This window comes from Myotis lucifugus, unplaced genomic scaffold (assembly GCF_000147115.1).
Source record: "Myotis lucifugus unplaced genomic scaffold, Myoluc2.0 scaffold_131, whole genome shotgun sequence".
Taxonomy (NCBI): Eukaryota; Metazoa; Chordata; class Mammalia; order Chiroptera; family Vespertilionidae; genus Myotis; species Myotis lucifugus.
In genome coordinates this window covers 1,058,307-1,130,395 of record NW_005871179.1, presented here as the reverse complement: position 1 = coordinate 1,130,395, position 72,089 = coordinate 1,058,307, and the positions used below count along the sequence as shown (strand labels likewise).

At 42.1% G+C, this 72,089-nt stretch overlaps 2 protein-coding genes across 8 annotated transcripts; both read right to left on the bottom strand.

Moving 5' to 3' along the window:
• Positions 1–13,147: 13,147 nt before the first annotated feature.
• Positions 13,148–16,307, bottom strand: TMEM35B (transmembrane protein 35B). Its single transcript, XM_006094188.3, has 3 exons — positions 16,123–16,307; positions 14,664–14,844; positions 13,148–13,713 (listed from the first exon to the last, which is right to left on the bottom strand). The coding sequence occupies exons 1-3, from the start codon at positions 16,228–16,230 to the stop codon at positions 13,544–13,546; spliced, it is 459 nt and encodes a 152-aa protein (XP_006094250.1). The 5' UTR covers positions 16,231–16,307; the 3' UTR covers positions 13,148–13,543.
• A 3,571-nt stretch (positions 16,308–19,878) lies between these two features.
• On the bottom strand, positions 19,879–69,093 carry ZMYM6 (zinc finger MYM-type containing 6). Of its 7 annotated transcripts, none has more exons than XM_014460453.2 (16): positions 60,417–60,485; positions 59,122–59,287; positions 54,103–54,187; positions 53,170–53,419; positions 50,021–50,195; positions 49,734–49,925; positions 47,811–47,961; positions 47,267–47,382; positions 46,205–46,477; positions 45,889–46,039; positions 44,212–44,384; positions 39,569–39,716; positions 38,117–38,257; positions 37,251–37,288; positions 24,740–24,884; positions 19,879–21,836 (listed from the first exon to the last, which is right to left on the bottom strand). In XM_014460453.2, exons 2-16 carry the CDS (start codon positions 59,212–59,214, stop codon positions 20,005–20,007), a joined length of 3,963 nt encoding a protein of 1,320 aa, XP_014315939.1. In that variant the 5' UTR covers positions 59,215–59,287; positions 60,417–60,485; the 3' UTR covers positions 19,879–20,004. The 7 variants fall into 7 exon arrangements, with proteins under 7 accessions (XP_014315939.1, XP_006094249.1, XP_023614281.1 ...); XM_006094187.3 differs by lacking the exon at positions 60,417–60,485 and adding an exon at positions 59,943–60,232; XM_023758513.1 differs by lacking the exon at positions 60,417–60,485 and adding an exon at positions 60,057–60,232.
• Positions 69,094–72,089: the final 2,996 nt, after the last annotated feature.

Genomic DNA, 72,089 nt, shown 5'->3' with positions numbered 1-72,089 from the left:
CATGCCCAGGTATGGGCTCCATCCTCAGTAAGGGGCGTGCAGGAGGCAGCCAATCAATGCTCTTTCATCATTGATGTTTCTATCTTTTCTCTTCCTCTCTGAAATCAATAAAAATATTTTAAAAACTGAAACTCTATACCTATTAAACAATAACTCCTCATTCTCCCCTCCCTCAAGCCCCTGGCAACCACCATTACACTTCTGTCTCTATAATTTTGAACACAACTGTACAGATATCTTTTCAAGACTCTGCTTCCAATTATTTTGAGTATACCCAGGAGTTGAAATGCTGGATACTTCTATTTTAATTTTTTATGGAACCACCACACTGTTTTCCACAGCAGCTGTAGTCTTTGGGTACCATTTTACATTTCCATCAACAGTGCACAAGGAGTCCAATTTCATCACATCCTTGTCAACATTTTTTATTTTTTTCCTTTTTCTCTCCTTTTTTCTTAGTCCATGTAGCTAAAAATTTGTCAATTTTGTACATCTTTTTGAAGAACTTTTACTTTCATTGATTTTTCTCTATTGTTTTCTATTCTCCATTTCATTCGTCTCTTCCCCAATCCTTATTATTTCCTTCCTTCTATTTGCTTTGGGTTTAATTTGTTTTTCTTTTATTAGTTCCTTAAGTTGCAAAGTTAGGTTGTTGATTTGAGATCTTTCTTGTTTTTTAATGCAAGCATTTATAGCTATCCATTTCCCCGTTAGCACTGCTTTCACTAAGTCTCATAAGTTTGGGGATGTTTTGTTTTCAGTCATCTCTAAGTATTTTCTAATTTCTCTTGTGATTTCTTCTTCCATCTATTGTTTGTTTTAAAGTATACTGTTTAATTTTCACAATTTTTTAAATGTTCAAGTTTTACCTTTCTAACCTCATTCTGTTGGTTAGAGATACCTTGTTGATACCTATTTATTTAAACCTATAGAGACAATTTGTGGCCTAACATTGGTCTGTCCTGGAAAATGTCCTATGTTCAGTTGAGAGGAATATGTATGCTGTTGCTGTTGGGCAGTGTTCTCTATATGTCTTTTAGTACAGGTAGTCTATTCCTTTATTGTGTGGTCTCCTATTTCCTTACTTATTTTCTATCTGGTTGTTCTATCCATTATTGAGAGTTGGGTCTTGAAGTCTCTTACTATTATTGTGGAACTATCTATTTCTCCCTTCATTTCTGTCAGGTTTTGCTTCATATATTTTGATTGTCATTAGGCACATAAAATTTTATAATGATAATATCTTATTGCTATATTAAAGCATTTTATTAATACATAATGTCCTTCTTTGTCTCTTGCATACTTTTTTTTTAATCCTCACCCAAGGATATTTTTTCATTGATTTTTAGAGTGGAAGAGAGAGGGAAAGACAGAGAAATATCAATGTGAGAGAAACACATCAATTGGTTGCCTCCTGCACATGACCTGACCAAGGCTCAGGCCAGGGAGGAGCCTGCAACCAAGGTATATGCCCTTGACTGGAATCAAAACCAGGACCCTTCAGTCCACAGGCCAACACTCTATCCACTGAGCCAAACCGACTCGGGCTTTTGCGTACTTTTGTATTTGAAATCTATTTTGTCTGATATTCATATAGCCACTCCTGCTCCTTTGGTTACCATTGCATAGAAATCTTTTTCCATCCTTTCACTTTCAACCTGTTTGTGTCTTTGGAACTCAAGTGAGTATCTTGTAGACAGCATATAGTTGGGTCATGTGTTATTTTTTGTTTTGTTATGTTTTATTTTTAAATTTTTTTTGCTTTGTTAATCCTCACCTGAGGATATTTTTTCCATTGATTTTTTTTGAGAGAGAGGGAGGAAGGAATGGAGGGAGGGAGAAAGGGAGAGAGAGAGAGAGAGAGAGAGAGAGAGAGAGAGCTATGTGAAAGAGACACATCGATTTGTTGCCTCCCAACTGGGGCCAGGGATCAAACCTATAATCCAGGTACGTGCTCTTGACCAGGAATCAAACCTGTGACCCTTTGGTGAGATGGCCAATGCTCTAACCACTTAGCATACCAGACAGGGCAGGCTCATTTGTTTTTATCCATTTTACCAAGCTCTGTCTTTTGACTGGAGAGTTTAACCTATTTACATTTAAAGTAATTACTGCTGACAAGGGACTTTTCTGTCTTCTTTTGTATTTAGTAGATTTTTTAAGCAAAACATTTAGATTTCTTTTTCATTTCCTTTTCTGTATATTTAGATCTATTTTTTTGTGGTTACCATGGGGATTACATTTAACACCCTAAAGTTATAACATGCTAATTTGTATTTATAGCAGTTGAACTTTAATAACATACAAAAACTCTGCTACTTTACAGCTCTGTCCCCACCCCTCTAAGATGTTGACATCATGAAATTACATTTTTATACATTGTGTGTCCAAAAACATAAACTATTAAGTGCATTAGTATTTTAAATTATGTAGAAAACAAGATTTGGAATCACAAACCAAAGGTACAGTAATCCCAGCCTTTACACTGATAATGGATCTTTTTCTTCTTTAAATGCATTAGTCTCTTAAATCACGTAAAAACAAACAGAAAGTATAGTTACAAACCATTGTTACAATAAGGCTGGCTCTTATCATTGCTCATGTATTTACCTTTACTGAAATATTTAATTCTCCATTCAATTTCAAGTTACTGCCTAGCATTTCTTGCAAGGCAGTCTAAGAGCTACAAACACCCTCAACTTTCATTTATCTAAGAATGCCTTCATCTCTTCCTCACTTTTGAGGACAGTTTTGTCAATATAGAATTTGTGGTTGACAGTGGTGTTTTTTTTTCTAGCACTTTGAATATATCGACTGCTCTCTTCTGGCCTCTAAATTTTCTGATGAGAAATCTGTTGATAATCTTATTGACAATATTTGTATGTAATGATTTACTTCTCTCTTGCTGCTTCCAAAATACTCTGTCTTTTGAATGTTTGATTATAATGTTTCTTGGTGTGGGTCTTTTTGAGTTCATCCTACTTGGATTTGTTGAGGTTCTTGGATGTTTATTTATTTCATCAAATTTGGAAAGTTTTCAGCCAGTATTTCTTCAAATATTCTCTCCTCGCTCTCTCTCTCTCTCTCTCTCTCTCTCCTTTTGGGACTCCCAGGATACATATATTTGTTCACTTACTAGGGTTCCACAGATCTCTGAGACTCTGTTCACATTTTTTCCATCTTTTTGTTGTTGTTCCTCAACTGCAATCATCTCCATTGTCCTATCTTCAAGTTTGCTGTTCTTTCTTCTACCTGCTCACATCTGCATTCAAATCCCCCTAGTGAATTTTTAATTTTAGTTATTATACTTTTTATCTCTAGAATTTATTTATTCTTTGTTTCTTTTAGGTTTTCTAACTCTTTGTCAGCATTTTCAATTTGTTCATACATTATTTTCTTGACTTTTCCCACATATTCCTTGAGTCTCTGAGCACAGTTAAGACAGTGAAACTCTTTGTCTAGTATGTGTCATTAGGTCTTTTTCAGGATCAGTTTCTGGTGGCTTATTTTTCTTCCTTTGAATGGGCCACGCTTTTCTGTTTGTTTGTTTTTGTATGCTTTGAGGTATTTGAACACTAGACATTAAATCTAATAATATAATAACTCTGGAAATCCGAGTATTCCACCTTCCCCAGGGTTTGCTCATTTTTGTTAATTGGGGTTGTTTGTTTGTTTTAGGCTGTATTTGTATCAAGGATCAGACTGAAGTGTAAACTTAATGTCTTTTTAGGTTCTTTCTGAGCCTGTCCCTGTGCAGCTATGGCCACTTTCTTTTCTTTCCTTTTTAATCCTCATCCAAGGATATGTTTTTTACTGATTTGAGAGAGAGAGGAAAGAAGAGAGACAGAGAAATATCGATATGAGAAACATAGATTGGTTGCCTCCCATATGCACCCCGATCAGGGATCGAACTTGCAACCTAGGTATGTACCCTGACCAGGAATCAAACTGGCAACCTTTGGGTGTATAAGATGATGCTCCAACCAACTGAGCCACCCAGCCAGGACACTGTGGCCACTTTCTAATTTTCTTCAGTTGCTTTTGAATGTCCTAGATTTTAATATTTGGTTCTCAAAGGGAGAAAGCATACAAATGAAGGGGGGAAAGGATGCAAGTCACTTCAGCCAGAGGGGGTGTGTCTTTCAACAATAGGGGTGGTGCAACAAGAATGGCTTCCCGTCTTTTTATTTGCACTTCTGTGATAGAAGCAGCAACCATTCCACAGATCCCCTGTATTTGGAGGACAGGATCATTGTTGCCCACCCTATCTCTCACACACTGTGCATAAACTGCTCCAGGTACATGTGCACAGCTGTCTGCCACATGGCTGAAATTGGCCAAAATTAACAGCAATTTACTGTCCAAGTTTTCCCTGGAAGCTGCAAACCTTCAACACTTTCCAGAGTTCCAGAACAGTTACAGCAGACAGATTATGTCAGTGTAATTGTCTAGGTGGGGAGACTGATTCCTGGTGCTTTCCCTTCTGCCATCTTCCCAGCATTTTTTATTACACATAATGTGAAGTATCAGAGGAAAATATGGAAGTCAAAAATAATTGTCACATCATTGGTTTTATACATGTTATTAGAAGTACAAGATTTTCTTTTTTATTCAGATATACTTTATGTGCAGTAAATTACACAAATCTTAAGTGTACAGATCCATGAATTGTTACATATGTAATTGCCATCCAGATGGAAGATATAGACATTTACGATACCCCATAAAGACTCCCTTATGCACTATTCCATTTAATAACCCCCAAGAGATAACCACTGTTCTGAATTCTATCACCATATAGTAGTTTTGCCTGTACTTTACATAAAAACATAATCATACATAGTGTAATATTTGTGTCTGGGTCCTTTGCTCAATTTTATCAATGTATTCATCCATGTTATTGCATGCAGTTAATTTTTAATTTTTGTTTAGTATTCCAGATATAACCATACCATAATTTATTATCCATTCTACTATTGATTAACATTTGATTTGCTTCTAATTTGGAGCTATAATGGAAAATGCTGCTATGGCTATGTTACATACATGGCTTTTAGTGGACATATGCATTCCTTTTTCTTGGGCATACACACAGGAGCCAAGTTGCCAGTCACACAACTTATGTTAGTTTAGATTTAGTATATGCTGCCAAATTGTTTTCCAGATATTTGTATAAATTAATTTTCCCATAAACAATGTGTAAGACTTTTAGTTTCTCTACATCTTCACCAATTCTTGACGTTGTCACTTTAAAAAAATCTTAGCCATTCTAAAATTGCATGTGCATGAGGTGGTATCTCATATTAGTTGATAGCTGCTAAAAACAATTGGCACGTGAGTTTTTCCCTGGATCCTGGACAAAGGACATGTCTGACATCTAATCAAGGATCAACCTGAGCTCTCTTTTCTCCATCCTGGATTAAGGGAGGGTCTCACATCAAATTCTTAAAGGTTTGGAATAAGTAAGGGGACCAAGAATCCAAGGTAATTGACAGTACAAAGCAGTCTGCTCTCTCTCTCTCCCCCTCAGGCGCATTGCCTCTGGGTCCTCACCCCAGGTTCCTGCTCTCCTGAGTGACAGGGAAGGAGGATGGTGATTCCCACACACTGTAACTCTAGACAGAGGCTTTCTTTCTGCAGTGTCTCATCTCCCAAAGGCAATTGGCTCTCAAGTTCTTTTTTCCCCAGGTCAGACACACAAGACTAAGTTAGACATTTCCCAAAGGAAACTGTCTACTTTACTAAGGGAAAAGTCACATCAAAAGCAAGATAGTACAAGACCGCAGGGATGGATGAGGCCAGAGGGGATCGTTTTTTATCTGGACAGAATCAACTTCAGCCTCAAGAGGTTCAGCTGGCTCTGGTGTGGACACCAGATCACTTCTCAGAGACCCAGCTTTGCATGGCTCCCATGGCCCCCGGGGCTGAGCAATTCATTCCACCAGAGCAACTGAATTCATGATGTGGGCCCAGGCTGCCTCCTGGCTGTGACGTGAGATGTTGGTCAGCGTTGCATGGAATGAGCCAGCCTAATTCTCAAGAAAGGAGAGAGAACTAACAATTACCAGTGAGTATGTGGACTTTTAATTCCTCCTACAAGCAAGATAGGCTAAAATTTGGCTGGTGTGAGGCCTTAGGTGATACCCTTTCTTTTCCCACTTCTGCCCCACCAGGTTTCAAATAAATGTGGAGCCGACTGAGAAGCCGCCCAGGAAAAAGAAACAAATTAACCTTGCTCACAGCTGGATTGCAGACAGGAGTCTAGATTCTTGAAGGAGGCAGGTGACTATGCCCAGTCCTGGTGAGGAGGTGTAAAACAGAAACATGTTGTTGATGGGTGTGTAATTGGTGCAGCATTTTGGGAGGCAATTAGGTGATGTAATTAAAACAACTTAAGTGTGCACACACACTCCTTGACACAGCAATTACATTGCCAGGAATTTATTCTATGGATTTTCAAGTATGCAAAGATTTGTGGACAAGAACATTCATTGTAGCTTTGTTTACTTCAGTAAAACAATAGAAACAAATGCCCAACAATAAAGAAAAAATTCAGTTAAATAAATACTCTGTGACTATTAAAAAGAATGAGGTAGATATCTATATGTGCTGATATAAAAAGATGTATAAGATATGGTAAATGAGAAAAGTGCAGAAGAGACTTGTAATATTACCCCATTTGTGAATTTTTAAAGAAAACTGACTATACATATATTCATACTGGAATAGAAGACATCTGGAAATATATACATAAGAAACTGTGAACAGCTTGGCCAGTGTAGCTCTGTGGTTGAGCATCAACCTATGAACCAAGAGGTCATGGTTCGATTTCTGGTCAGGACACATGCCCTGGTTGCAGGCTCGATCCCCAGTAGGAGGCATACAGGAGGCAGCTAATCAATGATTCTCTCTCATCATTGATGTTTCTATCTATCTCTCTCTCTCTCTCCCTCTTCCTTTCTCTCTGAAATCAATAAAATATATATTTAAAAAAAGAGAAACTGTGAACAGTGGCTACCACTGAGGACCTTTATTTTATATTTTACATTTTCCTCTACTGCTTTGAATTTACTTTCATGAACATGTATCACTATTAAAATGTAAGGAAAAAATTTAAAGAAGGAATAAGAAACCAATGTAAGTTAATTTACCAAAAAGAAAAGAGGGAATTTGTCAGGTTTATCATCAGAAGGCAAATTCAGCAGTTGGGCATGAAGGTCAATGAGACATGATGGCTGATTGGTGGACCCTCCCAGCCAACTTGGCAACAAGAACATGCTGCTCGCATTCATTAAGCTCTAACTCTTTGAGACCCAAGCATTCTTGCTGAGACCTGATAATATGGCTGAGAGTAGTGGTTCCCTCTGCACCTGAAGCCAACTCCTGAGTCATCAACACATTGAGGGAAAGCACAGGTGGCCAGAGCCATTGGCAGGGATTTGCACCCAGTGGCAGAGTCTCAGCTCAGCCAAAGCAAAAAGCAGCAAGTCTGGCGGACCGCAGTCCCGGCCAATAGCGGGACGGATCTCCAACTTGGTTACCACCAAGTCTTGGTATAAGAGTCTTGGCACAGTGGAGGTGATGACAGAGTTGCAGGTATCCAACAACAGCAGAAGGAAGCAATCAGCAGGACTGGCCAGGAATGCATCCGGATCATACAGACTTGGAGACTCCCAGAAACACTTGAGGAAAATCTACCAGAGACTGGAATGTCTGAGTGAGTTGTTGAGTATTTTAACTTAATATTCGGGTTTCTTTCATTCTTCTGGTATACTGAGGTCTTACAGTAGAGAGCACAGGGGATACATCCAAGAATAAGATAAGCATGAAATTTATTAAGTTAAACTGGATAAAAATAAAATTGCCAATATTCAACCTTTTGCTCACCCTGGGTCTGGGCTGCAGCAGCACATGCTGACGAGTTTGGGCGAAAGCCATGGCCACGTAGGTGGACAGGTAAAAGATGGCACTTTCTAGTGGATCAACATAAATGCATTCTGGCAAGAGAGAAAGAAAAGTAAACCAATGAGCCCTAACCGGTTTGGCTCAGTGGATAGAGTGTCGACCTGCAGACTGAAAGGTCCCAGGTTCGATTCCGGTCAAGGGCATGTACCTTGGTTGCGGGCACATCCCCAGTAGGAGGTGTGCAAGAGGCAGCTGATTGATGTTTCTAACTCTCTATCCCTCTCCCTTCCTCTCTGTAAAAAAATCAATACAATATTTAAAAAAAAAAAAAAAGAAAAGTAAACCAATGAATTACCCAATTAATTGCTCAATTACAATTGTGAAAAAAGCTATGAAGGAGTAATCAGATCTAACCCAGTCTTGTGTGTGTGTGTGTGTGTGTGTGTGTGTGTGTGTGTGTGTGTGTGTTTGCTGGTCAAGAAAGGCTATAAGAGTTACTTTTAAAGAAGTGAGAATGAAGAGGAATTAACTTAGTGAAGGAAAGGGAAGGACGTCATTCCTGGCCATCAGGTGCAAAGGCCTTGGAGCTCAGGAAACTGGCCTGTTCCAGGGCCTGAGAGGGTGATAAGCCGGTGGAGGGGGCAGAGGTGGAAGAGGCTGAGGCCGGGTAAGAAGCAGGATCCAGCTCAGGCAGAACTTTGCAGGCCATGTTAAGGACTTGAGTTTAATCCCAAGAGATTTTTTTTAATGGCTTATTTTTTGTATCCAAAAGTTGGCAAAGTCTAGGGAACACTCGTGTTCCAAAGAATGTTCTATCCCTTTTTACAGAGGAGGCCCATGCTCCAGCTAGGGGCCTAGTGTATGTGGTTGCGTCAGAATGAAAATCTAGGCTCTTCCAAAGAGCTTTCTGTAGCCAGAGTTCCCCTGGGAGGGTGGCCGGGGTGAAGCAGGCAGGGAGGCCAAGGAGCAGGCTTCCCCTTCAGCCCCCCTCTCCCCCGACTCCCGGTGGCAGCTCAGCATCCAGGAGTCCTGGGGGAAGCTGGGCACGGAGAAGCAGATCAGCGGGTCCAGGCAGCTGCTGAGGCTCAGCAGCTCCAGGCTAAAGGTGTGCAGGACATCAAGCGCCATGACACCCTCCTGCTGGGCCACCCAAGGAGCCAGCAGCAGGTAGTAGGGCTCCAGGCAGAGGGCAAAGATGAACAGAAGCCCCAGCACCATGGTCCTGGCCACACGCTGGTGCACCAGGCTCACATGCACCAGCAGGAAGACTGTGTCGGTTGAGGGGGAGCAGCCAGGCAGCGGTGTGGGCGGGGCCAGTGGTCACCCTGGGTCTGGGCTGCAGCAGCACATGCTGGTGAGTTTGGGCGAAAGCCATGGCCACGTAGGTGGACAGGTAAAAGACCACCCCAGGTAGGAGGTGAGCCAGAGTGGCAGCGTGAGTGTGAAGAGCACATCGGCCAGGGTTGGGGGACAGCCCCAGGCCCAGCGCCAAGGTGTGAGCCATGGGCACCCCAATGATGCAAGAAGGGTCATCCCAGGAGTTGCAGCCCCCAACACCAGGTCCCAACACTGCTGTTCGTCTTGGACCTTGGGCTAGGGAGAGGAAGAGAGGTCACTGCAGAGGCCTACACTTTCCCCAACCCCAATCCGTCTCTTCCTCAGCCCTTGCTGGGAGGATACACTAGAAGCAAGGAAATCCAAGTGAGGGGGGATGAGGACTGAGCTCAGCCACCACCCAGGGAGGATGGAGAGGAGGGGATGGACTCCAGAGTTATTTGAAGGTGAGTGGGCTTGATGACAAGCTGTGGGAAACAAGAGGCAGATGTCCCAGATAGCTTGGAAATTTCCAACCTGGTGACTGGGCGGGTGGAGGTGCCCCTCACAGAGGGAGTGTGGTTTACATACATGGGGGCACAGGCATGTGTAGTCAGCCCAAGCGAGGCTGAGCCAACTGGAAGTTCCGAAGAAACCAGGCTCAAATATAGAGAACCCTTCCCAGAAAGAGCCCAAGCCAGTGGGGGAAGCACCAGTGCGGGGACCAGCAGGGCATGGATGGAGGACCAGTCTTATGATACAGTGATCCAGCCTATGCATAGTGACCTTGGACTTGCCTTGGTGAAGGTCCTCTCCTGGGGCTTGCCTGGAGCACCTTGGACAGTGCCTTTTCAGCTTTGTGCAAGGTACTCTGGCCTGTTTCCTACCCCCTAGCCCAGCGGTTCTCAACCTGTGGGTCGCGATCCCTTTAGGGGTCGAACGACCCTTTCACAGGGGTCGCCTAAGACTATCGAAAATACATATATAATTACATATTGTTTTTGTGATTAATCACTATGCTTTAGTTATGTTCAATTTGTAACAATGAAAATACATCCTGCATATCAGATATTTACATTATGATTCATAACAGTAGCAAAATTACAGTTATGAAGTAGCAACGAAAATAATTTTATGGTTGGGGGTCACCACAACATGAGGAACTGTATTAAAGGGTCACGGCATTAGGAAGGTTGAGAACCACTGCCCTAGCCTTTTGACCACAATAAGTCCTGCATCTGACTCAAAACACTGGACAGCAAAGCAAAAAGAAAACAGGCCCTGGAACCAAGCAGATTCAAGAGACACACATTTATTTGCCATGTGACCTTGGGCAAATTACTCAGCTTCACGGAGCCTGTCTTCTCTGCTGTAAAATGGAGATTAAAATACCTACCTCACAGTGCTGTTGGGAGGATTATGAGAAAACATAAGTAAAACTCTGAGCACTGAGGCTGCCGCTGGGGAGACACTTCATAACCATTAGCTCCCTTCCCTCTAGGCAGCACACAGAACTGTACACCCACACAGGCACACACACAGCGTTAGAGACGCAGGCACCCCCAGCAAACAAAACAACACAGACATCCGGCCTGTTCCTCCTATCTCCCCAAGGCAGGTAAGTGCACAAGCCAATGTCCTGCTCCTATTTTGGACACAGAGACAAACTCCTAGGGTGTCTCAAAACTCGCTTCCTCCAATACCAAAATCTGTCCTTTTGCCTTTGAACCTCTCAGGTTCCAATCCTTTGTGGGATCCTGAGCGAGAGTATTCCTTTCTTGCCCTCCCTCTCAGCTCTGTCCACCACGGCTCTAGTCCCCAAGTGCTCCCCACCCCCCACCCCAACCTCCCCTTGCCATTCCAGGTCAGGCCTCTCTCTCTCTCTTTCTCTTTCTCTCTCTCTCTCTCTCTCTCTCTCTCTCTCTCTCTCTCTCTCTCTCTCTCTTTCTCTCGGGCCCTTGGGACCTGGCTTGAAGGAGCTGAGACAGAACAGAATCCACTTCCACCCACACATCCCAGGACATGACATGAAGTTTGGGCCCAACAGCTGGAGTGGCTGGGGCCCATCTGTGGCAGCTGTGAGCTGGGCTTGTGGGGTGTGGCCAGGGCCCCAAGGGAAGGGAGTGTCATTCCAGGACAAGAGGACCCAGGGAGGAAGATAGAAAAGCATAAGGAAGCCCTGGCAGCTGAATGTCATTTGTGCTTACCTGACCTAGATTTCAGCTGTGGTTTGGGGGCCACATTTCTTGGAGCCTGGCGTCTCCTTGGGCTGAAGAGCCGCTGCTGGAGCTCAAGATATTCCTGCTGCTGTCAATCCTAATTGCTCCTCCTCACCAGCTGGCCAGCCCACTCCTCCACACCCTGCCTTTCCCACAGCCAGGCGTGGGGGCCCTGTAGCAACTAATCAGCTTACAGGTCAAGCCTTGGTAAACAGGAGTCCTCAGCCTATGCCAGCTGTGAGAGGTTTTACTCCAAGTCCTGGCGTCCTGGGAGGGGTGGAGACGGTAAGGAGCCAGGATTCTAGGGGCTCCAGGCTCTACTTTCATGAGCTTAAAATTTTCATGCAGAGGGGCAATTCTGGAAAGCAAGGCAGACTTAATCACATTGGGCAGATGATCCCATGTACCCTCAAGTTGAAGAGAGCGCGAGTGCCCTGCCTGCCCACTTCCGACTTTGGCAGCTGGTGCAGTGGAAATTGTGCATTCTGGAGTCAATCAGGCCTTAATTCTAGTCTCAGATCTGACACATGGGCACTTAAGCTTTCTGAATCCGTTTTCTCATCGGTAGAACCAGCCAGTATTTAATAATAGCGTTTACTGAACACTTATTATGTGCCAGGCACTACTGTAAACACTTCAACCCACTAAATCCCCACAGCAACTCTGAGTAATATTTACCATTATTAAACATATTCTGCAAATAAGCTAGTAAGTCGCAGAAACCGTTTTCTACCCCCTCCCTTGCTGACCAGTGTGGTAAATCTTAACTAGTTTAATTCCATCATGGGAATTCCATCCTCCTTGCTGGTGATTGGCCTCGTAATGAAAGTGTGACATAATTCTGACCAGTGGGGTGTGAGGGGAAACCTAGGGGTCTTCTAAGAGAGCTTTCCTCTTTCTTTTCACCTTGGGATGTTATGTGCAAATGTGCACTCTGGAGCTGCTGCAACTATGATGCATCCCTGAGGGCAGTAGCCAGTACATTGGAAGCAGAGCAGAAAGTTGAAAAAAAAAAAGTATTAGATGTCATCATAAGGCAGCCTACATTGAATCTATGTTATCTCTGGACCTCTTATGTGAGTGACAGCTTCCTTATTGTTTTGACACTCTATACCAGTGTGTGCACTGTGTGTGTGTGTGTGTATGAGGTAAAGATGGTTGGTAATGTGACAGAAGTGCCCTAACATGGTCACCATTCCTTGAGCACGGCCACACTCACACCCTTCTGACTCCCTAGGACCTCTGGGACTCACCCCAGCTTCTGGCACGGCTTTAACAGGCAGCACCCCTTGGAGCTGACTGTCCCCTGCCTCCACGTACGTTCCAAGGAGCACTGCACTGAGTGCCCCACCTCACCGCCAGAGGCTGGCAGCTTCAGGTCCTCGGTTAGTTCTGCAGAGCAAAAGTGCCCAAGATAAGAAGAAATAGAAGGGAATACTTCGTGTGGCTCGGAAGGGCACGGGCAGAAGCAGGCACTTGTACTCCGCCACACTCAGTGTGTAAGTGATAAAAGCCTTACAAACGTGCATGCCTGTTGAACCAGCACTGACACTTCTGGGGAAAGAAAATAGGTGTGCAAAGGTGATTCACTGTGAGGTTCACAACAGCAAAAAATTGGGAAAAATCCAAATGTTCCTGCGCGGGGGCCTGCGTAAATGCATTACAGTACAACCTTACAATGGCACACTACACAGGCGTTAGCAACAAGGTAAAACAGGCACGGTGTATTAGCTTTCAAAAGCCAGTAATAAAATAGTATATATGGTCTCATGTTCATTTTTTAAAATCTGTATAGAAGCATAGAAAAAAGTTGAAAAATACAGTTAAACAAAGGAATTGAAAATAGTTATTTTGGGGTATTAACATTGTGGGTTAAATTTCTTTTCTGCTTATTTTCACATGACAGGAGGAATGCTAGTAAATATCAAAAAGGGCAGTAGATGTCCAAGAGAGAAAGTAGGCCCAGGTAGACAAGATGTCTATTTCAACAATGGTCATACTTTGACCCTGGAGGTATTGTATTGGTAACAAGGTGGTCAACTGTGTCCCTCTGTGTGCCTGCTGTGACAGTGACATGGCACCGAGAGGCAAGAGGTACTCTACTCTCAGGATCCCTTGGCCGAACTTGGCATCTTCTTCCTTATGGGTCTGATCACCTTCTCAGTTCTGACTAAGAACTGGCAGATATCCAGCAGCACCAGGAGCGCCAGGCAGACGACAGCCGGGATGTAGGTGTTCAGTGACTCCTTCAAAGACACCAACGTGAAGATGGACCCTGGAATGGAAAGTCAGGTCTCTGAGGCTCCCTGGGGCACCCAGGAGATCCAGGAGCTCAGGGCTCTCCAGCCTAGGCCGACCAGCTCAAGTCCTCCCCTTAAGCACCCCCCACGCACATACCCTACACTAGGTGCACTTGACTCCATGGCCTCACAGAGAAAGCAGGACCAGAAGCTTTTTGGATTAATGGAACCCCTCTCAGAGAGCAAGAAACAGGAACAATCCAGCCAAACAGGGCAAGAAGGTGGCGAGAGAGGCATTTTGGAACAAATTCTCCCTGCTCCTACTCCTTTCTTAATCCTGCTGGAGGGAAGGAGGCCCAGGGGTTGGTGGTGGAAGTGAAAGAAAGATTTGAAAATGAGGGAAGCTCCAGAGATGGCAAGAAAGCCTGGGGGCAGGGTGGTAGTGGTGGCAGCGATGGTGACACAAGACCTGGGGGGCATAGAAGCAGCAGCTGTCTTTGTACATCAGCAGTTCCTGTGAGCAGAACTGCTATGAGGGGGTCCCTCCAAGACTTTTAGCCCCAGGCAAATTCTCTGCCTTTCTGTTCAGGGGGCTCAGCTTCTTGGTTTTCAACTGCCAGACACATAGGTCAAGTGGCAACTGCTACTCTATCCTCTCATCTCAGGGGTGGGATGTGGGGGGGGGAGAGCAATAGGGGCTTTTAGGTTACATTATAATACATCCTTATGATGGAATATCACACAGCCAATAGAATGGATGAGGTAGAAGGTATAGTTGGCATCAATAGTGTTACAGTAGATTAAGTTTGAAAAGCACCTGTCCTAGTCTGAAGACCATGGAAACTGTAAGACAGCAGGAAGTGCTCCCGGTCCCAGAGAAAAAAGGGGGGGAACAATAGTAATGGGGAACAGAGGAACAGCCGGGCCTTCCCATCATCCTCCCCAAGAATTCCTCCTTCCCTCTGCCCAGGGGGGCGCCCCTTACCCATCATGAGCACGATCAAGAGAAAGTTACTGATCTCTTGCAGCTTTGGTGGGCCCAGGGCCAGCAGCAACCCAGCCAGCAGTTCCAGCCAGCCTACAGTCACTTGGTAGTTCATGGGATCTGGCTGGTAGCCGAACACCTTCAACGGGAACTCCTCAGCGAACTGCTCGAACAGGGCTTTCTAGGGGTGGCAGGGAACGCCTGTCAGCCACTCACCAAGGATCCACTTCCCAGCCACTGCACGGGGGCATTTGGTGCCTACGTCAACTGCCCACAACAAAGGAGTGACTACTCTAGACCAGGTCCAGCGCTGAGGTCAGCTGGGAAGGAGAGAGCCTCCCTGGGGGGCTGAGCTTTGGAATCAGTAAACGGGCTTCATGCTCCAGGGAGAAGGGCTGGATGGTGATGCAGAGATGGACTGAGTTTCTCACTGGACTCTCCCCAGGCCCAAATTCAAGGAAGAGGAAGCAAGGGTTGGGCCTTCTCATCTAGTGCCAAGGCCTTGGGAACGCCACAACTTCTCTTTATGCCTGGCCTGGCTTCTCTTCAGGTACTGTGCAGTTGGGAGAGAGGATGGAAGGGCAGATTGCTGCTCATTAAACAGATTCCACTTTCTACATCATATGCTGGTGCCTGGATCCCACTGCAATAGACACAAGGGGAGGTGAAGGGGCTCAAAGTGACTCATCTTGCTGAATCAGGCTCCGTCCTGGGCCACGTGACTTCATCCTGATCCTCGGGTTGGCTACCTTTTCCTGCTCCCCCACCTCAGCGCTACCTTCTCCTACTCAGTGATGCAAGGAGGCACTAAGCTGTCTGGCTCTAGAGATGAACTTGCCCAAACCCACCACCTTCAGACAGGACAGAAGGGGAGAACCCAGGCCTGGGAGAAGGAGCTCGCAGGGTCTCCAAGTCTGGCTGTTTGAGAGGCTTGGGGGATTGGTGAGCATGAGAACATGAAAGCTTTCCCCAGTCTAGAACCAGACAGAAGGCCTAAGGGCGACTTCCAGGCCTCCCTCCCAGACTCCATCCTCCAGAAAAGGGCTCTCTGGATTCTAAGAGTGTAACCTTTACACTTCACCTTCAGGGCGGGTTTCCTACCCTGCCAAATGGGGATTAATAAGCCCTGCCTCACGAAGCTCCCAAGAGCTCAAACAAGGAAGGAGGTGTGTTTCTTTTCCACCCCATCTTTCTCCCCCAGGGTCCGGAGCATTCCTCCTGGCTCTAGACTCGCCTGGGCCACCAATGCTCAGCTGGAAAGGGCCTTCCCGACCCTCCCGTCTATGGAAACTCCCCGGAGGGCGTCCACGTCCAAGCCAAGGTTCAGATGCTCTTCCCCAGGCTCTAGCGCCGTCTGGCCCGAAGGCAGGCGGTCGGCGGGCAGACGGGGGCGGGGCGCACCGGGCACCGGGGTAACCGCTGGGGCCCATCCACCCGCTGCCCACGCCGCGCCGCTCACCATCTGCTGCGACGCAGAAGCCGAGATCTGCTCCGAGAGCTTGGCCGCCCCCGTGAGCGCGAAGAAGCCGCCCAGCAGGACTCGCAGAGCGGCGACCAGCAGCGCCATGGCCGCGCAGGTCCTCTGGGAGGGCGGGCTCACGCGCCCCAGTCCGGCCCGGCCCAAAACCCGCCCCGGCCTCGGATTGACTTCCTCCCGCCCCCGGGCGGCTGGAGGACGCGCTAGGGCTTCCCTCTCCTCCTCTTCCAGGCGTGTTGCCACTCTCTTTTGTCCCAGGACCTAGTTGGGGTGGGGGGTGGGGCGGGGGGAGGCCGATGGACCTGGCGTTTGTCTCAAGCCCACTTGCTCTTAACTGACTATATGAGCCCGATTGAATTTAGGGAAAATGTGTCTCCCAGTCAACACGAACAGAGCGGAACTAAACATGGTATCTGGAAGTGGTTTGCAGGAGAGGGCAGTTAGGATGCAAAAGACCAGGGCCTCATTCCTGCCTGCGCCGCCCTGGCTTAGAGATCTGAGCTGTCACCTAACCTCGGTGCGCCACGCCGCAGTATCTGCTTCTGTAAGTAGGGATAATGCTGCATCAGTCCCCCGGAGTCTGTAATAGGCCTAGCACAAAGCCTGGCACATGTATGAGCTCAAAAAGTTATTTGCAAAGTAATTTATGAAATTATTAATAATAAATCAATAACTAGTCATTATAAAAGGAATTGCTCTTTTGTATCTTTGCTTGAAACATATCTTCTAATTTCAGCTCAAATCAAAATGGATAAGATGTTTGAAAATTCAGATACTTGTGATATCCTGGGCAGTTAGGCAGGAGCAGAGTGGAAACAGGCCAGGTACAGGTCACCAGGGTGGAAAGCCCTGGGTGCCTAGCAACGGGCTAACCTGGGAACTCAAGTATTATAGGGTAGGACCTCACCCCCAGGTGACCTTACCTCCCCTAGCGTATCTCAGGTCATGCGGTTTAGATCCCCTGACCTTTCATATCACTGGCCATGCAGTTCAGACCCTCCCCTGGCATGTTGCTAATCCCCTGGTACATCTCCTTAGAGGAGAACAAGGGGGCCTGGAGAATAGCCTCATTTGACTCACTCACATGACCACTCCCTTAAGCATTAAGGCCTCGGAACAATGAGGTTCTGAACAACATAAAATAAACCTATGAACAAAGCCTCAGGGATGTTGACCACAGAGACAGAGTTTTGGTCAAACTATAGATAAATAACATCTAGGCCTCAGTTGTGTTTCAGCTCCAGGCCCAGAAAAGCAGCAAGGCCAGAGAGGCAACACCATAGCTGGCATCAGGACCAGCTGCAATGACTAATGATCCCCTCCCTGCCTTGGCCCCAATCAATCAGTGGAGACCACAACCCTGAGGAGCCACACCAGAAAAATCTGATGAATACTCTACTGAGATCCTCCCCTGGACCACGAGGTAAAAAGCCATTAAGAGGAAAGACCCAGCACATGCCGGTGCTCATACTCATATTCTCTCTTTCTTCTCTCGCCTCCCCCCCACCCCGCCTCTCCCTCACACACATACACATGCACACGCACGCGCGCACACACACACACACACACACGCACGCACGTCTTTCCCTGCTTCTCCTTCCTCTTTCTTTCTCCTACGCTCCAAGGGCCCTTGTTTTGCCTCCGTAACGTCCTTGCTGACTCCACGCAGCTGGGTGGCTCACTTCTTCCACAGCTCACTTCTACCCCTGTGACTTTCTAAACAAACTTGCACTTGTATTTGAGTTCCCTGGCTCTGAATTCTTAGTCGAACTCAAGGTCCAAAGTCTAACATCTGATGCAGTTCGCTGTTAATACTTATAACTGTGAGAAGAGGTTTTCACAGAACAAAACCCTACAGGCCACTCCTGGCACATTTGATTTTACCTGGAAATCTGTCTAGACCTGGATGGGCAAACTGGGCCAAATTCGGTCAGTTGTATGGAACGTATTTTTTTACCCCCTCCTCCTCCACCAACTAACAATGTTTATTTGTTTACACTAGAGGCCTGGTGCCATGCACCGGTGGGGTCCCTTGGCCTGGCCTGCACCCTCTCGAAATCCGGGACCCCTCGGGGGATGTCGGACTACCAGTTTCAGCCAGGTCCCCGCAGGCCAGGCCAAAGGACCCCACCAGTGCACGAATCCATGCACTAGGCCTCTAGTATGCATATAAGATCTTTGGTTAATCTCTTCCTGTCCTTTCCCTCCCTCCTTCCCTCTGAGATTCATCAGTCTGTTCCATGTTTCCATGCCTGTGCACTGAGTGTCTGCCCCCTGGTGGTCAGTGCACATCATAGCTACCAGTCGAACTGTTGAACAGTTGCTTTGGTTTTTATATATATACTAAGAGGCCCAGTGCACAAATTCATGCAAAGGTGGGGGCTGGCTGGCCCAACCCCAATCAGGGCGGATGGGGGCTGGGCCTGTCAGGAGGAGGAGGTGGCGGGAGGTTGGCTGGCCCTGCCCCTGAAGGAGGGGGGGCCAATCAGGGGCAGGGCCAGCTGGGGAGAGGGGCTGCAGGAGGTTGGCTGGCCAGCCCTGCCTCCTATTGGGGTGGGGGGTGCGATCAGGGGTGGGGCCAGGTGGGGGATGGGCTGTGGGCCAACTGGGGTGGGGCAGGCCCATTGGGGGCAGGGCCAGCTGGGGGGAAGGGGCAGAGGGTGGTTTGGCTGGCTGCCCCGCCCTCGACCAGGGTGGGAGAGGCCGATCAGGGGCGGGGTGGCTGGGGGGAGGGGCTGAGGGAAGTTGGCCAGCCAGCCCCAGCTCCCCATCCCATTGGGCCGGTTAGTTGGCCACAGTGGGCGTCGTAGTGACTGGTCGTTCTGGTCATTAAGGCATTTGGGTCGCTGGCTTTTTATATAGATAGATTTTTTTAATGATAAAAATTTTAAAGGCAGCTTCATGAAAGGAAAATTATATGGTCATATTTCAATGTTCATAGTTTTATTGAAACACAGCCACATTCATTTGTCTGTGTACTGTCTACAGTTGCATTTGTGCTATAACCACAGGTTGAGTACTGTAGTTGCCACCTATGGACTGCAAAGCCTAAAATATTCACTATTTAGCCTGGGCCAGTATGGCTAATTAGTTAAAGCATAGACCTGAGTGCTAAAGGGTTGAGGGTACAATTCCCAGTCAAGGGCATGTACCTGAGTTGCAGGTTCTCTCCCAGCTCTCAGCCCCCACCTCCCCACCACACACACACACACCATCAGGAAGAGTGTGGGAGGCAACCAATCTATGTGTCTCTCTCACATCAATGCTTCTTTCTCTTTTGCCATTTCTCCCTTCCTCCCTCCCTGCTTTCCACTCTCTCTCTGAAAGGCAATGGAAAATATATCCTTGGGTGAGGATTAACAAAACAAAACAAAAAATCACTATCTGGCCCTTTATGAAAAAGATTTGCCAAACCCTGGTCTAGTGGGCCAGAGAGGGCCCCCTACAGGGTCTCAAACTCTCCTGCTGCTTTCATTTCCTGTTAATCAAACTGCTTTAATCTTTTTTTTCTACCTACCACAACCTGCTATCGTAGGAGGCAGGCTGGCTGAAGACTAACATGTCCCACGTGCTTCTAAATGCCAAGCAGTTTCAACATCCAGGTGTGCTATTAATTACATTATAAATTGGACCTTTCACTACCTACATCTTTGTCATTAATCCAAATTATTTGATCAGTCAATAAAATGATATACAATTGTGTATAAATGTGTAATGATTAAATTCCTCAACAAAAAGTAAAATTATTCAAACATTTAATCACTGAAAACACATAAGCACATTAGGAAATTATATTTTAGGATACTTGTCCCATACAAAATTTAACACAAAGTTATAGACTTTGATAAACAATGTACACATTTATTATTCTTTCTCCTTTACTAATTTTTCTATCCTTGGAATTAAAGATGTGACTGCAAGTCTTAGAGCAGGGCCAGAAACCAACAGATTTCTTTGTTTTGACTCAGTCAAAGCTGAAAATGTAGCATCACATAAGTAAATAGTTGAAAAAGGCAGTAAAAATTTCATTGCCCTTTCATGGAGTTCTGGGTAACTTGTCTTTGCTTTTATCCAAAACTGAGTTACAGACATTGATTTAAATACTGATTTTAATTCTAAATCTGAAGATAACTGTGCTAGTTTTTCTTCTTCGAAGTCCTCGAGATTACTATTTTGGTGATACATAAAAGGATTAATTATCCACCAATTTCCCAGACGCAAGTCTTCTTCTGGTGGATAACAGTCACTGAACATTTGAGAAAGTCCTTCCAGGTGCTCAAAAACAGTGCTTGAAATGCTTCTCATATTTAAGCTGGATGAGTTTGAGAATTCGGAAAATGAAGGAAACATGTCATAATCATTCTCTTGTGTGCGCTTCAACCACATTTTTAACTTTTCTTTAAGTACATCCATTTTATTATACAAATTGAAGAGCGTAGTCATACTTCCTTGGAGACTTAAACTTAGTTCATTTATAAGTGAAAAAATGTCTGATAAATAGGCCAGCCTTGCCACCCATTCCTCATCAAGAAAATACTTGGCCAAATCGGAATGCTGCTGATTTAAAAAAATTTCAATTTCATGTCGTAATTCAAATAATCTTGTTAAAATTCTCCCTCTCGCTATCCACCGTACTTCAGCAGGAAGTGGTAAATCCACATGCTCAGAACCCATCTCTTCATACAAAATTGTTAACATACGTGAATTCAAGGCATTGCTCTTTATAAAACTTAAAATTTGTGCTGACTGCAAAAGAATTTTATGTAAGCACGGAGACAACTTTGCTGCTGCTAAACGTTCCCGGTGAATAAAACAATGTGTGAATGCCAGTGTATTCATGGCAACTTCTTGAATTTTTTCCCTTAAAACAGAATACCTGCCAGTCATGCTTGCAGCCCCATCTGTACAGAGACCAACACAATATTTCCAATTCAGAGATTTACTATGAATATATTTATTTATTAGTTCAAATAGTTCAACACCAGTTATTGGTGAAGGCATTTCAATACAACACAATAATTCTTCTTTTATATCACTACAATCATTATCAATGAAACGGATATAGCACAAAAGAAGGGTAGTGTTTGAGATTTCTGAAGACTCATCTATCTGAAGGGCAAACCACTTTGACTCTCTGACTTTTTGAATCAGCTGGTCTTCAATGTCTGCAGACAGTTCATCAATCCTGTGTCCAATCATATTATTAGAAAGAGGAATGGTTTTCATTTTGTCTCCAGCACTTGAACCCCAAACTTCTGAACACATTTCTACTAAGTGTGGTTTAATGAACTCTTCAGCAATGGAGAATGGCTTCTTGCTGGCAGCAATTTGGAAAGCAATTAAATAAGAAGCTTTCACGAGTGACTTTTCAACTAGTAAACACTTTTTAAAAGAACTATTTTGACATTCCATTTCAAGAGATTTTTGTTCAAAAAAATCTACTGGTTTGTTTTCCAATTCTGAATGTTTTGTCTTTAAGTGATGAGAAAGATTTGCTAGCTTCATGTGTTCAGCAGATAAGATTTCTCCACAAATGACACACTGAGGCCTTGGTGAACTTTCTTTTGATCCAGGATAGATAATAAAACCAACTTTTAAATATTCTACATCATAAGTCTGGAAAAAACCTATTTTTTTTTTCTTTGCAGGTGGAGAATCAAGTTCCACATCATTCTTCCCATTTGGCATAGGTAAATCTGAATGAAATATTTGAATCTCTGTTATTTTTAAGAATAAGCTATGTTATTGATGTTTTCCTCATACATATTTAAAATTTATACTTTTTTTTACTATTTATCAAAGGAATATACTAAAGCTTAAACACAAACCATAATACTTCCACGATGCCATTGAAAACAGAATTTCTCCTTTGTCCAAAGCTTGGTCACTAACTAAAGTGAAACTGTAAGCTGTGGTACATGAACAAGAAATTCTGTCTATTCAATAGATAACTGGAATCAGGGTTGAAGTCCACAGAATACATCACATTAAGAATAAATTACTTCATTTTTTAAAAGTTCAGGAAAAAAGAGAAAAGAAATGTTGCAAAAAGTTAACATTTGGTAAATCTAAATGAACGGTATATTGGTGTTTGTTGTGCTATATTTTCAATCTTCCTGAATTTTGAAATTTTTCCAAATTAAAGTTGGGGGGAAAAGGGTTAATTAGTAGTTTTAATACTCAATGTTAGTGAGGGTGCAGAGAAATTAATACTCTCAAAACACTGATAGTTGGAGCATAAATTGATGTGCTTTTCAGAAGGGCAATTTTGCAACATATATAAAAAAAACTATGATAGCTTTTGCCCTGGCTGGTATTCTCAGTGGTTAGAGCATTAGCCCCAGTCAGGGGCACATACCTGGGTTGCAGGCTCAATTCCTGGCGCCCTGGGGTATGTGTAGGAGGCAGGTAACCAATTGATGTGTATCTATCACATCAATGTTTCTCTTTCCCTCTCTCTCTCCTTTCCACTCTCTCTAAAAATCAATGGAAAAAATATCCTCAGGTGAGGGTTGGCAAAAAAAAAAGTCTATGATAGCTTTTGAAACTATAATTCCACTACTTAGAATTTATCCTAAGAATAAAATTAGACAAGTGTACAAAGATCCATTTACACAGCTTAACTCAACTTTTTTTATAATATTAAAAAATGAAGTAATCTCATTGTCCAATCTTAGAGGAATGGGTATGTTATATACACTGGAATCTATGCACATCTTTTAAGAATCTCAATGTATATTTAAATTTATATTCACATGGAATGGTTTCTGATGCAATTCAAATAAAAATGTAGTTTATAACAGCATATAGGAAACAATCCAATATTTAACATAGAAAAATTTTTAACGCATAAGCACACATACCTACACATTTAGATGTCCACATGTGAATGTGCATATAATATTAATTCATGTACACAAAGAGTGTATCATTTTAATGGGAATACAAAGCAATCAAACTTACTGAGGAAGGAAAATGGGGTTCTCCTTGACCCCTACCAAAAGAAAGGCATCCTTCATAAAAACTCCTGATCATTTTTTATATTTTTTTATTGATTTCAGAGAGAAGGGAGAGGGAAAGAGAGATAGAAACATGAATGAGAGAGAAACATCGATCGACTGCCTCCTACATGTCCTCTACTGGGGATTGAGCCAGCAACACAGACATGTGCCCTGACTGGGAATCGAACTGTGACCTCCTGGTTCCTGGGATGACACCCAACCAACTGAACTTCACTGGCCTAGCTCATGATTATTTTTTGACAGAGTAAGCTTTTAAATACAGTATATTCGATGAAGTACAATTGAGAACAAAAATCAGCCCTGGCTAGTGTGGCTCAGTTGGTTAGGCATTGTCTCCTGCACCAGGAAGTTGCCAGTTCAGTTCCCAGTTGGGGCACATGCCCAGGTTGCAGGCTTGATCCCAGGTAGGGGGTATGCAGGAGGCAGCCAACTGATGTTTAGTTCTCACATCAATGTTTCTTTCTTTCTTTCCTTCCTTCCTTCCTTTCCTTCCTTTCCTTTCTTTCTGTCTTTCTGTCTCTCTCTCTCTCTCTCTCTCTCTCTCTTTCTTTCTTTCTTTCATTCTTTCTTTCTTTCGTTCTTTCTTTCTTTTGTTCTTTCTTTCTTTTGTTCTTTCTTTCTCTTTCGTTCTTTCTCTTTCGTTCTTTCTCTCTCTCTCTCTCTCTCTCTCTCTCTCTCTCTCTCTCTCTCTCTCTCTCCCTCCCCCTCTCTCCCTCCTTCCCTCCCTCTTCTTTCCTCTCTCTCTAAAAAGAAAAAATCAAGCCCTATCTGGTTTGGCTCACTGGATAGAGTGTCAGCCTGTGGACTGAAAGGTCCTGGGTTCAATCCGGTCAAGGGCACATGCCCGGGTTGCAGGCTCAAACCCCAATGGGGGGCATGCAGGAGACGGCCGATCAATGATTCTCTCTCATCACTCATGTTTCTATATATCTCTCTCTCTCCCTTCCTCTCTGAAATCAATGAAAATATATTTAAAACACAAAACAAAAAAATAAAAAATAAATACAAAAAATTTTTTAAATTAAAAAATGCTTTGAGCAGAGCTATGAAAGTAACTGAAAATATAAGGGTAGGTGGGGTTAAAAGCTATAATATGGATTGGAGCAACAGTTTACAACCTTTTCAAGTATGAATTCAAATAATTTTCCTTATCAACAATACCTCAGACATACAGTTATACCTTTAGTAACTGACAAACCAACTTATAGTGTTTAAAGAAAACAACTAAGATTAAATCACTAATGCTTTTTAAAAAATTGTATTTATAATGTGGGGATAAGGACACATATGTAATAACTTAATCAATAAAAAAATTTATATTTAGTCATTGTAATAGCTTATCTATACATCTGAAAAACAGATGTTTATCTACTCTACACATAATGCTTTGTGTGCATATGGATTCAATTTAGTAGTTATTAGTGTAAATGACAATAATTATAAAAGAAATAAATTAGATGTTCAAAGGATTAAATGTTTTCACATTTATGAAACTGTCAATGACTTTCTTTTCCTTTCTTTACAAAAAAACAAACAGAGGACAAACTTTCCACATGGGAAAGCACGAGAACACATACCTGTCTGACATTCCTTGTGTTGTGTATGTGGTTTGCAAGAGATGGCCTTGGTCTGTGTGGCGGGCTTGCACAATAATGCTTTGTTCTTTAAAAGCCGGGAAGACTGGGAAGAAAGAAGTTTCATGGCATCTGTCTGTGTATTTCCCTAGTTAAAAGCAACATAAGAAACCAAAGAGAGATTTTTTTAGTATCTCATCACTGACAATAACTGCTATCAATTGAAAGGTGGCATATATCAAGAGAAATATAATTCCTCTGAAAGAGTGATTGTAATAAAGAAGTCACTATGGAAAATATACACTAATTCCTAATTCTTCTAATCAGTATTAGTTCCATTTACTGAAAATACTCTGCCCATAGTAAGTATAATCAAAACAATGAAAGCGATCTTCGCTAATTAGGACAACTATTTAGAAAAATTAGAGCCAATGTCAGACTATATGCAAAAATATATTCCATATCAATCAACAACCTCAAAATGAAAAATATTAACTGGAGAACTTTTAAATGAACAGAACAAGAAACAAGTATTCTTAAATAAAACATGAGAGTTAAAAACAAAGCAGAAAAGATGGACATATTTGACTACCTTGAATTTTTTTTGCAAACAAACGTCTTTATAAAACAAAGTTGAACCCTGGCTGGTGTGGCTCAACTGGTTGGAATGTCATCCTGCATACTGAAAGGTTTCAGGTACAATTCCTGGTCAGGGCACATACCTAGGATGCAGGTTTTATCCCTGGTTTGGGTGTGTGCTGGAGGCAACCGATTGATGTTTCTCTCTCTCTCTCTCTCTCTCTTTCTCTCTCCTCTCTCCCTCCCTCCCTCCCTCCTCTCTCTCAAATTGAAAACACATCCTTGGGTAAGGATTTCTTTAAAAAATTGAAGAATAAGCAACAGAGTGAGAGAATGTATTTAAAACATGTTTTTCCATTCAGTTATGGAGTAATATTTACTGAATGTTCAGTTTAAGCCAAGCACTGTTCTAAGCCCTGGAGATACAGCGAAAAAACAAGACAAAGTACTACTCTCATGCGACTTACATTCTAGAGCAGCCGTGGGCAAACTACAGCCCGTGGGCCGGAACCGGCCCGTTTGAAATGAATAAAACTAAAAAAAAAAAGACCGTACCCTTTTATGTAATGATGTTTACTTTGAATTTATATTAGTTCACACAAACACTCCATCCATGCTTTTGTTCCAGCCCTCCGGTCCAGTTTAAGAACCCATTGTGGCCCTCGAGTCAAAAAGTTTGCCCACCCCTGTTCTAGAGGGAGGCTCAGAAGATAAACAAGTAAAACAAATAAATAATGTATAATTTTAGGGAATGATAAGTGCTATGAAAGAAATAAAGTAGGGTAAGAGAGTGGAGAATGATGGTGTGGAGGAAGGAGTAAACATTTGAGCAGAGACCTTCTGAATATTCAAAAGAGCAAGCCATGCAAAGGCCAGAGGTCAAAGGATTCCAGGCAGAGGGATGGTAGGTGCAAATCTGTGAGGTGGGAAAGAGCTTGGCCTGCTTTAGGAATATCAACAAGAACAAGGCTAAGTAAGCAGGGGTGAGAATGATACATTTGGAGAGGTAGGCAGAAGCCAAACTGTATAGGGTCTGAAAGGGCTGTGTTTTAAATTTATAAAATAGATAATATATGCAATAATTTTGAGTTATATAATAATTCAAAAGGTATAAAAGTGTATACAGAAAAAGTTTTCTATGCTTGTCTGCCATCTAGCCAGACTCTACCTTGAATACAACCACTCTTCCCAATTTCTTATACATTCTTCCAAAGATGGCCTATGTCAATGATTTTTTTAAAAATATATTTTATTGATTTTTTACAGAGAGGAAGGGAGAGAGATAGAGAGTTAGAAACATCGAAGAGAGAGAAACATCGATCAGCTGCCTCCTGCACACTCCCCACTGGAGATGTGCCCGCAACCAAGGTACATGCCCTTGACCGGAATCGAACCCGGGACCCTTCAGTCCGCAGGCCGACGCTCTATCCACTGAGCCAAACCGGTTACGGCCAATGATTTCTTTTTAAATATATTTTATTGATTTCAGAGAAGGGAGAAGGAGAGATAGAAATATCAATGATGAGAGAGAATCATTGATCAGCTGCCTCCTGCACGCCCCACACTGGGGATCGAGCCCACAACCCGGGCATGTACCCTGACCGGGAATCAAACTGTGACCTCCTGGTTCATAGGTCTACACTCACAGAGCCATGCCAGCCGGGCTATGTCAATGATTTTCAACTGGTGTGCCATGGCATACTGGTGTGTCGCAAGAATTTTTAAAACATGCAATACCTGACTAGTCAGGGGCACTGATCTCTTTTACCTTAGATTTAATTAAAAAATGACAACAGCCAACACAATATGAATGAATGAATGAATGAATCAAAATTATACCTATTATACCTATTATCGGATGGGCAAAAAATATATTTTTTGGTGTGCTGCAGAATTTTAGTAATTAGTTTATGTGTGTCATGAGATGAGAAAGGTTGAAAATCGCTAGTTTATGTAATTAAATAAGTTGCTTCTGATTACAAATGATCATATTTTTAGTAAGGTTCTGCATTGTCACTTAGCAAGCTATCTTGGAGGTATATTTACATCACTTTGTATGAAGCTGCCTCCTAGGGGCTTTATACACTGAATGTACCTCAGGGAATGTGAAGTGTCTCGGCTGAACTTTTGTTGTTGTTGCTGACCCTCACCCAAGGATATTTTTCCACTGATTTTTAGAGAGAATGAAGGGAGGGGGAAAAACATCAATGGAATCAAACACAGGACCCTTCAGTCTTTGGGCCAAAGCTCTATCCACTGAGCAAACTGGCTAGGGCATCTGCTTCTGAACATTTAAATATTACAAATCTTTTGCTGTTATAAACAATGCTGCAATAAATATCCTTACACATAAATTCTACATGTGCTATTATCCTATATAATAAAAGCCTAATATGCAAATCGACCAAATGGCAGAACGACCAGTGGAATGACCCGTCACTATGACGCATAATGACCACCAGGGGGCAGACACTCAACGCAGGAGCTGCCCCCTGGTGGTCAGTGCGCTCCCACAGGGGGAGCATCACTCAGCCAGAAGCCGGGCTCACAGCTGGCGAGCGCAGCAGCAGTAGCAGCGCAGGCGGGCGGTAAGGAGCGAGGAGTCCCCGACTGCGAGAGGGATGTCTGACTGCTGCGGAGAGCAGGCCTAAGCCGGCAGGCGGGACATTCCCCAAGGGGTCCTGGACTGCGAGAGGGCATAGGCCAGTTTGAGGCACCCCCCGCCCCGTGCACAAATTTCGTGCACTGGGCCTCTAGTATCTATATAAAAAGGTCTTACAAATGCTGTTTGGTGGGTCAAAATATATTAAAATCTGTATGTGACAGACTTTAATTATGATAGTATTGCCAAATTGCTTTCCCTAGAAGTCATATCAAATTAAATGACCTTCCTCTGGCCAGTCAGTGGATTGAGCATTGTTCCGTGCACCAAGAGATCATTGGTTCGATTCCCAGTCAGGGCACATGCCTGAGTTGTGGGCTCAATCCCCAGTGTGGAGCATGCAAGAGGCAGCCCACCAATGATTCTCTCTCATCATTGATGTTTCTATTTCTATCTCCCTCTCCCTCTCTGAAATCAATAAAAAAAATATAAAAATAATTAAATGACCTTCAGCAATGTATGTGAGCCTGTTTCCTAGCACTGTTTCCCACTTTTTCATCTTATGATACACATAAATTAATTACTAAAATTCTGCAGCACACCAAAAAATGTATTTTTTGCCCATCTGACAAAGAAAGAAATTGGTATAATTTTGATTCATTCATACCGGGTGGCTATTATTGTGTTTACTGTTGTCATTCTCTTATTTGACAATCTAAGGAAAAAGAGATCAGTGTCCCTGGCTACATAGTCCAGTATTGCATGTTTTAAGAATTCTTGCAGCACACCAGTGTGCCACAACACAACAATTGAAAACCGCGGCTCTAATCAACACATTATCAGACTCTTTGCTATTTCTCAATAAATGAAAAATTATCTAATAGTAGTGTCATTAGGTATTTTCATGGTTAAGCATTATTTGTATTTCCTCTTCTGTGAACTTTCTATTCATAGACTTTGCTCAATTTTCCTTTGTCTTTAAAAAAAAATTCTATGCATATTTTTGAATGGGTAACATAACATGTGACATAAATTTCAAAAATTCAAATAGTAAACAATAAAACTATAAATCTCTCTCTTAAAATTCTCCCTCAGTTACTGAGTTCTCCACAGAGGCACCACTATCATCTATTTATTGGCTGCCTTCCAGAGATATTCTATATATGTGTACAGGCATGTGTTTTGTCTGTTTTTAAAACAGAAATGGCAGCGTGCTATACTGTTTTGTGTCTTTTTCACTTATATGTAAGTCTGCTCTATGTCTGTACATATAGGGCTGCCTCATTCTTTTTTAACTGCATGGTATTCCACTGTATGGATATAACATATTTATATAACAGTCCCAACACAGCCACTGTGTATGCTTGTGCAGGGGATTCCGCTTGCCAGGCCACATGACTAAGTGTGAGGTTGGAGAGGGGTGCATTTCAGGCTCTACCCATGGTCTTCATTTTGGTTTAATTTGTGCGGTAGAAATCCAACTGTACTTTTTTTCCATGTTTACTCAATTCTCACAATACTATTTATTGAATAATCTAGATTTCTTCTACTAATCTAAAATGCCAATTTTATTATTTCTAAATTCCCATATATATTTAGATCTATTTCTGGACCTCCTTTCTGTTGAGTTTGTCCATCTGTTCATGGCTTCAGTATCAGTTGTTCCAACTATGTAGAGCAGTGGTTCTCAACCTTGGCTGCACATTAGAATCACCTGGGAATCTTTTTAAAACCCTGATTTCTGGGCCTCATCCTCCGGAAATTCTGTTTCTTTGTTACTAATGTTGTGGCCTCACCCCCTAACAAAGAAACAGAATTTCCGGAGGATGAGGCCCAGAAATCAGGATTTTAAAAAGATTCCCAGCCGAAACCGGTTTGGCTCAGTGGATAGAGCGTCGGCCTGCGGACTGAAAGGTCCCAGGTTCGATTCCGGTCAAGGACATGTACCTGGGTTGCGGGCACATCCCCAGAAGGAGATGTGCAAGAGGCAGCTGATCGATGTTTCTCTCTCATCGATGTTTCTAACTCTCTATCTCTCTCCCTTCCTCTCTGTAAAAAATCAATAAAAAAAATATATTATAAAAAAAAAATAAATAAATAAAAAAAAAATAAAAAGATTCCCAGGTGATTCTAATGTGCAGCCAAGGTTAAGAACCACTGATGTAGAGCTTTATAAAATTTGCAACTTTCCCATAATTTTTAAAACTAGCTCTTCCCTCTTCTTTATTCTTCTTTTTCAGAATCTCATTGAAGGTGTTTAAGCAGTGAAGTCACACAATCTGATTTTGTTTTAAGAAGATCATTTTGGCAACAGTATGAAGAAAAAAACCGCAAAGGGGAAAAAGGGAAGCAGGAAAACAGGTAGGAGGTCATTGCAATAATCCAGAAGAAAGATGATGGTGGCTCAAACTAAGGAGGTAACAAGAACACTAGAGAAGAAGTCTGGAAGGAATAAAAGGGTCCTGTTTTAGACATATTGATTGAGATACCTATTAACCATCTAAATGTAATTAATCATATAAATGTCAAGTAGACAGTTGGATACATGAATCTGGAACTCAGAGATTAGGGCAAAAGAAATAAACTGGGAATCAGCCACCACCTGGGTGCTATTTAAAACCACAGGACTCGCCCTAGCCGGTTTGGCTCGGTGGATAAAGCTTCGGCCTGCGGACTGAAGGGTCGAAGGTTCGATTCCGGTCGGGGGCATGTGCCTTGGTTGCGGGCACATCCCCAGACGGGGGTGTGCAGGAGGCGGCTGATCGATGTTTCTCTCTCATCGATGTTTCGGACTCTCTGTCCCTCTTCCTTTCTCTCTGTAAAGAATCAATAAAATATATTTTAAAAAAAAAAGAAATAAATAAAACCACAGGACTGCCCTGGCTGGTTTGGCTCAGCAGATAAAAGCATCGGCATGCGGACTGAAAGGTCCCGGGTTCGATTCTGGTCAAGGGCACGTGCCCGGGTTGTGGGCTTGATCCCCCGTGGGGGTTGTGCAGGAGGCAGCCAACCAATGATTCTCTCTCATCATTAATGTTTCTATCTCCCTCTCCCTTTTATATTTAATAAAATAATAAATAAATAAAACCACAGGATTGTATGAGTTACCTAGGAAGCAATGTAGGTTAAGAAAAGGTACGAGTATGATGACCTAGAAATTAAAGAAGGTATTTCAAGAAGAAAAGGGGAAAAAAAGCCCTAGCTCAGCGGTTCTCAACCTGTGGGTCACGACCCCTTTGGGGGTCAAATGACCCTTTCACAGGGATCACCTAAGACCATCAGAAAACACATATATAATTACATATTGTTTTTGTGATTAATCACTATGCTTTAATTATGTTCAATTTGTAAAAATGAAAATACATCCTGCATATCAGATATTTACATTACGATTCATAACAGTAGCAAAATTAGTTATGAAGTAGCAACGAAAATAATTTTATGGTTGGGGGTCACCACAACATGAGGAACAGTATTAAAGGGTCGCAGCATTAGGAAGGTTGAGAACCACTGCCCTAGCTGGTCTGGCTCCGTGGATAGAGCATCGGCCTACAGACTGAAAGGTCCCAGGTTTGATACCGGTCAAGGGCACATGCCCGGGTTGCTGGCTCAATCACCAGTAGGGGCGTGCAGGAGGCAGCCGATCAATGATTCTCTCTCATTATTGATGTTTCTCTCTCTCTCTTCCTCTCCATTCCTCTCTGAAATCAATAAAATCTTAAAAAAAAAAAAAAAAAAGTAAAGATCAATTGTATCAAATGTTACAGAAAAGATGAGGAGAATGAAAACTGAAAGTTGACATTGGATTCGGCAAAATAAAAAGTATTAGCAACCTTGACGAGCAGTTTCAGTGAAGAAGTGCAGACTAAAGCCTGACTAGAGTGAGCTAAGGAAAGATCACATTTTTTAAAATGGAGGCAGCAAGTAGAGGGCTACCTTTAGAGGATTTTTCCAAAATGGAGAGCAGAGAAATGGGACAGTGGCTAGAGGGCCATGGTGTTAACGAAGGATTTTTTTCCAAGAAGCATTACTGCATATTTTTTTTTAAATATATTTTATTGATTTTTTACAGAGAAGAAGGGAGAGGGATAGAGAGCTAGAAACATCGATGAGAGAGAGACACGTTTTTTAAAATGGAGGCAGCAAGTAGAGGGCTACCTTTAGAGGATTTTTCCAAAATGGAGAGCAGAGAAATCGAACCCGGGACCCTTGAGTCCTCAGGCCGACGCTCTATCCACTGAGCCAAACCGGTTCGGCTTACTGTATATTTTTGTGTTGATTAAAATGATAAGTTGGAAGGGGGGAAAATCCAAAATATATTTTTAAAAAATCCTATTGCCCTAGCCAGTTTGGCTAAGGGGTAGAGCATCGGCCTATGGACTGAAGGGTTCGATTCCGGTCAAGGGCATGTACCTCAGTTGTAGGCTCCCAGCCCTGGTGGATGGCATGTGGGAGTCAACCAATCGATGCATCTCTCTCACATCAGTGTTTCTCTCTGTCTCTCCCTCTCCCTTCCACTCTCTCTAAAAATCAATGGAAAAAATATCCTCGAGTGAGGTTAAAAAAAAAAAAGAAGAAATCCTATAAACCAACAATTCAACACAAAAATGGAAAAAATTAAAAACAGAAAATTTAAAGAAAATTAAAATGTTCAAAAACAGAAATTAAACTCATTAGTAATCAGTGACAGGAAAAAGAAGACAACAATAAGATATGACAAAACAGATTGGCAAAAAAAATGTTTACATCTGACATTAAATGATAGGCTGTGGAAAATAAATACAATCATAAACTGCTGATGAGAATAAAAATTGGAACGGCCTCTCTGCAGGGCAATTAAAAAACTAAAACTGCAAATATTGCTTTGACACCAAAATTCCACTCTTCCATATCTACACTAGACAAATACCTGCACGCGTGCACAAGGAGACATCTATAAGGATGTTCACTGTAGCAGAAATGTTTAATAGTGAAAAAATGGAAGCAACCTAATGTTCATCAATAGGGCAATGGACAAAAAAAATGTGGTTCCTATATACAGTATAATACCATATAGCAGTCAATAGGAATGTACCAAATCTATTAGGTCTCACATGGATACTTGAAAAAACAATATTAAATATTTTCTATGGATTTGCATGTATGAATGTGAAAGAATAAAAATGGTCTGAAAGGACACACACCAAACTCCTAATAGCAGTTACATCTAGAAATATGAAAAGTGATAATTTAAAAAATCCTATATAATAAAAGGCTAATATGCAAATTGTCCCCTCGGGAGTTCGACCAACCGGGAGTTCGACCGCTTGCTATGACATGCGCTGACCACCAGGGGGCGGCGCAGAACAAAGGAAGGCCCCGACCGGCCATCAGCAGCCGAGAGAAGGGAAGGAAGATCCCGGCTGGCAGCCGGAAGGCCCTGTTTGGCCCTGATCGCTGGCCGGGTCTAGGGACCCTACCCATGCACGAATTTCATGCACCGGGCCTCTTGTAAATAAATAAAAGTATAAGAGGGGGAAAAAAAAAGAACTGAGTAAATAAGCCAAATCTAACAATGGTTAATTCTGGATGGTGAAGTATGGCTCTGGGCCAAGTTCAGCCCACCACTGTTTTTGTAAATAAAACTGTATTATAACACAGCCTCTTACTGTGCTGCAATGGCACAGGTGAAGAGTTGAAACACAGACCATATGACCTGCAAAGTTTAAAATATTTACTATCTAGACCTTTATACAAAGTTTGCTGACCTTTGCAGACTTTCTTCTTTGTATGTTTCTGTATCTAACTGTTACCCCAAATTTAAGACCACTTAAATAAGTTGAAAGAAATTCACACAAAAGTCCGAGAGGAACAAAGAAAAAATTCTAAAACTGTCATTTTATTTAAAAAATCAGAGTACTACACTAATTATTATTATTATACTTTTTAAGACTAAACTGAAAATATTAGAGCTATTCTGTAGCACAGTTTAAATGACTGGTTAGAGTGAATTATAGAAGGACACCACATAGGGAAAACATATACAGTGTGGGGCAAAAGTAAGCTTACAGTTGTAACAAAACACAGTTTATTCTTGTATTATTAATTAATTATTGTATTATTTCCCATACAAACAATTATAAACCTACTTTTACCCCACCCTGTATATGGCAGTCGCATGTAATATGAGGAATATGTTTCTGAAAATCCTGAATAATTCAAAACTAACACAATTCAAAACTAATTGTCCCATACATATAGAAGAGGAATGCATTCTCAGAGTACACAAATTTTCAACCAATATAGAATATTTTCATAATACACATTAATAATGCTTATTAATATGATACTTTATATAATGATATATATATATATGATATATATATATATATATATGTATATATGCCTAAGTGACCGTTATGACTGGTCACTATGACATGCACTGACCACCAAGGGGCAGACACTCAATGCAGGAGCTGCCCCCTGGTGGTCAGTGTGCTCCCACAGCCAACCTCCTGCAGCCAGCCAACCTCCCACAGTCCCTCCCCCTGGCCAGCCAACCTCCCGCGGTCCCTCTCCCCAGCCGGCCAGCCCCAATCGGGGCAGCCAGGCAGAGGGACCCAACCTATGCACGAATTCATGCACCGGGCCTCTAGTGTAGTTAATAATAAAATTAATTCTATAACACAGTGATTTATTATGTGATTTCAAGATATAATTTAATGTACAATATCCTATATAATAAAAGTGTGATATGCAAATCGACTGAACAGTGGTCAGCAGGGGGGCAGGGCTGGCGAGCAGGTGGTGCCAGGCCAGCCAAGGCATGTGCCAGCGGCAGAGGAAGGGAACGGGCGATGGGGGGCTGGGGGAGTGGCAGCAATCAGCTGCAGCGGAGGGGCGATGGGGGGGTGGGGCTGGCCACTCGCAGGTGGTGCCCTCCCCGGGTAGGCCCGCCTGGTCACCTCCCACAGAGGGAGGCCAAACTGTGACTTAGGCCTGTAGGCCTAAGTCACCAGTAGGACATCCCCTGAGGACTCCCAGACTGCAAGACGGCGCAGGCCGGGCTGAGGGACCCCCCCCCAATGCATGAATTTTCGTGCATGGGGTCTCTAGTATAATATACAACTGCAAAGTTAACTTAATGACAGTTCTAATGCAGTATCATGCCTGAAAGTAATTAACTAGAAGTTATCATTATCATCTTCCAACAACACAAATAATGGGAAAGTTAAGAGTTAAGAGGTTTCAAAATAGGACAAGCTATCTCTCTACATTGTGGTGAAGGCTGGTCTGATTCCCTGAAAGACTTCTGCTAAAAAATTAATCTAATATGGTTTGTATTTTCCAGGGGATTGGGCCTAAGCTGGTAGCCAGATATTCCTCTCACAATCTAGGGCTCTTGAAGTCCAGGACCCCTTGCTCCTTACCTCCCACCTGCAGCAGAGGTGGGAGAGGTTCCCACCACTGCTGCTGCACTCACTAGCCATGAGCCCAGCTTCTGGCTGAGCGACGCTCTCCCTGTGGGAGCACACTGACCACCAGGGGGCAGCTCCTGCATTGAGCATCTGCCCCCTGGTGGTCAGTGCACATCATAGCAACCAGTCGTTCCGCCATTCAGTCAATTTGCATCTTAGGGTTTTATTATATAGGATTGGTGTGACACTGGTTAATAAAATTATATAGGTACCAGGTGTACAATGCTATAAAACATCATGTGTACATTGTATGGTGTGTTCACTACCCCAAGTCAAGTCTCCTTCCATCCAGATTATCCCCCCTATACCCTCTTCTACCTCACCCAACACCTTTCATTGTGGTTTTCTTGATATTCAGACACACTGTCTATCTTTTGCCTTTCCACCATGGAACAGCAATTCACATTTGGATCATCTTTTCAAAAACAGCAACTATTGCTGAAACATGGCCACTCACTCACTTGCTGCCCACCCCAATTCTATGGTCTCTGCCCTCCACCAGAGATCCAAATCCACGAGACTTTTATTTTTCTAATTCTAGCAAGTCGTCTTCTATTAATTCATGGGGAACCACCCAAGCAAAATTTCAACATCTCCTTCATCAACCTTGCACAAATTTACCTTCTTTACCACTTTCACAGATTCTTTATTAGCATGTTGTCTTCCAAGTTAAAGCCTCTTTAAATTACGGTAAAGCTGAAATGTTTTGATAGCTTTGGAGTTATCAGATATAGCTTGCCTGCTCATGTTTATATTCTTAATACCTTGACAGGCTTTAAAACTGGAAAGCCAGTTATGACTTATAGTAAACCTTTTTGTCTCACTGTCACCTCCTTTCAAATCATCAAAATACTTTATTCCTTAGCACAGACAATAGCTTGGCCTTTGGAGCGCTTTTGTCAGCCCTGACCTTATAGTCATGTTGCCAGGAATTTATCCATTTATTCCATTATCCTTGTCTAGTTATAAGGTAATTTTGTGAACTAAAGGGGGCACCTGCTTTAATGATGCTTTGTTTTCTTGAGCATTATCTCTAATATTCTGCAGGATGCACTCGCCTAAGTTACTAGAATGAGATATCACAACAGTAGTCTAGCCTCTGGCCTTCTTCACACAATTTTGTCACATTTAATTTCTGTTCCAAATTTATTAAATTCTGGGCATACTTTTTAGCACTAGCCCCACCACATAATGCATCTGAATGACATTGTTATTTGATATAAAAAATGATTTTTCACTATATCAAGAGCAAATGTTAAGAGAGTAGCACAAGAGTCACCAATACATTAACCTAAGGCCTAAGGTTCATGTGATATTGATAAAGAATGATGGGAATTTTGTTTTCCTGCTAAAGTGATGCTGATACAGGACAATAATGACATAGTCTATAATCCTTTCAGCTTGCCAATTGCAATTATGCATTTCTTCAAAAACTGTTTTAATTTTGGGAAGTTTTACAATGTTTCAAATTTAAGAAAGTGGGAATTTAAATATTTTTACTTTGCACTATTTTCTGCCTGACGTAATTCAAAGATACATAAAATGACATAATACTCAACTTTTAAGAGACTTTTTTGTCTAAAAGAAAATTACTTGAATGTAGCAAAAGAGAAAAATAAGCAACCAGATGAAATTAACAAGTATTTAAATATTTAAAGAAATTAAAGAGACACAAATAATAAAAATAAATTAGGAATGCATTGTTATTAATAATGTAATTTTAAGATTCGAAAACAAAAGTTAATGCATAATATATTACTCTAATTTTTTAAAGATTAAGCTGCAAATAGAAATGTACTCAGATATATATTAGAAGGTTATATCCAAAATGAAAATAAAGTGGCATTATTAGGCAAATACTAACAATAAAACTTACATCTTCAATGATCTTTGCTGCCTCTTTAGTAACTGCACCTGTTATAAAATGAAAACATGCATTATTATCCCCAGAATATACAGAAGTAAACACTAAAACCAAGAAGTTACTCTCCTCTCACTAAGGTGATCTAGAGTCTAGGTCAAAATTTCTCAAAAAAAGACCAAGAAAACTTGGCCTCAGTATCACTTAGGGTCCTTGGTTAAGGTGAGGATTCCTGGGCCACAATCCCACCTATTGTATTAGAATCTCTCTTTTTTTTTAAATATTTTATTGATTTTTTACAGAGAGGAAGAGAGAGGGCTAGAGAACCAGAAACATCGATGAGAGAGAAACATCGATCAGCTGCCTCCTGCACACCCCCCACTGGGGATGTGCCCACAACCAAGGTACATGCCCTTGACCGGAGAATCTCTTTTGGTAAAGGCAGCTATATTAAAATAATTTGGGTTATTGCCCTAGCTGGTTTGGTTCAGTGGATAGAGCATCAGCCTCCAGACTGAAGGGTACCAGGTTCAATTCCAGTCAAGGGCACATGCCCAGTTTCAGGCTCAATCCCCAGTGGGGGGCATGCAGAAGGCAGCCAATCAATGATTCTCTCACATCATTGATCTTTCTCTCTCCCACTCTCCCTTCCTCTCTGAAATCAATAAAATAATAATAATAATAATAATTTGGGTTATTAAAAAATAAACTATGCATGCCACTTCCTTCCCTATCAATTCCACCCCGCTTGCTACCCTCTTCACTCCAAGACAGAGGAGTATGTTTCCTCATATAAATGTAAATATTACCAATAACAGCTATGCACGCTAGACAAAACTGATTCCCACAGTTTGAACAAATGCCTTTACACCAAGTCATACCTTTTAAAACACTGTTAGTGTTCCCTGTGGGCTGGGCAGGAGGTACTTTTGCTAATGACACCACATTGGTTATAACTGGTGTTGTAGTTGTCCTCGCAGAAGGGAACGCCATTGAAGCAGTTGGTGCCTTAGCAATACGTACTGATTAAAACAAAAAGGTAAGACCTAGTATAAACAAAAGGGTCACACACAAAAACCCTGTTTAACAACTTAATTTTCAAGATGCAATGCAAATATCTACCTCTGTATAATGTTGGGTTGGGTGATTCTGGTCAGATTAGTGTTCATTAGGACTTAAAGGAAAGCTGATTCTCTAAAATTATAAGCTTCAAATTATATTTAACAGTGGGAATTTAAATATTTTTTACTTTGCACTATTTTCTGTCTGACATAATTCAAAGATACATAACACTATACTGAACTTTTTCAAGAGACTTTAAAATATAGGTATTTGCTTCAGGGTTAGCTGGGCTTTTCTATTAGTGAGTATTAAAACTCCTACATTTATGTTGCTTCAAATAAAAATTTAACATGACAATTTTTATAAATAAGTTGGCGATGTAGCTGTCCATCCATATAAAAACAGTGGCTTCGTTAACCCACATCATAGAATGAAAATTCTACCTCCCACCTGGCAAATCTCAGGGAATGGATGCTATAACACAAAAGATTAGCACAAGGCATATCTGGATTAAGGTGATGACTAATAAGACTACAATGGTGGACAAGAGCCACACTGTAAGGAGTCAAAGCACATGGATTCTGTCAATTCAATAGCACTCCAGGCTTTGATCAGAGAACATAATATCAAATGTTTTTAATCTAAGTCAGAGAAGTCCTACTTCAGGGAACTATTTTAAAAACATGCTACGTAACTACCTATTCATCTGGATATTTTGATCACATTAGCTGTCCTACTTGCAAAATTATTTTATTCTTAGCCAAGAAAAACTTGGCTACCCATGAAGAAGTGATCTATTTTATTTTTTTATATAATTAATGTGTTGTTCCTTTTTCCTTGGCTACAAGCAAGCACTGGATAAAATCTTAGGCCAGACACAGCAACTATATAAACATATTTATAGTCTTTCCCTTTATTTGCCCCAATTTCCTACTTTTATTTCTAGTTTATTAACTGAATAGCATATATCGCTTAGTGTAAGTTATTTATGTACAGATAAATGCAATAAAAAGCAATCAAATCTAATTTTCCTATAAAATTAGTGCTTCTACATTTATTATTCTTGGTGTGTTTGATTATGAGAGCAAAAAGTATCAGGATTAATTTCCCACAAAGGCAATCCTTAAGGATTCTTACAGGAAAATTTAAGGAAATTCAGGCTATCTGAATCCAGTGAAATTTTGTTCTTATTATATTATTTACAATTGTATATACTGATAGTATTATCCTAGCATTGACATAAAAATCCCATTAGCCAAGTTTAATTTTACCTTTTCTTTGTGGAACAAGGTCATTTGTAATTTGATGATGACAGAACACCAAGACACAAAATAGATTACAGAAATGTTTGATGTTTCCTCGCCATTTTATGGTCTCGCTTAGCTTACCCTGTCGTTTACAAGCATCACACTTGGCCATCTGAGAAAAAAAACAGGATATGCTTAAAACTATAAAATAATGAAAAGATAAAATTATTATAAAATCAGAAGGCACTATGAAAACATGATATATGAATCAGTTGAGATCACAAAATATAAGATTTCTACCTTAAAATGTTGTGGTTATTCTCCAATGATACATCCAATACAGAGTTAATATCCACAATTTATAAAGAACTCAAACAACTCGTCCTAGCTAGTTTGGCTCAGTGGATGGAGCGTCAGCCTGTGGACTGGAGGATCCCAGGTTCAATTCTAGTCAAGGGCACATGCCCAGGTTGCAGGCTCAATCCCCAGTAGGGAGCATGCAGGACACAACCAATCAATGATTCTCTCTCATCATTGATGTTTCTATCTCTCTCTTCCTCTCTGAAATCAATATAAATATATTTTTTTAAAAACTCAAACAACTCAACACCAAAAAAACAATCCAATTAAAATATGGGCAGAGGACCTAAGCAGATACTTCTCCAAAGAGGACATACAGATGGCCTATCTATATATATAAAACCCTGCCCTAACCGGTTTGGCTCAGTGGATAGAGCGTCAGCCTGCGGACTGAAGGGTCCCAGGTTCGATTCCGGTCAAGGGCATGTACCTTGGTTGCGGGCACATCCCCAATAGGAGGTGTGTAGGAGGCAGCTGATCAATGTTTCTCTCTCATCGATGTTTCTAACTCTCTATCCCTCTCCCTTCCTCTCTGTAAAAAATCAATAAAATATATTTTAAAAAAAACACCCTAATATGCAAATAGACCAAACAGTGGAACAACCAAACAACCGAACAACTGGTTGCTATGACTTGCGCTGACCACCAGGGGGGACATGCAGACCATGGCAGGTGTTGGCAGCAGGCAGCAGAGCACGGAACATGGTGGGCATTGGCTGCAGCGGAATGGTGGAGCAGGTGAATGGGGGCGCCAGACCATGGCGGGGCACTGGTCGCTGTCATCAGGGCTAGCCTCTGGTGGTTACTGAAAATTCTTTTTTTTTTTTTTTAAATATATTTTATTGATTTTTTACAGAGAGGAAGGGAGAGAGATAGAGAGCCAGAAACATCGATGAGAGAGAGACATCGATCAGCTGCCTCCTGCACATCTCCCACTGGGGATGTGCCCGCAACCCAGGCACACGCCCCTGACCAGAATCGAACCCGGGACCTTCCAGTCCGCAGGCCGACGCTCTATCCACTGAGCCAAACCGGTTTTGGCTACTGAAAATTCTTTGCTCCTGCATGCTGCGGTCCCATACGGCGCTCGCACCTACTGCCAACGCAGGGAGCCTCTGCTTGCACCTACTGTCGGCACCCAGCGCCAGTCCTGATCACGGGGCGCCATCAGCAGGTGCAAGCGGCAGATGCCAGCCCCAATCACCCCTGAGGGCTTCTCCACCTCCACCTGCTCCTGAGGGGCAATCGGGGCCAGCAGCCACCTCTTGCACCCCCTGCTGGTGCCGGAGCCACCACTCGCACCAGCTGCTGGCACCGGCCCCAATCGCTCCACGCCGTCAGTGGGTGTAAGCAGGGCCGGCACCGTCAGCACGTGGGAGCAGTGGTGGCGGGAGCGAGGCTGCCGGAAGATAGGGGGCTAGGGGCCGTGGCCGGAGGGGCCGGGCAGGGGCACAGAGGATGGGCCGAGACCCACCCCTGTGCCCACTGCAGCCTCACAGCCCAGAGTTCCTATCAAGGTGCATGAATTTGTGCACTGGGCCCCTAGTCCTATATAATAAAGGCCTAATATGCTAAGTGTCCAGTCATCCGATCGGCCATTCAACCAATCAAAGCATAATATGCTAATGATATGCTAAGGCCGCTCAACCATTCGCTATAACATGCACTGACCACCAGGGGGCAGACGCTCCGACTGGTAGGTTAGCTTGCTGCTGGGGTCCAGCCAATCAGGACTGAGTGAGACAGGCCGGACACACCCTGAAGCCCTCCCACGGTCTCTCCCCAGCTGGCCAACCTCCCGCGTCTCTCCCTGGCCCTGATCGTGCACCGGTGGGGTCCCTCGGCCTGGCCTGTGCCCTCTCACAAACCAGGCTGAGGGACACCTCCCCCCCTCCGAGTGGCCCAGTCAGCATGGCTCAGTGGTTGTCAACCTATGAACCAGGAGGTTATGGCTCGATTCCCTGTCAGGGCACATGCCGGGGTTGTGGGCTTGATTCCCAGTAGGGGGCATGCAAGAGGCAGCCAACTGATGATTCTCTCTCATCACTGAAGTTCCCATCTCTCTCTCCCTCTCTAAAATCAATAAAAAAATATTTTTAAAAAAATCACAATGAAGTATCACCTTACACATGTCAGAATGGCTATTATCAATAAAAAATAAAAAAAACAAGTGTTGGTGAGGATGTGGAGAAAAGGGAACCCTTGTGCACTATTGGTGGGAATGCAGACTGGTGCAGCCACTATGGCAAACAGTATAGAGGTTCCTCAAAAAATTAAAAACAGAACTGCCTTATGACCCAGAGATTCCACTTCTGGACATTTATCCAAAGAAACCCAAAATACTAATTCAAAAGAATATGTGCACCCCTATCTTCATTGCAGCATTATTTACAATAGCCAAGATATGAAAGCAACCCAAGTACCCATCAACAGGCAACTGGATAAAAAAGCTGTAGTACATATAGACAATAGAATAGTATTACTCAGCCATACAAAAGAACAAAATCTTACCATTTGTGACAGCATGGATGGACCTAGAGCAGTGGTTCTCAACCTTCCTAATGCTGCAACCCTTTAATACAGTTCCTCATGTTGTGATGACCCCCAATTTCATTGTTACAAATTGAACATAATTAAAGCATAGTGATTAATCACAAAAACAGTATGTAATTATATATGTTTTCCGATGGTCTTAGGTGACCCCTGTGAAAGGGGTCGCAACCCACAGGTTGAGAACCGCTGACCTAGAGAATATTATGCTAAGTGAAATAAGTCAGTCAAAGAAAGACAAATACCATATGATTTCACTTATATGTGGAATCTAGAGAACAAAATAAACAAACAAAATTGATAGAACAGACTGATGCATAGATAAATCAGACTGATGGTAGCCACAGGGAAGGGGAGTTGGGGGAAAGAGTAAAAAAGGCAAAGGGATTAAGAAGTACAAAATGGTAGTTACAAAATAGTCATGGGTATGTAAAGTACAGCATAGGGAATATAATCAATAATATTGTAATAACTAGGTATGGTGCCCGGTGGATACTTGAAATATCAGGGAAACACTTTTGTAAAGTATATGGTTGTCTAACCACTATGCTATACACCAAAAACTAATACAAAATAATATTAAATGTAAAAATAAAATTAAAAATAGCCCAGCTGGCATGGCTCAGCAGTTGAACGTCAACCTATGAACCAAGACGTAATGGTCTGATTCCTGGTCAGGGCACATGCCCAGGTTGCAGGCTGTATCCTCAGTGTGGGGCATGCAGGAGGCAGCTGATCAATGATTCTCTCTCATCATTGATGTTTCTACCTATCCCTCCCTGTCACTTCCTCTCTGAAATCAATAAAAAATATTATTAAAATAAATTAAATAAAATACATGTATTGTGGTTAAAAATATATATTATTTCATATAGATACCCTCAATTGAGAGAATATAAAAGTTGATCTGTTTTCAAAATTACCAATGAGAAATCTAAAGATAGATTCTATTTTTAAGAGTGTAAGAGGCAACATGTTACAGTAGGAAGAATATGGACTTTGGAGTCATAAAGACTTTGATTCATTCAATATCTAATGAGGTCGCCTTTGTCTTGAGTACTGAAATAGGTCCAAGGCATATAATTATGAAAAAGACATACTTCCCCTCAAGAAAATTATATTTTGAGGGCTCAGGAAACAAGTAAACAGGTGATTTCACTTGAGTGGTATAGGTGCTAATTGTCATCTACCAGCTTCATTAAGGACATCTTACTTACTCCTTTTCCTTATTTATACACTGGCAATAACATACCTACTTCTTGGGATTCTGGTGAGGATTAAATGAACACTTATGAAGCACTGGACATGTATTAGTGGTTCAATTAATTCCAGCTTTCATTGTTAACCTTACAAAAAAAGTAATTTTTTTAAAAGGAGGTGGGTAAGGAGGTCAGTCATAGTCATTTGATCTATGAAATGAGAACAAGGCCTGACTTCAAATTTCTCAGAGGAACTTTCTGTATGAGAAAGGCATAAGGCAACTTACCTACATAAAATTCTAACTCAGTTATAACAAGGTCAATGTGCCTTATAAGAAAGCAAAATTTAAAAGGAACATATCCTCAAATAATAAAGTCTCTAGAAATTCTGTACTCTTTACCCCAAAGATTTCAAATTTATAATCAATTGAATTTTGCTTTAGGAGCCATAGTTTATTTTATCCAGTTCTAAACACAAAACTTTATTCATATAATCTGAACATATTTAAATAGAAAATAATTTTTATAAATTTAAGGAAGCCAAAGAGGTATAATTACCTGATAAAACAGAACTGTAAATTTTGACATGCAATCTTCACAACAAAACTCTTCTAACTTGCCCTCCAATCGGTTTTCTACCAAATTAGGGGATGTCTGGGAGCAATAACTGCACATCCTACAGTAGTTTCCCCATCGTTCTCCAAAGTCACGGGCAGAGAGGTATTTGCAAACTGAGATCCAGAAAGGATGAAAGGAAGAAACATCAAATTTACATTAACTTAAAGGAAGTAAAGTGAGTTTCTACAGTCTTAGATGCCCACAATTGTTAATTTCTAAATACTGGACACAATTATTTGTCTCTAGGTTAAAGGATAGTCTCTATATTCATAAAACAAACTTATATTACCTTTTACATATACTCTAAATATAAGGCCATCTATATTCAGAAACATCAGTTTCTTAAGCCAAGAAGCCATAATTGCTTAAGTACCTGCTTCACAAACAGGTGCAAGGAAAGATCTCTGAAGTCAGAGCTAAACTTATGAAGAGATCTAATACCATTGATCTAATTATTTTTCAGAAGTTTTTTCTTTGCCGAGGTTATAGTAACGTTTTAAAAGATAGACTTTTGTGGGTGAGGGGTAGAGGCGGTTATTGGGGGGGGGACAAAAAAAGGGGGCATCTATAATATGTTCAACAATACAGAAAAAAATAAATAAATAAATAAATAAAAAGATAGACTTTTTTGTCAGCTGATTTCTCAACAGAAACTGTGCAGACCAGAAAGGAGTGGCAAAAAATATTCAAAGTGATGAAAAGCAAGGACCTAAAACCAAGAATACTCTACCCAGCGAAGCTAACACTTAGAATCAAAGGACAAATAAAGAGCTTCCCAGACAAGAAAAAGCTAAAGGAGCTTGGCCGGCCAGTATAGCTCAGTGGTTGAGCATCAACCTGTGAACCAGGTCACGGTTTGATTTCCGGTCAGGGCACATGCCCGGATTGTAGCCTCGATCCCCAGTGTGGGGTGTGCAGCAGGCAGTTGATCAATGAATCTCTCGTGTCATTGATGTTTCTATCTCTCTCTCCCTCTCTCTTCCTCTCTGAAATCAATAAAAATATATTTTAAAAAATAAATAAACCTTAGAAAAAAAGAAAAAGCTAAAGGAGTTTATCACCACCAAACCAGTATTACATGAAATGTTAGCCATCGCTGGTTTGGCTCAGTGGCTAGAGAGTCGGCCTGTGGACTGAGGGGACCCAGGTTTGATTCCAGTCAAAGGCACATGCCTGGGTTGTGGGCTCGGTGCCCAGTGTGGGGCATGCAGGAGGCAGCCGATCAATGATTCTCTCTCACCATTGATGTTTCTATCTCTCTTTCCCTCTCTCTTCCTCTCTGAAATCAATATAAAATATATATATTTTTAAAAAAGAAATGGTAAAGGGTCTTCTTGAAGAAAAAGAAGGGTAAAAAAAGATTAAAAATATGAACAATAAAATGGCAATAAATACATATCTATCAACAATTGAATCTAAAAATCAAAACAAGCAGAACAGAAAAAATAAAAAGAAATTTTTAAATGAGTTAAACATAAATTCAATTAAAAAGCTTCAAATTATACCTATTAAAACAAAAATTACTTGAAAATTGATTGTGGATGAATAGCCCAGCCCATAATGAATACTTCACAACAACCACATGATCTGTGGATAAAACTGAACTTTTCCCTTTACCTTCACTACAGAAAGGCTTATCAACCCCTGAAAATCGTACAGTCTCCTTTATAATTTTCTGTAGTTTACAGTAGTCACACATTGCTATAACTTTATATTTCTTTTTGTAGTCATCACAGCAAGTCTTGCCACAAAACAGAAACATTTTACCCTGTAAAGAAAGAACAGTCATTAAGACCTAATTAAGCAGTTGCTTTATCTTTAAAAAATATTTTTCCTTCTCATTTCAAAGCAAATTAAATGAATTCACAGATGAAGAGACAAAAATGCTTCTTAGATAAGTTTAAATTCAATCTCTCTCATGATCTCTCTTTACCTTGTAGAAAAGAAGTTCTGGTTTTTTGGCAAACAGATGGTAACAGTTCTGACACTTGAGTTTAACAACTGGATGGGCTGAAGCAACTTGCTGGGATTGTGCAGCAAGAGGATGGAGACTGGCTGCAGCAGAGCCACTGATGGTGCTGGGCGGAACCGCAGAGGTGTTGTTACCTCCTCTTGCTGACACTGCTGACCCAGAGGGCGGGCATATTTGGCCCTGAGACAGGGGCGCTGCTGAAGAGTTTGTTCCTTTTGGCTTGTCAAATACATCCTGAATGAACACAAATAAGGCAAAGACTAACAATTAAGAAGTAACAGAACTTGATAATTTTCATTTTCTCATTTTAATAAACTGCTTTAAAATTTATAAAGTAGTACACAGAAAGAGTTTAAATGGCATACTTCCAGAATAGAAGGACTGACAAATACAGGCTTTCCAGACAAAGACCCCTAGTATATATGACCCTAATAAATTAAAGCAGGTCTCTCGTCACAAACCAGCCTCTGATGGTGCCCGACTGGCATGGCTTAATGGTTGAGCATTGACCTATGAACCAGGAGGTCACGGTTCGATTCCCAGTCAGGGCACATGCCTGGGTTGCAGGCTTGATCCCCAGTAGGGGGTGTGCAGGAGGCAGCTGACCAATGATTCTCTGTCATAATTGATGTTTCTCTCTCTCTCCCTCTCCCTTCCTCTCTGAAATCAATAGAAACGTGAAAAAGAAAAAAAGAGCACAGTGGTCACCAGTGGTGTCTTCTTTCTAGTGCCAGGGCCATTGCATCAGGCATCTTCCCACGCTGCAGGATCTCTAAACTCTAGTTTCTCTGAGAGTGAAGGCAAAATGTGACAAGTGAAGGCTCACAAGTCCATGCCAGGAGTCATTATGCATCTGGCCCAGGATGAGAAGAAGGAATACATGAACACATCACCATAGTTGAACAGAATTTTTTTCTACCTGAAATTTAATCTTTTATAAGTATGGACCTTCAGCAGCTAACACTTTGCCATAGATCAATGCCTACGAGAACTGCAGGGGTAAAATACTATCTTAGCTCATACCTGGAAAGCCACAACACAACTGGAGCTGCAGAAGCTGTATATACTTCCATTGGACATAGCTAGGTGATACTGAGGGATTGCCGAGGTTTTACAACTATGACACGAAACCTGGACACCTTAGTAACAAAAAATAAAAACCAATGAATAAGTTACACAGATGAACAAATAATCCAAAAAATGTGTTAGAATAAATACACAAATAATAATATCCAAAATAAAAATCAAGGAACTTTATAATAACCTGTCAAGCTAACTACAACTTCCTCAATTAAGTTCCATTTACACAAAAACTAACTTGGAACTTATGTGGGTGTTTTTTTTTCACACATGAGACTACACACACACATGCACACACAAACACCTCAACCAAGGAAATCTGTAGAAAAACTATTTTCATTTAAAAATCAGTTCTTTAAAACTAAACCAATATTGCGTCTTTCATATAGGCAAATTTAGTTTCCAACAAAATGAAAGAAAAGCAATTACATTCTTCTTCAGTATTTACTACTAGTAAATCTATAAATTTATCAAATTTAAACATTACCTGAAGAAGTAACTGTCTTAACTCTGTAAGCAGATAAGCAATTAATAGAGCAGAAAAGCTCTGTTTTTCCTGAGTCGTTGGTAGTCTCAATCATTTCAGCTGAGGGCCTCAATGATTTCCCCAAGGCATACGGAGGTGTCTGGGCTGAATTCTGTTAAGAAAATACATCTGTTAAGAAATAAAATTTAAAAAAAAAAAGAAATAACATTCACACGCCTAATCATACAGTACATATACACATACTGTTTAAGAAAAAGAAAAGCTACCTACAACCACTGCCTTTGGTTGAAATATATGAGCGTGACAGTGAGGCCACACCAAACATAGACTTCTCTGAAAGTTGGGATGTGGGAAAAGTAAGTTTTTTCAGATAATAGTAAAATGTAAATTGAAGAAAATTAATAACTACTCAGATAGATTAGCAACAACAAAATACATTAAAAGTAATGAATTAGATAGTCATAACATACTTTTCTCATCACAAATGATCAGAGAAGACCAGGTAATGCATGAACCAAAGGCTCATCCTCAGTGCAGACTTAGACATCAATCTAGGAGAGAATCTACTACCTTTAATGTTATTTAACTAGTAAGACTCTTTAGGAGGAGGAGATAGGAACAATGTTTTTTTGTTTGTTTTGTTTGTTTTGTTATATATACGATATAATAAAACCCTAATATGCAAATCGACCAAACAGTGGAATGACTGGTGGAATAACCGGTCGCTATGATGCATGCAGATGCTCAACGCAGGAGCTGCCCTCTGGTGGTCAGTGCACTCCCACAGGGGGAGCGCCGCTCAGCCAGCAGCCAGGCTCATGGCTGGCAAGTGCAGCGGCAGTGGCGGGAGCCTCTCCCACCTCCGTGGTAGTGCTAAGGAGCAGCAAGCAGGCAGGTAGTAAGGAGTGAGGGGTACCTTCCTCTTTGTGAGGGCACAGGCCGGGCTGAGGGGAACCCCCCCACCACCAGTGCACGAATTTCGTGCACCAGGCCTCTAGTATATCAATAAAATGGATTCTATTCCTGTGACAGTAGTAACCAGACTGCCAAAAGCTGCAATTCCTAGAAAAGTAATACTTTTCACAAGATGAATGTCCATTACCAACTGCTTAGAGGAATTAAATAGAAATCAAACTTGCTAACTAAAAACTGTTTTAATTATTACTTAACATCCTTTTGTAAAAATGGAACTTTTTAAAGACCCAAGTCATTCAGCAAGAATTAAATTGACACAAATTGATATACTTAGTAACCAAATGAATGCATTATTCAAAAATATAAACAAAAATCAGCTAAAGTATTCTAATTAGGTAATGTTGCCAAAATAATTATAATTCATTCCAAAACACATTAAAAAAATATATTTTCTTTTTTGTTTGGTTTTTTGTTGTTAATCTTCATTCTTTAAAAAAGAAAAAGAGCCTATCTGGTGTGCCTCAATGGATAGAGTGGCAGCCTGCAGACAAAAGGTCCCGGGTTTGATTCCGATCAGGGGCACATGCCTGTGTTATGGGCTCGATCCCCAGTGGGGGGCGTGCAGGAGGTAGCCAATCAATGATTCTCTCTCATCATTGATGTTTCTATCTCTCCCTCTCTCTCCCTCTCTGAAATCAATACAAATATTTTTTTTAAAAAGAATAATTTACTGATTTTTAGAGAGGGAGAAGAGAGAAACATCGATGTGAGAGCATAATATTGATCCGCTGCTTCCTGCACACCCCCTATTGGGGATTGAGCCTACAACCTGGACATGTGCCGTGACAGAGAATCGAACCAGCAACCTCTTGATGCACGAGACAATGCCCAACCAACTGTGCCACACTGGCCAGAGCAAGAGCTCACTCTTTTCTTGTGCACTTCATCCCTGCACAGCCATCTCAGGAGGAGAGAGCCCAACTATATGCAACAGACTGATATTCATACCTGCTTATATGCTGTGACACTTGTTGAAGTAAAAACCTTCTGGGACTGGGAAGAACCAGAGCTACTATAGCAATAGCTCCCACAGTTCTCACAACATTTCATAGTGAGGTTGTTGGTAGAATGAAATTTTGAAAAACAGGCATCACTACAAAGACCATGTACCACATTTTGATACTTAACTTCAAATCGAATCTAGGAGAGAAAAAACACATATGCATACAAAATAAGAGCAGTTAAAAATCTCTGATCTTTGAGCAGAATCCCAATAAAGGTAAAATGTAACTTACATCAGCGTTCTTCTGACACATACTGCACTTAGTTGTAATGTTATTGGTATATATGGTAACAACAGGTTTTTTCTTTAGTTCATAAGAAGAAAGGCATGATTGGCTGCAGAAATCTTTGCTAGGAGAGGAATTTCCAAATCGGGCTGTGATTACATTCTTTGGATTTAAAATGTCTCTAAAAATAAATAACAAAGGCAAAATGAAATGTGTTCTTCAAAACTGTAATTTCTTCCTCGTTCTGAGCTAAAATAACTACATTTACTAAGGGTAGTATTGTATAGTAGAAAATGGCCGACCCTGCATATGGCATCTAGAAACCTGGGTTTAATGATTAGTTCTGCTACTTATCAGCTAAGTAACAATGAATAAGACAATTACTATCTTAATTTCCCCCTATATAAAATGGAGTTCATAATACCAAATTTATAGATGTGTAAAAGAGAATTATATTTAAAATATATCCAGGCAGATGCCCATGACAAAAATAGTGAGGCTTACAGCTCCAACTAAGTTTCTTCCACTGGAGCCAATAAAATAAGTGGCCACCCCACAATTCCAGTCTATGAAACACTTGTCTTCTTACTAGCCAATAGCTGCCAAGAATAAAAAAATGAATGAGACAAAAAATACATTTACAAAAAATAAAGTTAAATGTAAGATTTTAGAAACAGCAAACTACTAAAGATAAATATAATAATATTACCATGGCCCAACCGGTGTTGCTCAGTGGTTGAGCATCAACTCACGAACCAAGAGGTCACTGGTTCAATTCCCGGTCAGGGCACATGCTAGGTTGCGGGTTCAATCCCCAGTAGGGGGCATGCAGGAGGCAGCCGATCAATGATGTTTCTCTCTCATCGATGTCTCTATCTCTCTATCCCGCTCCCTTCCTCTCTAAAAAAAAACTCAAAAAAAAAGTATGTTAAAAAAATATTAGCATGATATACAAAGTTTAGCTATAACTCAAAAGAGCAAAGAAACAGATGACAAAAGGATTATTAAGGCTTGGTATCAGAGGACAGAACCAAGAATAAGACAAAAGAACACAAATAACTGAGATGTTTTATTATAAGAGTTCATCTGCAATAAGCACTGACAGTAAAAACAGAGGCTAAATATTGCCATTCTTCTGACAAGCATAAAAACTGAAGGAAAAAGTCATTAATCAGAAACCCTAGTGCGGGCCACAAAGTAAAAAAATAATGGCAATAATATTATATACTATAATAATGTGTATTGAATAATAACTATGTGCCAGCATTCTTCTCTTTACTCAAATTATCCAATTTAATTGTTGCAAAAACTCTATAATGTAAGTATTATAATTGCCATTTGATAGATGAGGAGACTAAATCAAAAATGTCCAAGTCACATAGCTGGGAAGCAGTAAAGCCAGAATACAAATCCCAGCAGTCAGATTCTACAGCCATGGAATTAATCATTCCACTATCCTGCCTTATACATCCTGTACACCTTTATTATACAGAACTATTCCATGGTAAATTATGAAAGAACAACAATAACAATTTGATTAATTTTCTAAAACTCACCTACCGTTAAAAATACGACAGTGAACCCTAACCAGTTTGGCTCCGTGGACAGAGCATCGGCCTGCAGACTGAAGGGTCCCAGGTTCGATTCTGGTCAAGGGCACATGCCCAGGTTGCGGGCTCAATCCCTAGTAGGGGATATGCAGGTGGCAGCCGATCAATGATTCTCTCATCATTTATGTTTCTATCTCTCTCTCCCTCTTCCCTTCCTCTCTGAAATCAATAAAAATACTTTTTTAAAAGAAAGAAAAGATTGAATAGACTGTCCAACCTATGAGGGAAGGTGGGAGAGTGAAGGGGTAAGAGATCAACCAAAGGACTTGTATGCATGCATATGAGCATAACCTATGGACACAGACAGTAGGGGGGTGAAGGCATGTGCTGGGGGGTGGGAGCGGTTGGGGAGAGATCAATGTGGGGCGGGGGGGGAGGCTCATGTTAAACAATAAAGAATTTAAATTAAAAAAAAAAAAGAAAATATCTAGCCCAAGGTCATACAGTTAATAAGTAATAGAGCCATGATCTAAAACCAAGCTCTTAACTTTTCTTGCTCTTAGAGACTACTGACAATACACTGTATTCCTAGAATTATATTACCACAGAAATAGGCAAAACATGCCAAATTCTTCAAAGGTACTAAGGTAGAAGAAGTTTATGTGACTTTCCTTTCTCTTTCTGAATCTATGCATTATTCGAAGCAACAATGATCCCCAACAAAACTAGAATTTTTTTTAGAAATAAACACATTATATTTGTGGCCATTGAGTTTTTAACCTTTTAATGAATTAAATAATTTTCACATACTATTTTATTTTGAGTGTTATTATTTTATCTTATACTTCAATAACATTCAAGATAAATAATTTTGAATGGCTGTTGTCTGATTACAGGATATATGAATGATCCTACAATTCCCACAAATTGTTTATTTCTTTCCATAGTAAAATTTAAACTGAAAGAGATTTAAAAAAACTGGTTTAGGCAATACTTTTAACACCAAATCATTTCTTTAATGTTACAAAAACTTTATAATCTGCAAATTCTCAATAGCTAAAAAGTTATTTCCACAGAAATGAGCTAAAGAGATTTAAAGTAGCAAAAGCATGTTTGAACTAAACTATCTATCTATATATATAAAAGCTTAGGCGACTGTTATGACCGGTCAACCAAACGACCAGTCACAGTCACTATGACGAGCACTGGACACCAAGGGGCAGATGCTCAATGCAGGAGCTGCCCCCTGATGGTCAGTGAGCTCCCACAGTGGGAGTGCCACTCAGCCAAAAGCCAGGCTCATGGCTGGTGAGCGCAGCAGCGGTGGAGGGAGCCTCTCCCACCTCCCTGGCAGTGCCACCGAGCAGCGGCAGTGGCAGCAGGCGCAGGGGGGCCCAGATGAGAGGGAGTAGCGTGGCACCCAGCCCCAACTCTGGCTCCTCCCTGGCCACCTGCTGCTTTGCGCACAGCTACATCCCCCAAGGGATCCCAGATTGCAAGAAGGCACAGGCCAGGCTGAGGGACCCTACCGGTGCACAAATCCATGCACCGAGCCTCAAGTATACACACTAAAAAGGTAAAAAGATGTAATTAAAAATTTTATACTTCGAGCAGTTTGTGCAGGTTTTCTTGGGAGGAGGTGGTAGGCAGACAGGTGAAGAATATCTGGCAATGCACCGCGTGGAGCAAAAGAGCTGAGTAGATCCTGTCTTATGATATGCATTTTGCCCCTTAAAAAGCATTTTTTTACAACCAGAACAAACAGCTTGCAAAGCTATAGCTGGAACTGAAGGAAGCAATCTATTTGGGCCAGTTGATGCAAGAGGAAACTGAAAGCCTGGGGTCAACTGTTGGGCTATTAAAAACAAAAAAACAAAAAGAAAAGTTTTAGTATCAATATAAACACATAACACTCTCTATTTTTAGGACAATTCCCTCAGTCTTAAATTCCAATATAAATGAGGCAATAAGCACTCCAGCGGATTTCAAGCTTTCTAAAACCAGAACCCCTAGTAAAAACCATGTTTCACATTATAACTCAGCATACATGTACATACATGTAATATAATTTAATAACTGACATAGTAGTTTCATGAAATAATGTTTCCTTACTACATGCATTATCTGATACACTAGTAATCTTATTCTATTCCACTTTTAAAATGCTGGTCAAGCCCAGCTGGTTTGGCTCAGTGGCTGGCATGGACCCATGAACCAGGAAGTCATGGTTTGATTCCCGGTCAGGGCATATGCCCGGGTTTGAGCTTGATCCCCAGTGTGGGGCGTGCAAGGGGCAGCCAATCAATGATTATCTCTCATCATTGGTGTTTCCATCTCTCTCTCTCCCTCTCCCTTCCTCTCTGAAATCAATAAAAATATATATATTTTTTAAATGCTGGTCAAGACCAGCTACTCAGTGTGAAAGCATTGCTTTGTCTAAAGGAAGAAAAAACTTATATGAGGTGCTTTCCCTAAATTCTACTAGTCAGAATATAACAAATACTCATTATAATTAACTTTTGCAGTTCTGTTGCTTACCAAGAGGAATTCCACTGATTGAAAACACAGCATTAATTTTCAATTCACTTCCTTGAATTTTTGGCTTTGGGGCATGTCCATACTCCTTAAAGGAGAAAAAAGAGAGAGAGAGAGAAATGAATATAATGTTAGTATCTAACTAAACTAGAAATACAAGAAAAGCCTAATTCTGTCATATTCATCTTTTCTATATTCTAATTGTAATCACCTTCACAACTACCTCAAAAGTCAAAATTTACAAGTTATTAAAACAGAGTTAATCTTTACAAAAAGGATCTTTCAGAACTGGAAAATCTTTCATAATGGTTATATCTACTTTTCAAATGTAACCTTCATATACAGGAGTAATACACAGCATTTCCATGCTGAGCACTACTGTTCTCTTAGGCTGTGTTTATAAGGGAACAATAAATTAAATTAATCTGAATAATTTAGAGTTTGTAAAATTAGTAATTTTAGCCAAGACATTTACATGCTGTCATATCTGTTAGCAGAAAAGACACAAGAGTTTCTGCTCATTATGCATAAAATCATCACAGTCCAGCCCTAGCTGGTTTGGCTCAGTGGATAGAGCGTCAGCTGCGGACTGAAGGGGCCCGGGTTTGATTCCAGTCAAGGGCACACGCCTGGGTTTCTGGCTTGATCCCCAGTAGGGGGCATGCAGGAGGCAGCCAATCAATGATTCTCTCTCATCATTGATGTTTCTATCTCTCTCTACCTCCCCCTTCCTCTCTGAAATCAATAAAAATATATATTTTTTAAAAATCATCACAGTCCAAATCAGATTTACCCTTAAAATATTTTTAAATGCTTAAAAATAAAATATAATCATGAAACAAAAATTTAAAAATATATATACCTATCTTTGTAAGACTGTCTTTATTCTTTTTTTTCCCCAGAAACAAAGAAAGGAAGGGAGAGGGAAGGAGAAAATGATCAATGTGAGAGTGAAACATCCATCAGTTGCCTCATGCACACTCCCCTACCAGGGATTGAGCCCACAGCCTGGGCACGTGCCCTAAACAGAAATGAAATCGGCAACCTTTCAGTGCACTGGACAACGCCCAACCAACACCCTTCCTTCTCCCCTACACACACACACACACACACACACACACACACACACACACACACAAGATTGAAAGGACCATGTCCACTATAGACAGGGACCATATTTGTTTTTCCACATCTATATACTCAACAGCCAGCACAGTCAACATAGCACAACAGAGGAGACTCTGGGTTCTGACAGTAGACAGACAGATGTGATCCTGGCTCAGACAAGTTATTTAATCTTCTTTAGTTTCAACTTTCTTATCTATAAAATATATTATCTAACCTGTAGGCCCATTATGAAGGATAAATGATTTAATACCAACAAAGTATGTAGCATGATGCCTTACAGTTAGCCAAAAGTTAAGCATGATTTACACATAAAAATACTAGCTATAATTATTATTTTCACTAGAGGCCCGGTGCACAAATTCGTGCACCAGTGAGGTCCCTCGGCCTGGCCTGAGGGATCAGGCCAAAACCAGCTCTCCGACATCCCGATTGAGGGGTCTTGGATTGTGAGAGGGTGCAGGCCAGGCCGAGGAACCCCACCGGTGCACAATCGGGGCTGGGGAGGGACGCAGGAGGTTGGCCAGCCGGGGAGGAACCACAGGATGGCTCCAGGGCATATCCGGCCCGTCTTGCTCAATCCCGATCAGCCGGACCCCAGCAGCAAGCTAACCTACCAGTCAGAGCGTCTGCCTCCTGCTGGTCAGTGCACGTCATAGCAACTGGTCGACTGTCTGCCCCCTAGTGGTCAGTGCACATCATAGCGAGCGGTTGAGCGGCCTTAGCATTCATTAGCATATTACGCTTTGATTGGTTGAATGGGCAACTGGACAACCAGACACATAGCATATTAGGCTTTTATTATACAGTAGGTCCTCGGGTTATGTCGGAGATCTGTTCCTACAGCGCGACATAACACGATTTTCACTATAAGTCGGAACCCACCTACATAAGCACCTACGTCACTCACATGGGAGGACATACACAGCAATAATGAAGTGAAACAGTAAAAAAAAATTTAAAAAGATAACAATTCCTGACCTTTACTTGTGGTAAATAAATAATAAAAAACATAAACCACATATGTACATACATCAAAATGATGAAACTTTTTTTAATATATAAATACTGTAAATAGGCCCTAGCCAGTTTGGCTTACTGGGTAGAGCGTCAACCTGGGGACTGAAGGGTCCCAGGTTAGATTCCAGTCAAGGGCATGTACCTTGGCTGCAGGAACATCCCCAGTAGGGGGTGTGCAGGAGGCAGCTGATCGATGCTTCTCTCTCATTGATGTTTCTAACTCTCTATCCCTCTCCCTTCCTCTCTGTAAAAAATCAATAAAATATATATTTTTTTAAAAAACTGTAAATGAGAGATTGCAATGTAACCACGAAATGACATACGTCGAGTCTAACATAACCTGAGGACTGCCTGTATAAGATAATTACAGCATTTAATAAATATTTGTTGAATGAATGAATTCAACTCCACTCAATCCTAAGTGGATGTTCTTTATTATCCTATATAATAAAAGCCTAATATGCAAATCGACCAAGCGGCAGAATGAGCAGGTGGAGGGGGGCAGGGCCGGCGAGCAGGCAGCAGCAGCCAGCCAAGGCGGGTGCCAGCAAACAGAGGGAGGGGACGGAGATGGGGGTGGGGGCGGCGACCAGCAGGGCAATGGGGGGCAGAGCTGGAGCTGCCCCCTGGTGGTCAGTGCACTCCCACAGGGGGAGCGCCACTCAGCCATAAGCCAGGATGACAGCTGGCAAGCACAGCGGCAGTGGCGGGAGCCTCTCCCACCTCCACAGCAGCGCTAAGGATGTCCCCCCGGGGAGCAGGCCTAAGCCGTCAGTTGGACATCCCCCAAGGGCTCCAAGTCTGGAAGAGGGCACAGGCCGGGCTGAAGGACCTCCCTGAGTGCACAAATGTCTGTGCACCAGGCCTCTAGTACTTAAATAACAACAGTTATTTATTGACACTTGCAAAGAGAGAAGTTAAAAGTACCTATATACACGTCCTTTAACTTACTAAAAAGAATACTTGCCCTGGCCAGGAGGCTCTGTTGGTTGGAGTGTCATCCTGTACACCAAAAGGTTGAGAGTTTGATTCCTGGTCAGGACACATACCTAAGTTGTAGGTTTAACCCCCAGTCAGGGTGCATACAGAAGGCAACCAATCCATGTTCTCTCTCACATCGATGTTTCTCTCTTTCTCTTTCTCTCTCTCCCCCTTCTCCTCATTCTCTAAAATCAATAAGCATATCCTTGGGTGAGGATTTTAAAAAATAAAATAAGCCCTCGCCAGTTTGGCTCACTGGATAGAACGTCAGCCTGGGGACTGAAGAGTCCCGGGTTCGATTCCGGTCAAGGGCATGTACCTTGATTGCAGGCACATCCCCAGTTGGGGGTGTGTAGGAGGCAGCTGATCGATGCTTCTCTCTCATTGATGTTTCTAACTCTCTATCCCTCTCCCTTCCTCTCTGTAAAAAATCAATAAAATATATTTTTAAAAATAATAATAAAATAAAATAGCCCTACCCAGTTTGACTCAGTGGTTAGAGCGTTGGCCCATGGACTGAAGGGTTGCAGGTTTGGTTCCAGTTAAAGGCATATACCTTTCTCACATCGACAATATCTCTCTCTCACATGGATGTTTCTCCCTCTCTCTCCCCCTCTCTTCCACTCTCTCTAAAAGTTAATGGAAAAAATATCCTCTGGTGAGGACTAACAAGAAAATAAAATGCAAGAAAATAAAAAGCACTATGCAATAGAAAGAAAAAAAAGATTAATTTCACCCCTAAGTGACAATTAAACTATGTCTTAAAAGTGGAGAAAATTTTCGCCAAGATATCTAGTTTAGGATACCGCAGGTGGAAGAAATGAACTGTGCAGTCAAGGAAACAAAACTCAACAGAATAGACTTTGAGTGAAATGCAAATAGTTTACAGGAGCAGAGATTAGAAAAATGAGGATGAGTGATGATACTGAAGAGGGAAACAAAGGCCTAAATATGGATAGTTTGCATGTCACACTAAAAAGTTTATGCTTTATCATACGAGACGGTCTTTAAAGGGACTAATGTCATCAGATCTATAGAGTCCAATGTCATCACTACACTGCACGCCCCCTATTGGGGATTGAGCCCACAACCCAGGTGTGTGCCCTGACCAGGAATCAAACTGTGACCTCCTGGTTCATGGGTCACCACTCAACCACTGAGCCACACCGGTGGGGGGGACGGAAGAGGGGTCATTCTTTTTACTCTATAGTTAAACCTCGTTTCTGGAATGTCTTGTAGTTCTTCAAAAGAACCATGCCTCTTTCCAACTCAGGGTTTTCCTACATGCAGATCCCTCTGTCTGGAACACTCCCCACGCTTCTGCGTAGTCTATTCATTCTTCATAATTCAGCTCACAAATCCTTCCCTCTGGGCAGCCTTTCCTAGTCAGCCTCTGCCCCCAACCAAATCTAGGTCAGATTCCCTATTTTATGCTTTTCTTCCAGAGCACTTGTCATAGTTTACAATTATAGATGTTATTTGAGCAATTACTTGTGTAATGTCTGTCTCCCCTACTAACCTATAAGCTCTATGAGGGAAGGGGCTACGGTGACTTTGATCACTTCCTGGATCCCCTAGCATAGAATAGACCACAATAGTTAGAGAATAAAAGCAAACTTTTATCAGATACAAGAGAATTTTTTTTAAAAAAGGTACTCCAAGCATGGAAAAATGGTAACATACTACTTTCTTTTTACAAAACGAAACATCATATGGATACCAAGGTCTTTTTTCATTCAAAGATCAGAAAAACTGATTTACTCATCCAATGAGGAGAAAAAAATCAGTTTGGGTCATTTTAATGTACAAGCTAGAAATTGCCTAACTAAAAATTTGAATTCACCAGATAGAAAAGAAGGAATTTTTTAAAAAAATTAAGTGAAATTAAATGCTTACTTGAACATTGTCAGGTTCCTCTTTAATTGTGTCTGGAAGTTCCTGCTGTGGTGCCATTGCTCTGCCACATACACCATCCAAAGGTTCTTTCATTCTAATTATTTATGTAAAGGAATTCTCCAGTTTAAACTAATATATTTCTTCTTGGTAATAGATAGCTTTGCTCCTAAAACACAACATAAAGGATTGGTACTCAGGTTAATCTTTTTTTTTTTTCTTCATGTTTACATTAAACGTTTTGTGTTGAGCACAAGGCTTTGGATTTGAGCATCTGAAAAACAAACTTTCCTGGGGCCATGACTAACTATTCTTCTTTCTTCCTGCCTTCTCCTTTAGTTGCTACCTTCGCGTGAGACAACAATCTTCTGGCAATAGCTCCCACTTCCCTCATATCTTTAAAGACAAGCACTCTGGTCTTTTATATTTTGAAAGTTACAGAGGGAATTAGCCCTGCAGACCAAGACATGGGAAGAAGTGACGAAGGGAAAGGGCTCAAACAGTTTCTAATTCCATGAGAATTAGGACTTGGAGACCCACCTCAGCTTTTATGTCTGAAAGTGGGGCCCCTTGAGCTCCCCTCCCCCGCCGCTAACTCAGCCTTCACTGGTGGCCTCCATAAGGGCCCCACTCCCTGGACTAAGTTAATGCACTTTTCAAGGTCTCCATGGTTGCGATGCCTAGGAGTGAGACCCTCTGAGCTCTGATTCCCCTTCCCCATCCTGCAAACAAAAAATTCTATTAGCCAGGCAGCGCCTTTCCTTCTCCTAGACCTAGTAGGAAATGTACAAAACAGGAAGCAGGAAGCCTGCAGCAAAAGGTACCTCCACAAGGTTGTCTTTCTCCTGGTGGTCAAGCCAGGCTTGCAATGGGCCACTGGTTTAAAAGCCCGAGCTCAAGAACAAGCGAGAACTTCGGTCTCCTTGCCACAGTATTACCCATCTAGGCGCGCTCGTCTCTCCTCCGAGCACCGTACTCGCTCCGAAACTCTCGTCCCCACCAGTACTTGCCACGCGCGTCACCGAGTCCCAACTCGGAATCGGCGGGAGCGAACGCATCCCGCAGGAGCGTGTCATTCCCCGCGGCGAAGCCCGCCCCGCGTCAGCCGCGCAGCCCGCCGGCACCGCCCCCGCTCGGTTCCCGCCCCATCACATGGTGTGACCCCTCCCCGCGCAGTCCCTCCAGCCACCACCAGACGCGCTCATCTTCGGGGCGCCCCTCTACTGCCGGGGAGCACCGGCCGGAGAAGTAGGAATAGGACCCGAGAGGCCCGCGCCAGGACGAGAATTTTCTCTTACAGGAATTCTTCCGCGTGACCCAGGGCGATCCCACAGGCGGACTAGCGGGCGTGTGCTTCCCTGGTCTCGGCACGCCCTTTTCCCATCATGCTCTAGTCCTGAGCTTAGTGGCTCTTCCCAGCATTCCTCTTACCTCAGGGATGGTTGTCTTCTTAAAGAGACCGAGACCCAATTGTGAAAAGGTAGAGGAAGGGACTGGGGGGGAGAGGGTTAGGGGGCGTTAGACGACGCAGTAAGTGCCCTGCACCATTCTCTGACGCTCATTTCCAGAAAGGGCCTCTTAGGAGAACATAATAATAAATAATAGCTAATATTTGTTAAGCCAAGAGCTTGCTGGACTTGCGTCATTCCTTAGTCCTCACCACAACCCCAAGAGGTACAAATTTTTATCTGGGAGGTGTAAATGAAGAAATTAAGTTGTACAAAGTCAAGATTTGGTATGTTTTAATTCAACATTGTTTTGGAGATACATCTGTGATTTGTGAGGCTGTCTCGTTCGTTCATTTGGACTGCTGTGTTGTATTCCATTTTAGAAATATGCTACAATTTAACCTCCTATTGATGGACATTTGACGAGTCTCCAATTTTGGGCTATTAGGAATAATGTTGCTGTGAATATTCCTGTATTTTGTGGCACATATGCACATATGGTAATTTTATACTTAGCAGCGAAATTGCTTGTTATGTATTTGTATAACTTAACTGGATAATGTCAAACAGTTTTTTTAAAAGAACTTTTATTGATTTTTTTAAAAATATATTTTATTGATTTTTTACAGAGAGGAAGGGAGAGAGATAGAGAGTTAGAAACATCAATGAGAGAGAAACACCGATCAGCTGCCTCCTGCACATCTCCCACTGGGGATGTGCCCGCAACCCAGGTACATGCCCTTGACCGGAATCAAACCTGGGACCTTTCAGTCCGCAGGCCGACGCTCTATCCACTGAGCCAAACCAGTTTCGGCTTTTATTGATTTTTTAGAGAGAGAGGAAGGGAGCAGGAGATAAACACTCATGTGATGGGCCGCCTCCCACACGCCCCCTAGCGGGGTCAAGCCTGCAACCCTTTGGTGCACTAGAAGCCCAACCTAGCTGCTCTACTACATGGCGGTAAAAAAGAAGTTCTTGCCATTTGCAACAGCCTGGATGGAACTGGAGAGCATCATGTTAAGTGAAATAAGCCAGTCAGAGAAAGATAAATATCACATGATCTCACTCATTTGTGGAATATAATGAACAACATAAACTGATGAACAAAAAACAGATCCAGAGACAGAGAAGCATCAATCAGACCATCAAACCTCAGAGGGAAGGTAGGGGAGGGTGGGGATAAGGACTTGTATGCATGCATATAAGCCTAACCAATGGACACAGACAACAGGGGGGTGAGGGCATGAATGGGGGGATGGGGGGTAATGTGGGGATAAGGACACATATGTAATAACTTAATCAATAAAACAATTAAAAACAAAAAAGAGAAAAAGAAAGTAGTGGTTTCAGTTTGCACTTCACCAGCCATGTATGAGAGTTCCAGTTGCCCCACATCCTGGCCAATCACTACTACTGTACCAGTACATCTTTTTAATTTTAATCATTCTGGTGGGGGTATAGTGGTATTTGATTATGGGTTTAATTTGAATTTTCCAGATTACAAATGAGGTTGAGTCCATTTTCATGTTCTTGCTTTTTAAATATATTTTTATTTATTTCAGAGAGAAAGGGAGAGAAAGAGAGAGATAGAAACATCAATGATGAAGGAGAATCCTTGATTGGCTGCCTCCTACATGCCCTATACTGGGGATCCAGCCCGCAACCCGGGCATGTGCCCTTGACTGGAATCGAACCTGGAACCCTTCAGTCCACAGGCCAATGCTCTCTCCGCTGAGCCAAACCAGCTAGGGACATTTTCATGTTTTTTTAATATCTGGATATCCTCTTTTATGAAGTGCCTATTCAAGTCTCAGACCTATTTTTGTATTGGATTATCTGCCAATTTCTTACGATATGTATTCTGCGTATGAGCCCTTTGTTGAATATACATATGTATTGCCATTATCTTCTCCCACTCAGTGGACAGCCTTTCCACTTTATTATTTGTGTCTTTTTAAATTTTATTTGTTGATTTTAGAGAGAGAGGGAGAGAGAAAGAAACATCAATTTATTGTTTCACTTATTTATGCATTCATTGTTCCCTGACTGGGCATGGAACCTACAACCTTATCTGAGCAATGCTCTAACCAACTGAACTACCTGGCCAGGGCCTATTATTGGTGTCATTTGTTGTTGTTGTTCATCCTCACCTGAGGATATTTTTTCCCATTGATTTTTAGAGAGAATGGAAGGGAGGGAGGGGGAAGGGGGAGAGAGAGAGAGAGAGCTGAACATCCATGTGAGAGAGGCACATCAATTGCTTGCCTGCTGCCCGCATGTGCCCCCCACTAGGGATTGAACCTGCAACCCAGGTACATGCCCTTGACGGGAACCGGTGCTCAGGCTGACGCTCCAACCACTGAGCAACATAGGCCATGGCTATTGGTGTCTTTTTTTTTTAATATATTTTATTGATTTTTTACAGAGAGGAAAGGAGAGGGATAGAGAATTAGAAACATCGATGAGAGAGAAGCATCGATCAGCTGCCTCCTGCACACCCCCCACTGGGGATGTGCCCGCAACCAAGGCACATGCCCTTGACCGGAATCGAACCTGGGACCCTTCAGTCTGCAGGCCGACGCTTCATCCAGAGAGCCAAACCAGCTAGGGCTATTGGTGTCTTTTGATGAACATAAAAGACCTTTATGCTCAGTGCTTCTTGTATCTGTTCAAAAATATTTTCCTACCAAAGGTTCTTACTAATTTCTGGAACTGTTATTACTTTGTCTTTCTTATTTAGATCTACAACCTAAAGTTGGTTTTTGTGTATGGTGTGAGGTAAGTCAAATTTCATTTTTTCCATATGAATGTTAATCTGACTTAGTGCTATTTTTGAAAAGTCTGTCTTTTCCCTACTGCTTTGTATTGTCGCCTTTGCATATATAGTTGTCTATAAAGGTGTGGATTTGTTTCAGGACTGTGTCATCTATTCCTTTTGTCTCTCTTTGCAGAAATATTACACTGTCTTCATTTCTATGACAGCTTTATAATAAATCTTGTTATCGGATAGAAAAAGTTTTTCTTCCCATTATGTTCTTCAAGATTATCTTGGCTTTTCTTGGTTCTTTGAATATTCATATAAATTTTAGCATCAACTTGCCAAATGCAACAAAACTTTCCTTATAAACTTCAGAAGCAGCTAGGATTTTGTTTAGTATGCACTAAAGCTGTAGACGTGTTTTGGAGAATTAGCATTTGTTATTCATTGTGTTGAATCATGTCCTCCAAAAAGATATGTTGCAGTCCTAATCCTGAGAATGTGGCTTTATTTGGAAACTAGAGGCCCGGTGCACAATATCCGTGCACGGTGTGGTCCCTAGGCCTGGCCAGCGATTGAAGCATGAATGTCTGGCGTGGAAAGGCAGGTCCCAGCTGACCTCTGGGCCCTGGGCAGCACCTGGGCCCCCAGGCCCCCCCGTACCCCCATATGCCTGAGTCACAGCGCCAGAGTCCCCATGTGGAGATGTGGTGAACGTAGCCAGATGCCACAGGCTGAGGCATAGCGTGGGCCTCTGGGCCACCCAGTGGCACCACAGGGACGCTGGGCGGGCAGCACACTCTCTCCTAGCCGGCCTCATAGACGGGGTCCTACACAAACACACGGGGCGCCCGACCGGCTCCTGCGGTCCCAGCGCCACAGCCCAGCTCACCCGGAAGAGGCCACGTGGGTGCGGGGCAGGCTCCTCACAGGTACCCAGCACCTGAGCGCAGAGGGGGGTGGGCGGGGGGTCCAGGGGGTTCCCCAGTGAGCAAGCCCTCGCATCCCAGGGGAGGGTAGCAGGAGGAGTGAGAGCAAGCTCGGAGACGTCCCGCATTCTCACTGCACCTCCGTCCCCATCACCCCCGCCCCCAGGTAGCCAGCAAGAGGTTGCAACGCATTGCTGACACCCGCCATGTTCCGCGCCTGCTTCCTGGTGGTCAGCACACATCATAGCAAGTGGTCGAACTCTCCTCCCGTCTCCTGGTCGAACAACCACCCAAGGGGACAATTTGCATATTAGGCTTTTATTATATAGGATAGGGTTGTTGAAGGTGTAATTAGTTAAGATGAGGTCATATGGGTGTAAGGTTGGCCCTTAATCCAATATGACATGTCCTTATAAAAAGAGGAGATATAGAGACAGACATATGGTGGGAGAACACCAGGCGACAATCGAGGCACAGATTGAAGTGCTGCAGCCTCAAGCCAAGGAATTCCAAGGATTGGTAATAAACACCAGAAGCTAAAAGAGGCAAGGAAGGATTCTCCCATACAGATTTCAGAAAGACTAAGGCTCCACTGATACCTTGATTGTGAACTTCTAGCCTCCAGAACTGTGAGACAATAAATTTCTGTTGGTAGCACTTTGTTACAGCAGGCCTAGGAAACTAAGATAGCATTATATAGAGTATACCTCTCCATTTAATGTGTCTGTAATTTCTCTTAATGTTTTATAATTTTTTAAGTGTAGGGATCTCACATCTTTTTTAGGCTTATTTTAGATCTTTGATATTTTATGGTATTTTTAAATGGTAAAATTTAATTTTTATTAGTTATTTTCAGTATAAATATAGAATTACAATTATCCTTTGTATATTGGTCTTAAAGCCAGAACTCTTTTTAAAAAATATATTTTTTATTGATTTCAGAGAGGAAGGGAGGAGAGAGAGATCAATGATGAGAAACATCATTGATGAGAGAGAATCATTGATCAGCTGCCTTCAACATATCCCCTACTGGGGATTGAGCCCGCACCTGGGCATGTGCCCTGACTGGGAATCGAACCATGATCTCATGGTTCATAGGTCAACACTCAACCACTGAGCCATGCCGGCTGGGCTTGACTCTAGCACTCTTGCTAAGTTCACTTATTAATACTAATAGTTTAGCCATATGCATAAAAATCCGTGCAAGAGTAGGCCTTTCTTCCCCTGGCTGCCAGCACCGGCTTCCCTCCAGCACCCGGGACCCAGGATGGCTTCCCTCCAGCCCTGGCTTCGTCAGGAAGGATGTCCAGAATGATGTCCAGAAGCCATCTGGTCTAATTAGCATATTACCTTTTTATTATTATAGATTTCTATATATATATATAAAAGCATAAGCGACCATTACGACCAGTCAACCAAACGACCAGTCGCTATGACATGCACTGACCACCAGGGGGCAGATGCTCAATGCAGGAGCATCCCCCTGGTAGTCAGTGCATTTCCACAGCCAACCTCCGCAGCCAACCAACCTCCAGCAGTTCCTCCCCCTGGCCGGCAGCCCTAAACGGCCTTGGTCACCAACCAGGCTGAGGGACTCCACCCATGCATGAATTTGTGCACCAGGCCTCTAGTGTGTGTGTGTGTGTGTGTGTGTGTGTGTGTATAAAATTGTATCCATATATTTTATAATTTTTAAAGGTTTCAAGTATATAGAGAATAATAACAAATTTATCCCTTCCTTTCCAAGCATGTAACTTTTATTTCATTTTCTTATCTTATTGCATTGGCTTAAACTTCTAGTAATATGTTAAATGGAAATGGTGATATTGGCAACTATATCTTCTTTAGGTTATTGTTTTCAACATAAAATCATTAAATATTATACAGTGGAGCCTTGACTTACAAGTGTCCCGACTAACGAGGTTTTTGAGATACCAGCTGTCTTTCAGCCGATTTTTTGCATTGAGTTAACAGAGTAATTTGAGTTAACGAGCTCCTGAACGAGCTCGGTCTCGGAACGAATTAAACTTGTAAGTCAAGGCCTCACTGTACAGGGGTGGGCAAAATTAGGTTAATAATAATACAAAGATAAATAAATAAATAATAATACAAGAATAAACTCTATTTTATGTACTCACACTGTAAACCTGCTATTGCCCACCCCTTTATTTGCTTTCGAATTTTTGCAATTACCTGTCGAGGATTACATATGGTCATTTCTTTGTAACTCCACCCATCAAATGAGAAATTCTATTTCTCTACCCATTGTTTCTGGGTTGGCCTTTGAATTATTTTAACTACTAGAATGTGACAGATGTGATATCATGTGAATTCCCAAGCAAAGGTCTCAATAGTCCTTGCAGCTTCTGTTTTTACTTTCATGAAACATTCCCACCACCATGTCAAGGTTAAATGGGTTAAACTGCTGAGTGATGAAAAATTACATACAGAAAATAACCCCCATGGCCAACACCAAGGCCCCATTCATACAAGTGGAACCATCCTAGACCCTCCAGGTTGTTAGATGACTCCAGCCTCATGAGTGAGTCCACACAAGATCAACAGAATTGCCCAACTGAGCCCAAATTGTAGAAGAATGAATAAATAAATGGTTCTTGTTGTAAGCCAGTAATGTTGGAGTGTTTTGTTACTTAGCAATATATAACTTATAGAATTGTTATCTAAAAGTGGAGTATTGCCATAACAAAAACTTAAAATGTGACATTTGTCCCTGGCTGGGTAGCTCAGTTGGTTAGAGTGTCATCCCGACATGCCAAGGTGTGGCTTCAATCCGTAGTCAGGACACATACAAGAATCAACCAATGAATGCATAAATAAGTGGGAAAACAAATCTATCTTTCTGTCCCTCCCCCTACCTCTCTCTTTCTAAAATCAAATTTTTAAAAATTTAAATGGATTATTAAATCATTCCCACAGAACAAAACAAAGAACATCCCTGTCTTTGGAGTTTGAGAATCTAACAACAGGTGCCCAGGTAGTGAATTACTATGAGCAGGAGAAACATGGTAGGTAATTGGCTGGCTGCAATAGATGCTGGGGAAAGTTCTGGGGAATCTAACTGTTCTAAGTTAAGAGTTTCTACCAATTCGTATGCCACCACATACCATCTGAGATAACCTGATGCTTCTGCATCCTGAGCCTTTCTGGAGTTCAATGGAGTGGGTTGACTTCATTCTAGGGATACCTCACCTCTGCAGGTACACAGTAGTTTCCTCCTCATGTAAGTTACCACTCTTCCATAAGTTTCTGGTCCTCTAACATGTGGTGAACTCTTCAGTTCTTTAATTATCTCCTTTCCCATTCTTTTTGCCTTTTGTATGTATCCTTTTTATTCCTTTAATGTCAGTTTGAGTTTTAGGAAGAAAATATTTTTAATCAGAATTTAGTTCTGTCAATACTACTCCCAAATATATTTCACTGTTTTGCTCTTTGAAGGAAGCATGGGGACATGTGTGAAGGGATCATGTCCTGCCATTCTGCCCCATGCCAGGAAATGGGCTGTCATGAGTGAGAAGTGGTGGAGATTCCAGGAGGCCAAGGTTCATCCTATGGCTGAAGAAAGCCAAGGTTCCAGGCAGTCTGTGAGTCCTGTTTACCACTCACATATGCCCAGGACATTTTCCATGGGGGAGCAAGAAGGGCTCTGGGGAGGGTGGGAGTTCCCCACGTCCTCTTCTCACCCTTTGACTTTCTTTCCAAAGCTGTTCCAATTCTTTTGGAAAGAGAGAGTCTGTAGTACTGGAAAGGCATGTCTGTCTGCCTCTCTCTCTGTTTACCTGCCTATCAGTGTTCAACCCTGGTCTGACTGTGCTTCCCTGCCCAAGCATCACCACCTCTACCTCTAGATATTGGTCTGGGCTTCAGAGTCCCCTCCAGCTGTATTGGCCTGGCTGACTTGGGAGTGATTATGAATTTAATTATTTAGTTTCTCCATCCATCACAGACAGGCCCAAACTTCTCTATACCTTTTGCTGTCTTGGGACTACCTGGCCAATCCCAAGAAGAAGGAACGCCATAGCTTTTACCTGGGCGTGGGGGTAATGGAAAAGTTTTAAATAGAGTGAAGCAGTATTTATAAATTGGGGCCAGTGAGTATTTATTTAATGATGCATTCATGTTTTAACATGTTTATCTGCAAAGAATATATGAAGATAAACATTCATAGCAGCATGTATATACAGGCAGGTGTTTCTGTTATTTGTAACTTTTTTTAAAAAATTGATTTCAGAGAGGAAGGGAGAGGGAGAGAGATACATTAATGATGAGAATCATTGATTAGCTGCCTCCTGCGTGCCCCCTGCTGGGGATCAAGCCCGCAACCTGGGCATGTGCTCTTGACCAGAATTGAATCTGGGACCCTTCAGTCCACAGTCCAATGCTCTATCCAACTGAGCCAAACCAGCTAGGACTTTTTGTTTTTTGTTGGTTTCAGAAAGGGAGAGAGAGATAGAAACATCAATGATGAGAGAGAATCATTGATTTTGTTTGTGACTTAAATAACTAAATATAGGTGTCCATGTACATGGAAGGGATAGAAGGAATTGGGGGTTAATTAGATTGGGACATTATCCTGAGTGGCCTTGGGCAACCTTGACCATGACAAGACATTTAGATAGGCAGTTTTCTGTGTGCTGTACCTTTCTGGGACCAGCCTCATGCTCTCCCACAATCTTAGACTTCAGAGTTGGAAGGCACTACTCGATCTCCCAGGTATTGTGGTTACGTCAGTGAAGGTCATTTGATGGAGTCAGCACCTTGCTGGGATTTCCCACCCAAAAAACACCAGGAAATATACTTCTACATCCAGTAAAAATATCCTTCAGGAATGGAGGTAAAATAAAGACATTGTTAGAAGAGGAAAACCAAAATAATTTTTTGCCAAAAGACCTGCTCTAAAAGATTTACTAAATGAAGTTCATCAGATAGAAGGCAAATGATACCTGAAGGAACCTGGAGCATCAAGGGCAGAAATAGTAAATATCTGGGTAAACATAATAAACTATTCTCCTCTTGAGTTCTTTTTAAAAAATATTGTATTAATTTTAGAGAGGAAGGGAGAGGGAGAGAGAGAGAGAAACATCAATGATGAGAGAGAATTATCCCCTACTGGGGATCTAGCCCACAACCAGGGCATGTGCCCTTGACCGGAATCAAACCTGGGACCCTTCAGTCCGCAGGCCGACGCTCTATCCACTGAGCCAAACCAGCTAAGGCTTCTCTTGAGTTCTTTTTAAAATATTTGATAGTTTATAGCAAAAACTGTTAGAATTTTATGATTCTAATATATATGACAACTATAACATAAAAGGTAGGGAAGAAAAAGGGACTTATATGAGGGTAAAAATTCCACTTGAAGTGGCCAAATTTTGATTCTAAGTGAACTATGAAAAGTTACTTATGTTTATTGTAATCCCTAGAACAACCACTAAAAATAATATACAAAGAGATATGGTCATAAACACAATAAATTAAAACCAAATACTAAAAAGGTGTTCAAATTAGCCAAAAGAGGACAAGAAAAGGGAACAGAGAACAGGTAACAAAATGTTATACCTAATTTCTATATACCATATTATGAAGGTAAGAATAGCTGTTGGAGAAATTAACTTCAGTTACCAGTCTAATACAGCAGGTCCTTGAATAACATTTCATTAAAAGTTGATGAGGCCTTAGGAACTTAACACTTGTTTGTGCCAATTAGCCTAAGGTAAAATTGAGTTCATTATACTTCATTTCACTTAAAGTTGCTGAACCTATCAATGATATTGAGGACTAACTGTATTCAACATCACCAAAGGGTCTGAATTTGAGGTTAATTAACTGCAAAAGATGTTTAGGGACTACAGCAGCAGGGATCAGGAGGCCCTTTTGGCATGGACATCCCATTCACAAGGGGCCTCATATTTAGACTTCATAATAACTCAAATAGTATGGTCAAAGACAGGATTGCAATAAATCCACTCAACTTTATATATTGTATAGTCCTATTATGACTTAAGGAATAGCACATTTTTTGATCCTATACTTTTTTTATGTATTGATGGTGTTTTACTCCTTAAATAGCATTTAAAATCTACCATAATCTCACTTATGTGTGGAATCTAATCAACAAAATAAACTGACAAACAAAATAGAGAGACATGGAAGCACGGCAAATACTGAGGCATCTCAGAGGGAAGGGGGGAGAACTTTTGGCATCTATATATATAAAAGCCTAATATACAAAGTGTCCCCTCGGAAGTTCGACCAACCGGAGTTCAATTGCTCACTATGATAGGCTCTGACCACCAGGGGGTGACGCAGAAGGAAGGAAGGCCCCAGCAGGCAGCTGGCAGCCGCTAGGGACCCTACCTGTGCCAGAATGTGGTGCACTGGGCCTCTAGTATATGCATAATCCCTGGACACAGACAACAGTGCAGTGAAGGGGGTCAGCGGAAGCAGGGTAGAGGGGGTCAATAGAGGAAAACGGGGCACATCTATAATACTTTCAATAGTAAAGATTCATTTTTAAAAAGTAAAATCTACCATAATTTTTGCCACGCTGTTTTGGAATTATTTTAATTTTTAAAATACTCAGAGCTCCCCAAAACAAAAGAAGGCTGAACCGCCCCCTCTCTCTCTGCGAATAATTCCTTTTACTGGGAATTTAGTCTGCACCCAGCACTTGACTAACATCTCTTCCTAATCTTCACAAGCCCATGAGGTAGGCAGTATAATTATCCTCATTTCAAAGATGAAGAAATGGGGATTTTTAAAAAAGTCGCCAATAGAGTCGTCTCTCAAACTCAGGAAATCTAATGGCCCCGCCTGAGCTCTTGTCTGGGTCAACACACGCTGCCTCAGCCTTTCGGGGTCCAGACTTGGCTGCCATCTCGATGAGGCCGCAAGGGTTAAGGTCCCCGGAGGCCCGCGGGCTCTCCCCGCCCGCCCCCGCCGCCCCCGCCCCCGCCTCAGGCCCTCTCCACCCGGGGAGTCGGACCCGGGGAGCCAGAGCCGCGCTGCGCTGCGCATGCTCGGCCGCAAAGCACCGCGGGAAGAGGGCTGGGCCTACGCGACCTTTCGGTGCCTGGGAAGCGGCCGTGAGAATCCTCCCCTGGCGAGCGGCCTGGAGAGGAGCTCGTAAGCCTCCGTACGTGGCCCCGGTGCCGGTCTTTCCGTCTGTGCCTGGCGGATGGGCAGAGAGTTTCGCGTGGGGACGGGAGGAGGAAGCGTCTTGTTGGGTAGAGTTTCTGGAGACACGGCCGTGCGTGTGGTTTCCGCCGAAGGGGCGTCGGGAATTCGGAGAGGAGGCCCCCGGTTTGCGTTCGCGGTCTCCTGTAAACCGATGCTCACTGAGCCCGAGGGTTACTTGCGGCGTTTCTCGTCGTCTGCGGCTTCCGTGTCGCACTCGGGCTTTCAGCCTTTGGTTTCTCTGCGGCTTCCGTTTCTAAAACGTTCGTCTGATACCATTAGTGGCGTCTCCTTCATTAAGTGGCCATTGGTTTCAGCCTTGGAAACCTGGAACTCCTTTTGCAAGTTGAATTGTGCACGGGATCTCAGCTAAAAAAGATGAAGTAATTATTTAAGAGTTTGACTTTTTTTAAAAAAAATTGTTTTTAGGTAAAGGTAATAGAATTTTTCTTTTTTTTTTTTAATATGTTTTTATTTTTAGAGAGATAAGGGAGAGGGATAGAAAGAAACATCAGTGAGAGAGGAACATCACCCATGGGCTGCACGCCCCCAACTGGGGATCAAGCCCGCTTTCGGGGTCCTACCGACCCCCTTAGTTCCTGGGTCCACGCTCAGTCACTGAGCCCGTACACCGGCCGGGTTTAA

Bases quoted from the DNA above. Each gene is read 5' to 3' on its own strand.
- TMEM35B (XM_006094188.3), bottom strand. From the start codon at position 16,230: ATGGCGCTGCTGGTCGCCGCTCTGCGAGTCCTGCTGGGCGGCTTCTTC. The intron at 14,845-16,122 runs GTGAGCGGCGCG...TGCCACCCCTAG, and splicing joins CTTCTGCGTCGCAGCAGATG to AAAGCCCTGTTCGAGCAGTT. The intron at 13,714-14,663 runs GTAAGGGGCGCC...TTTCCATTCCAG, and splicing joins CTTGATCGTGCTCATGATGG to GGTCCATCTTCACGTTGGTG.
- ZMYM6 (XM_014460453.2), bottom strand. From the start codon at position 59,214: ATGAAAGAACCTTTGGATGGTGTATGTGGCAGAGCAATGGCACCACAG. The intron at 47,383-47,810 runs GTAATGTTTAAA...TTTGTTACTAAG, and splicing joins TAAGACAGTTACTTCTTCAG to GTGTCCAGGTTTCGTGTCAT. The intron at 46,040-46,204 runs GTAAAGAGAGAT...CTTTCTTTACAG, and splicing joins CAGAACTTCTTTTCTACAAG to GGTAAAATGTTTCTGTTTTG.